Source organism: Acinonyx jubatus, chromosome B4 (assembly GCF_027475565.1).
Source record: "Acinonyx jubatus isolate Ajub_Pintada_27869175 chromosome B4, VMU_Ajub_asm_v1.0, whole genome shotgun sequence".
NCBI lineage: Eukaryota > Metazoa > Chordata > Mammalia > Carnivora > Felidae > Acinonyx > Acinonyx jubatus.
The window spans coordinates 42,395,951-42,456,898 of record NC_069387.1 but is presented as its reverse complement, the minus strand read 5'-3'; the positions used below and the strand labels follow the sequence as shown (position 1 = coordinate 42,456,898).

Genomic DNA, 60,948 nt, shown 5'->3' with positions numbered 1-60,948 from the left:
GATATGATGACACAAACAGGTCGAAGGAAAGTACAGAGAAGGATACATGCAAACAGTAAACAAAAGAAACCTGAAGTGGTAACCACCGTGTAATCAAGATTTAGATTTTCGTCACCCAGGAACATTTCCTTGTGTCCCTTTCTAGTCCCGTCTAGGATTTTCAGTACAGTGTCGAATAGAAATGGTAAAATTAGACATCATCACCTTGCTCCTGGGTGGTTTATAAACCACTTCTGAATTTTATTTGCTGACAGTTTTTTCAGTGAATTATATAGTTAAGAGTTGTGTATTTTATTATTTATAAAACTTACCTCAACAACAAAAAAATGAAACTTTAAACAAACATTGAACTCTAATTAGTAGGCTTGCTTTCTACAACAGTATGGTTTATCGGTTATGAAACTACTTTCTGCAGGGTGCCTGGGTGGCTCGGTCTGTTAGGCATCTGACCTTGGCTCAGGTCATGATCTCACAGTTCGTGGGTTCAAACCTCATGTTGGGTTCTGCTGGAGCCTGGTCTCTCTCTCTCTCTCTCTCTCTCTCTCTCTCTCTCTCTCTCTCTGCCCCTCCCCTGCTCATGCGCGCGCCCGTGTGTGTGTGTGTGTGTGTGTGTGTGTGCGCGCGCGCGCGTTCCCTCTCAAAAATAAACAAACATTAAAAAAATTTTTAAACTACTTTCTGTGTTTCCTTATGCGTGACCAAAGGTGAAATATATTGAGTACGATGGGAGCCTGGTTGCTCACTCTTGGAAAGATACATTGATTTCCCAACTGTGTCTGCTAAGGGTCATTAAAGCAGTCACCATAAGTAGCAAGAAACACATCTTGCTTTCTCAATACCATTCTCCACTAAATGGAACAAGTCTGCCTTGAAGAAACGATTGATTCTAAGGTAATTAAAACACAAGATAAACATGGAATATCTGTGTACCCAAAAGCAAAGAATTGGCTCAAACAATGATGGGACCTGTCAAAATGACAAAGGAGCCACCATAAAGAGGCTCCCACTACCAGTTCAAAATCAACCCACACCCTCCAGCAATTTATCTGTTACCTTATCAGTGGGCTGCACATTCTGCGGCAGGAACCACACCCTCTCTTCAGAGGTCTGAATCTCTACCTTGTGGTTGGGGAAGGGAGCACTTCCTTTAAGTTTCTAAGGTACTTGCTTAACTCTTCTTCAGCCCAGAAGTAGTAGCTGCATCCTGTAGTTGCTACTTCTGTGTAATTTCTGTAACTTCGAGTCCTTGTTTGCCTCCTCTTAGTAATGATTTACTAGAAAACCAGTCTACATTAATTGTTTCCTTAAAATCACTGGTGTGGTATCTGTCTTCCAATTGGATCCCAACTGATACAAGAACACATCACTTGTCTCTTAGCCCTACTGAAAAAATTCATTCCTAAATATAATCATCAGGAAACATCAGACATACCCAAAATGAGAGACACTCTACAATTTAAGTAACATGTATGTTTCAAAATTTCACGGGCAAATAAGGTAAAAATGACAACTAACCTCACTGTGTGATCCCTGCTTGGCTTCTGTGGTTGGGGAATGGGAAATCATTATAAAGCATATTTCCTGGGACAATGGATGAAATGTGAATATGGACCATGGATTAGGTAATAATATTGTACCAATGGTACAGTGTCTAATTTTGACAATTACACAGTGATAAGGTAAAAGAATGTCTTTATTCTTAGGAAATACACACTGATGTGTGTAATGGTAATAGGGAACTTTCAAATTGTTCAAAATAAACTAGTGTGGGGTGGGAGCAGACTAATAAAGCAAACGGGGCAACTTGTAAAGGACTGGCAAATCCGGGTAAAGTGAATACAAGAGTTCTAAAACAAGGGGCACCTGGCTGGCTTAGTTGGTTAAGCTTCCGACTCTTGACTTCGGCTCAGGTCATAATCCCCCGGTTCAAGTTTATGGGTTTGAGCCCGAATACGGCTCTGTACTGACAGTGCAGCAGAGCCTGCTTGCGATTCTCTCCCTCTCTGCCCCTCTCTCTCCCAAAAATAAACACTTTAAAAAGAATGCAAATTACCAAAACCAAAAAAATACACTGAGTCCTTGAAATATGTTAAATATTTTAAAAAGAAGTCATCAATAAAAATTCAAAACTGAAATCTAGTTCAAGATGGCAAGTCGAATACATGCATATCAGGACTGAGAAACTACCAAACAAATTTCAAAGATCCCTGAGCAAGTGCACTTGGGTAGCTCAGTCAGTTAAGCGTCCAACTCTTGGTTTCAACTCAGGTCATGATCTCACAGTTCGTGGGTTTGAGCCCCGTGTTAGGCTCTGCGCTGACAGCGTGGAGTTCAAACCTCATGGTTGGGAGAGGGTTGGGAGCCCTCTCTCTGTGCCCTTTCCCGGCTCTCTATCTCTCAAAATAAATAAATAAACTTAAAAAAAAAAATCCCTGAGTAGATCAGAAAATTGTGATAGTGAAACCAGAGCAACACGTGTAACGCAAAACTCATAACTGAAGGAAGCTGTTGAGAGATTTTAAAAAGCCATTCCCAACCAAGCTTCCAGCTCAGAGTTAACAAAAAAGCATACCCGGGAGAATTCTCAAAGCAACAAATTGAAGGAAGAATTCAGAATACAGTGGTCTCCCCTAACCCATGGTTTCGCTTTCTATGGCATCAGTTACTCAAGGTCAACCACATCCTGGAAGCAAATGATCCTCTTTTGACTTACCAGCAAAAGGTCAATAGTAATCTATCATCAAATCACAATATATATGTCATTGACCTCACTTCGTCTCATCATGTAGGCATGTTATCTCACACCATCACATGAGGAAGGGTGAGTACCTTCGGGTAAGATATTTTGACAGGGACCACATTCACTTGTTGTTATAACTGCTCTAATTTATTATTAGTTATTGTTGTTAGTCTCGTACTGTTGTTATGCCCAGAATTCGTGATCCCCAAAGACCACCAGGGAGCCGAGTCCGATGCAAAAGCAAAGAGCCTTTATTCGAGCTAGCTCAAGCTCAATCTCCTACCTGCACCGACAAAGCGGTGAGATACCACAGAGAGAGAGAGCGCGCGTTTCAAAAGCACAAAGGTTTTATAGGGGTCTAGGGGCAGTTGGTGAGGTAATGGCTGTGGCCTCAGCCAATTGGCTGGGGAAGGGTCGGAGTCCTGTTACGCAGGTCGCCGGGCGTGTTTTGATCGGGAAGTTTGAACGGGTGAGCGGGAGGTTACTCAAGGGGAGGAGGCGTGGTTCTGCGATTTTCCCGGAAAGGGGGCATGTCGGGGACACAGTCACTCAAGGTGGAGGACACCGAACAAGATGGAGTCGGCCGGCGTAGGTCCGCTCTTTCACTGTGCCTCGCTTATAAATTAAACTTTATCATAGGTATGTATGTATAAGAAAAAACACAGGCTTCAGTACTATTTGCAGTTTCTAGGGGTCTTGGAATATATCCCCCGTGGATGAGGGGTACTAGATCTTTCAAGTACCTTTCCTTCTTCTGCTTATACTACACAGGAGGTATTTTTGCGCATTTGATTTTAGCACAAAATTGCTAAAGGACTGCTTTCTAAACAAACTGAGCAATTTACCTTGTATGTGGGAGGCAGGTGTGGGTGTGGGTATTACCTGCAGGGGGGTGTCCTTGTTAATGATGCGGCTACAGACAGGCAGAGCAGAAAGGCAAAAAAAGAACTGCTAAGTTCAGTTTTTGTCCCTGGCACAGTTTCCACAATGGGCACTGAAGCATGAGAAGCAGGGAAGTAACCCAGGTTAGTTGTGAGTGGACGGAAAGAGAAGTCTCTCCCTCCTTCTCACTCCTACAGAAGACAAGTTATTCACCCTACTCAACTGCATTGCTGGACCTTTTGTGACTTCCAACATGCACCCTTCCCTGCCTCCAGTCCAATGTGGCCCTAGGCAATGACCAAGAGGCAAGATTTCTGAATTCACCAACAAATGAACATCAGTTCCAGAATGAAAGCTTATTGTAAAAGGGATTTTTGTCTCCCCCCGCCCCGTGCACCCCCCAAATCTGTAACAGTATATTGCTCAGTAAATATTTGTTGAATGAACTGATAAAAGCGGTTCAATAGAAATAAATACCTAATTCTAATGGACTTGCTCAAGCGGCAATCCATACACCTAAGTATTACGCAACCATTAAAAAGTTTATTTATAAAGTTAGTGATGTGGAGAAACATTTGAGGATATTAAATCTTTTTTAAAAAGGAAATGGAGAACATGTTCTCTGTATTTTCTGATTACAAATTACTTTTATTGTTAAAAAATTTTTTAATTTTATTTTTTTTTGAGAACACACCTGAACCCAACCCACCCTGCCTGAACTGAACGTACCAATTAATAAACAAACAGTATCCTACACAGTCAATGTACTGCTTGAGAGCGTGGACTCTGAAGACTATCTGCATATCTAATTAACGCCTAAATTATGGGAACTGAATACTGACACCGTAACTTAAATAGCTGCGGGACCCAGAGCAGGTTATTTAGCCTCTAGAAGCTTTAAAATTCAAGGTTACTTGTGAAGACTAAGCGAATCAGTATCCACTTCAAGCACGGACAACAGTGCCGGCACTGCAGAACTATACACGTATTAGCTTCTATTACTGTTGGATTCAAAACATTGTGCTAACTCTGGCGAGGAGAATGACGAATCAAAATCCAGTCTCTATCCGCAAAGATGGGAGGGGGAGGGACACACACAAAAGCCACGTAGGAGTCATAGCGGCATGAAAACGCGCTAAAACCGGGGATGGGCAACAAGTGTGCATTTAGAAGGAGTTATTTATTCCGAAGAGAGTCGAGCCGGGACACCACCACCGGAGCAAACAACATTTGAACCACGTTCTAGGAACGCGCAGGACCTCCCCGAGCGACGAATAAGACAGACACGAGGGAAACCACAGAGAATCTTGGCAAAGGCACAAAGACTAACATTGACCTGCTCTTTCCCCAGGACACCAGAAACGCGGGACAGGCTGGAGAACAGAACTGGTTACAGAATGCTCATCACGCAAAGGGCCACGAGACCGCAAAATACCAAGAGATCTCTGGCGAACTGAACTGGTTGCAGTGTTCCACGCAAAACGCCACGACACCGGGATGACACGGTTAACAAAAACAGTATCGGTAACAACAGACCCCAAGGTACTCAGCTGTAGAAAGGAAATAAAGAACAAAGGTGTCGTGAAGAATGCCAGGACTACCACGACCCGGTCGCTGTCCACTGTCTTCTAGGCGCCGGGCTTGGAGACAACGCGACTCGGGGTCGGCAGACGGCGAAACAGCGCCTCCCGCAGGCGGCAAGCGAGCTGGGGAAGCGCGGAGAGGAAGAAACCTGCGGTGAGAACTGCAGCTCCCACTGAGGCCTGGCCGACAGCACCCTCCCCATATTTCCGCTTCCGCCGCCCGCTCTTACGTACGGTCCGCTTGGGGACCTACCGGGGAGCGGGCCTGGCGCGTGACCGCGCGTGACCCCGCGTGACCGCGCGTGACCCCGCGTGACCGCGCGTGACTCCGCGAGCCGAGAGGCCGGGAGGCGGGATTCTGGGGCCCCATTGGTAGAAAGGCGACCCGAAAAGGTGGAACCCAACTTGAAAATCTCTATGGGGATTGGAGTTGACAAGACAAGGGCGGAGCTAAATGCCCGGATCCTGGCCAATCAGAGTCTGGGATCCGCCGGGAGACCGGGGAAGGGGAAAGGGGCGAAATGGTTCTGTGGTCACATGCCGCGCGGTCTAGTGGGAGGAGCAGTTGCCCAGAGGACGCCTGGTGCTTCCTGTTTCCGGTTCCCGGAGTGGTGCACAGCGAGGCGTCTTGGGGAACGCTGGCCTTTGACACGAGTTGTGGGTCGGGGGCCTGCGGCTGGCCCCTCGCTGGCCCTGTCTCCCAGCCCCAGGCAGGTATTCAGCCGGGGATTCTGCGCCTTGGCTACTCCCTTTGCCCGTGACACGTGAGTATGAGGGGCGTGGAGGAGGAGAGGAGCTGGAGAGCGCTCACACCTCGGCGTCCGTGACAGGGGCTGGGATCCCGAAGTCAGCTTTGGCCAAGGTTCTAGCCCAAAATGCAGCTAAAGAGCCCTAGGGCAGCGTGGAGGCGCAGGCGCAGGCGTGAGGGCAGGGAGTTACGAGTCCCGAAGGGAGCGAGGGAGAAAAGACCTACCCAGACCCGAGAGGGAATTGACGGGTATTGGAAAGCAGAGAAAGGAAGGACCCTAGGTATGGAGTCGTTTGAGGGATTACTGGCTACCTGTAGAAGGAATTTTTGGCCTGCATCGAGAAGGAAGCCAAAGTGGCATCATTTGGAGAGGATACGGCCCTAAGCGGTTGGAAAGTCAGGAGACGAAGACGGAACGAGAATTTCTAGAACCCTGGAAGAAGTTTGAAGGGGATGCGTGTGTGATACGGAGAAGCTCATGGAGGGCTTGTCTAGGGTTTCGCTTTGTAGGGACCTTCCGCTCTTGGGACACAGAGCTACTTCTCTAAGGCTTTGCAGCGTTGGGCCTTTTAGCTAATTCGGTTCGCTCTTCCAACGGTGTAGGCTGCTGGAGACAGGCGATAAGGGCTGCTACCTCGGGAGTGAGCCAGAGAGCAGAAAGTAGAAATTCCACTGAAAAATGGAAAATGCTCGTGGCTAGTCTTGAGGGGTGGGAAAGAGTGGGACAGAGCCCCAGCGATGTGAACTGCTTCCCAATTCCTGCCTCCGTCATTGGTCATCCCATTAAAGAGATTTTTTTTTTTTTGCATTACCAAAATAGATCTGTCCCAGAACAGGACAATTGAAGGGGGATTTTTCAAAATCTTCAAAGTCCTACTCTTTATTTCCAAAGTATCTAGACAAACTATGGCGCCTCAAGAATCTAATTGTAGCACATTCAAAGGGAACTACGCAGCCCTTGGATTTTAAACTCTTCCTAACAAATTTTTGCCCCTCTGTACTTTCCAGAAAGTTGCCAGCAAGTAGCTTTGTGCCATGAATCCTCCAGGTTGTCCCACTAATTTCTTACATGTTTAATACTTGTACAGCTTAGGGCAAATCATTTAACCTCTGTAAGCATCAGTTTCCTCATCTGTAAAATGAGAGAAATCATACCTGCTCTTCTGGGTTGTGAAGATTGCCAAAACATAACCTAGATTAAAAACACTTAGAGCATTTGCCACTGAATCCAAAGAAGCAGTTCAAACATACATGTAAACCTTACACAGAAAAGAGAATAGTATAAGTTTGGCATCCTAACTTCTTAAACCAATAAGCAAATGAGAGAGAGTTCAACTCAACTATTGCAGACCTCAGGGTGTTTAACCCTTCATCCTATTCTTTGTTTGAATTTGGGAAAAGAAATCATTAACTGTTAACAAATAAGGAACTGATTCTGAGGCCAAAGGACACCGCCTTCTGTGTGAGCATCCCTCCAGAAAACTGGTCGTGGGGGGGAAAAAAAAAATCTCGAAAGTCCAGAATGTTGAAATTTTAAGTTAGATCCTGAGACCATATATGGAAAATGGCATGTTCAATCAGTCCCATGAAAAGAGTCTCTTATTAATAGTTTTTTTTTTTTAAGAACTCAGCTGGTCACGTAGTGTGCTGAGCAATGAATTTAGGGAAGGCAGGAGTCTGAGGTTTGAGTTCTTTATTCCAGCCTCTGAACTGTGTGAGGAGTCACTTCCCCCTGCTTTGTCAGAAAGAAAGCAGAGCATTGGCTGCCGACTCAGATCCCCAGAAAACTAATGTGAAAGGAGGTAACATGAACATGTGGTCCAGTGTAGACCGTGAGCTCTGGAGTCAGACTTTTCTGGTCCATCCACTTGCTGTGCCTCAGCTTTTTCATCTGTAAAATAAAGACAACAGTTGTATTCACTGCGTAGAGTTTTTGTAAGGATTAATTAGTTAATGCATGATAAGTGCCTTTAACAGTAGAAGGCAAGCACTCTATTAAGTTTCCTATTGGTGCTTTAAATGTGTATGGGGCCTCAGACTTTATGGCTGGTGATAATTATTCTATGGAAACATTTTATTAATATTACTACAGTGAATTGATGTTGGAAATAGTACAGAGTCAGAGAGACAAGACACCTTCCCCAGCATTTGTTGCCCTAGTGGAACATGGAGAACAGAAGGCCAGATGTAAGTTGGTTTAGGGGAGTGGAGAAAATTCAGGGCTCAGAGCTTCCATTTTCCTGTTTTTAAACTTCTTAGTACCCATTAAATCCTGCCTAGCGTATTAACCAAAGTTCAGACTTGTGGTATGGAAGCATGCTGTTATACGTGAGGAAAGTTTGGAAGAATTCAATCTTTGTACCATAACAGTGAGAGTTATGAAATTAACAAGTAGCAGTGGCCTGAACGATCATCAGCTAAGAATGGATCCCAGAGTGAAGTCTTCTGCAAGGGTAAATCACAATGCCCTTGGGTGTGGGGATGGATTAGAGAAAAGGCGTCTGGGAAACGGAGCCATGTGTTTCCATTCCTAGAACAGTACAAGGAACAGGTGAGTTAGAAAGTGACTTAGTGATTCCCAAGAGTTGCCAGCAATTTGGAGGCTACAAAGACAACTGTCCTGGACATTTAGAAACTCTTGGGATTTGTGACATGTAGAGCCGGAGGTGGGTTTTGGAAGACTTCTTCAAACCACTCTCTCTCTGACCTCGTGAATTTTCTTCTTCCTATAGTTTGAGTGACCAAATATTTTTTCAGACCTGAGACATCAGAGTAGATAAATGTCAAGGTTTAGGTGCTGTGGCTGTGTTTATCTCCATTCATCATTCTTAGGGCGAATATGAACAAAGACTGGTGGATGCTCCCGACTACTGATAGGAGAAGTTAGGGCCCAAAGTGTTCGAGTCTCTTTCTTTGTTCTACATCTTTCTCAGTAACTTTCAACTGGACTTTATCAAGTGTTAAGTGAAAATTTGAGTGTTCTCTTAGGGTGGGTCACAGGTTGAAGCAGGTTTGTTTTTTGTTTTTGTTTTTGTTTTAATTTTTGTTTATTTTGAGAGAGCAAAAATCCCAAGCGGGCTCCATATTCAATGCAGAGCCCGATGCGGGGGTTCCATCTCATGACCGCAAGATCATGACCTGAGCCGATAGCAAGAGTTGAGCTCAGCTGAGCCACCCAGATGCCCCTGAAGCAGCTTTTATGAACTGTATTAAACTATTAAACTTTAAATATGAGATACCGCAATCTAACTTTTCACAAAAGCGTAAAGAAGCAAGGATGTCTCCACCCAAGTTGTCATAATTAAGTAATTCCTTTTTGTTCTTTCCTTTCCAACTCTTCGCACCCCCAGAGTTTGTTGTGAAGGACTCACCTGTGAATGACACAGAAAGCTGCATGTCTGTATGAGTTTCCTATTACAGGTGCTCTTGGCACAAAGATATTAAGATGTACTATTTGTTGCATGTGCCAGAGAATCTTGGACATTCTGAAGAATCCCACTACCATTCCTTGGTGTCAGCTAGGTATTTCCTAGGCCATTGGTTGGTCCTTCTGACAGTTTCTAGGATGGAAAATACGCCTTTCTCCGTAGAGCTGAGGAGTTGGTAAATCGCCTCGGAAATTGAGACATTCCTGTTGTAGGGCACACCTATGCCGGAATCATCAGCAACAATCCGTAGACACTGACTCTTCACCAAGGCCAGTGCCGTCCTCTTTGCTGAACACACAGTGTGCCCCTTTCCTGAAGGCACCCAGGCAGGACAGGAGGTGAGCAACAGTGTCAGGCAAGAGAGTCCGCTAGGAAAAGTCTTGCAAAATAAGTTTTATTTATTTTTTTTTTAATTTTTTTAACGTTTTTATTTATTTTTGAGACAGAGAGAGACAAAGCATGAACGGGGGAGGGTCAGAGAGAGGGAGACACAGAATCTGAAACAGGCTCCAGGCTCTGAGCTGTCAGCACAGAGCCCGACGCGGGGCTCGAACTCACGGACCGCGAGATCGTGACCTGAGCCGAAGTCGGCCGCTTAACCGACTGAGCCACCCAGGCGCCCCGCAAAATAAGTTTTAAAAAGAAAAAAAACCTAGAGATTAAGAATCCAATTCTGAACATTAAAGGATGGGAAAAAATAATGGGTGAAAGCCAAAAGCTTGAAACAGACACAAGAAAATGAACCCCAACTTCCTGATAAGGAGGAAGACTGACTAGCGTAAAATAAGTGACGGACGGGAGATAAAATGGCAAAAACAAAAACACATTCACTTATTACACGTTGCTGTGTTTTATCTCTCTCTCCCTTCTTTCCTGATCCTACCCCGCTTCCTCAACACACACACACCGTCTCCCAAAAGGATGTTCCCCTTCTGCAGCTGCTGGAGGACTGGACTGCTCCTGCCACTGCTCCTGGCTGTGGCAGTAAGAGAATCCTGGCAGACAGAAGAAAAAACCTGCGACCTGGTGGGAGACAAGGGTAGAGAGTCAGAGACAGAATTGGCTCTACTGAAGAGGCTGCAGCCACTGTATAACAAAAGGTAAAGAGTCTTTTCCTCCACTTACTGACGTTATTCTCATACTACTACTCTGTACGGAGGGAATACGTGTATAAGAACCTCCTCTGGGAGACGGTTCTAACTTGAACTTCAGTAGTATTGGTCTTATTTGGCCATGGTAGCTTGCCTTTTTTTTTTTTTTTTTTATGATATAGAGCAAATTCTCAGCCCAGTTTTTACTAGCAATGTACAGTTCTCTTATGCAGAAGGGTAGCTATTTCCGAGACTGGATCCAAGAGACCAACTTGTAGGAATTAAAAAGCATTATTTGATACCTCCATTTAGTGGGACTTTAGAAGAATCAGATGAACATTGAGGCCTACACACATCATCTTAACTGTTAGGAATCTTCAGGTATATAAATCTGGAAATGATCTTCAAGGGACAAGGGATACTTCCTGTGAACACAGATCCTTATTCGCGGGGAAATAGCAACTAACACTTTAGCATAATCTAGAACAGGTGTTCTAGAATATCTAGGCGTCTTGAGTGTTGTGTCTTAATCAGTCATCATCAACAATTAGGATTGTCTCATGGTTCAGTAAATATGATTCACTCTTACGTGGATATCTCATGATTCATGGATGTCGCGTGATGCGACGAATGTTACTCACTATTACGTTTAGTTGTGACATCAAATAAATAAATGGATCACACTTTCGGGGGACCGGTGTTAAAGGAAGAGAGGCCGCTTGTCCTAAGGCTGATAGCCAGTAACTCTCCTCTTCCTTCTTTCTCCACGCTTCTCCTTGCAGCTTTGAGAGCACTGTGGGCCAGGGCCCAGATACATATATCTACATGTTCAGGGTGTGCCGAGAAGCTGGCAACCGTACCTCTGGGGCAGGCCTGGTGCAGATCAACAAAAGTAACGGCAAGGAGACAGTGGTAGGGAGACTCAACGAGACCCACATCTTCAATGGAAGTAAGAGTCTCCCTGTTGATTGATTGATCCCAAGTCAATCCCTCTGACAGTCCTGTATATGTCAGCCTTTCTCAGTGTCTTTGGAGCATCCTACGGCATGTGGGCTTCAGCTCACCTGAGACTGTAAACCACAGGATACCTAGTTCCCCAGCTCCTCTGGAGCCATGGCTCAGGACCTCTGTGTGCTTGTTTTAAAGTTAATGAAAAGCTTCGGCAAAAAGAAGAATCTAGCTGGGATTCTGTAGCTTAATGCGTTTTTCGTGCTAGTCACGAAAATACCAACCGTGACCATTTCGCATTGAAATAGTCCAACTCTGCCAGTTAAATTTTAAGAGATTAAGTTAAGCTTTTTTGCAAACCAGTCTGCAGAAACTTCCCCACCAACTTGTGGTGTGGTGGTTATGTTTCTCAAAAGTCCTAAAATCATTATTGCCGAAAGGACTCTTTGAGCACCTGTGGTCTGATTCCCTCCTTTAAGTGGATGACTGTATTTTCCAGTGCAGGCATTTGTTCCGATCAGTAATATAATAAAACGACATCGAGAGTTTAGGCCTCGGGGTTGGAAGACTGGGTTTCCGACCCAGCTTATGTTTACTTGTCCTGTGACTTGGAAGAATCATTTCATCTTACTGTGTTTTTTGTATCGGAAGTGGAATCTTTCACCTTGTTCACCCGGTAAACCAAAGGATATTTTGCAAAAGAAATTTGTGGTAAACATTAAAGAAGAAATGGCAGCCTGTCCAGGTGGCTCCGTCAGTTCAGTGTCCGACTCTTGATTTCGGCTTAGGTCATGACCTCACAGTTCATGAATTCGAGCCTGGCACAGGGGTCTGCTCTGACGGTGCCGACCCTGCTTGGGATTCTCTCTGTCTGCCCCTCCGTGCCTTGCGCTCTCTTTCTCTCTCAAAATAAGTAAATAAGCTTTAAAAAATAAAAACGGGGGGACCTGGGTGGCTCAGCAGGTTAATCATCCGACTTCAGCTCAGGTCATGATCTCAGGGTCTGTGGGTGTGAGCCCCGCGTCGGGCTCTGGGTTGGTAACTCAGAGCCTGGAGCCTGCTTAAGTGTCTGTGTCTCCCTTTCTCTCTGCCCCTCCCCTGCTTGTGGGCGTGCACGCTCTCTCAAAAATGAGTAAACATTGAAAAAATAAAAATAAAGAATAAATGGCTCCCAACCTTAAAAATCATCCACTTTGAGGGGTGCCTGGGTGACTCAGTCGGTTAAGTGTCCAACTTCTGCTCAGGTCATGGTCTCGCCATTTAGGAATTGCGACCCCCACATCGGGCTCTGTGCTGACAGCTCAGAGCCTGGAGCCTGCTTCAGAGTCTGTGTCTCCCTCTCTCTGCCCTTCCCCTGCTCGCGCTCTCTCTCAAAAATAAATAAACATTAAAATTTTTTTCAATCATCCACTTTGAATTTATCTGTGGCTAATTTTAAATCGTAGGCATTCCCCTGCCAGCTGCTAATTTTATGGAACCTCTTCTTTCGATGTTAGCAGGTGTTCCGAAAATGTGAATCATTGTCACAGTGTGGTTCATAATTGTTTTTTCACTATCAATTGCCTGCCTTTTATTGTGGAAAATTAAGATTATCATATGAATATCTGGATCTCAGTTGTCTTAAGGGAACACAAAGCTGTTACAAAGAAGCCAGTTTTAGCTTGGTATTTGGTATACAGAGCCCATACTGATTAGGATTATTTGAATTAAAACCAGTTTCATTGAACTTCTCAGTTCCTTTCTACCATAGTACCTAGGCCCGCCTCTGCTTTCCCCCCACCCCAAAGCTCCATTTTCCTTGTCTCTCTCAGGTAATTGGATCATGCTGACCTATAAAGGGGGTGATGAATACGACAGGCACTGCGGCATGGAGCAGCGTCGTGCAGTGGTGATGATCTCCTGCAATCGACACACCCTAGCGGTGAGGCGTCCTGGGGCACGCGGGCCTAGAGAGCACATGCAAGGACTGACCCGAGGTGGGAGAGTCTCCAGAGGGGACGAGATAACACTGGGATGGATCAGAAGTCTGGTGTCGCCCTGCATCACAGACACCTTGTCTTCCATCATATGTGGAAAATAAGTTATTGAACCAAGAGAAAGCAACTGTTTTTTTTGGCTTGTGGGTTTTTTTCTTTTTTTAATAAGAGCCCAAAGGAAACCGTTCACCACATAACTGTTGCGTTCTGGCCTTTCGTCATCAGGACAATTTTAACCCTGTGTCTGAGGAGCGAGGCAAAGTCCAAGATTGTTTCTACCTCTTCGAGATGGACAGCAGCCTGGCCTGTGCCCCGGAGATCTCCCGCCTCAGTGTGGGTTCTATCTTACTAGTCACGTGAGTGCTTTTTCCTCTATCAGTCCAAGCAGTCCTTTTTTTTCTCCCCTCAACTCAATTCCTTGGTGCTATTTAGATACAAATTGTGTTTGTAGGGAGGGTGGGGGTGGGCGGGGAGCTTCGCATGAAAATCCTCTTTAAACTCTGACTATGCACGTTTTTTTCAAAACGAGTAATAAGTATTTGCATTTGGAGGTGCTTTTTATCCCCCTACAGGAGGGCCGGACTCTTCTTAAATCTATCCCATTAGACTATTAGAACTTTGGGAGAAATGGAACTGTAGATCTGTAACTATTCTTGGCTTTAGGTGAGAGTCGTACACTAGGGTCTTGTGTTTTCTGAGCCTTTTGCTTTTAGACAATGTGAATTGGCTTTTTAAAGAAGCTAACCCTCCCCCCCCCCTTTTTTCCCCATTTTTACAGAATACAGCCTAGGAAACAGCTAGTGAATACAAAGATCATCTTTATTATTGAAGTTTTACTCTTCCTTGGTCTTTAAGCAGAGAGGTCTTTATTCCTCAACAGGTTTGCATCACTGGTCGCAGTCTACGTCATCGGGGGGTTCCTATACCAGCGACTGGTGGTGGGAGCCAAGGGAATGGAGCAGTTTCCTCACCTCGCCTTCTGGCAAGATCTTGGCAACCTGGTAGCAGTAAGTAACAGGACTGCTGGCTGAGTCTGTAGCCTGCATACAAGATTGAGTCACCAACCATCTCGGTTTACCCAGACTGAGGGATCTCTCGAGACACAGGACTTTGCGTGCTAAAACTACAAAAGCCCCAGCAAACCCAGTACAAAGTACCTGCTGGCCCTAGCACAAAGCAGTAAGTAGCGTAGCATCTTAGTGCCTGGCCTTTGCCAAAGACGTGGCTGGGAGAACAACACCGTTGCTTAGATTTAGGAATCTGAGAAAGCTTTGCAGGGGCCTAGATGGCGAGATGAGATGTGATTAGAATTTTTCTCCGGTTAGCCCCAAATTCAATTCAGGCTGATGCTTAAAGCATCTAGGTTTTCTCATCATCCCTGAAGAAACCTAGTTCTTGCCACATTCTTAGCCCATGGGTACATTTTGCCTCACCCTAAAGTTGGTTATTCCAAATTATCATTTCCTTCCTTTGCTTCTCTCTCTACAGGATGGTTGTGACTTTGTGTGCCGTTCTAAACCCCGAAATGTGCCTGCTGCGTATCGTGGTGTGGGGGATGATCAGCTGGGGGAAGAGTCAGAAGAAAGGGATGATCATTTATTACCAATGTGATTGCACTTTAAATGCCCAGCTGCTTCTTCAGTCCCCCAAACCAAAGCATACTCAGCCAGATTTCTTAAGCAGCGTCCACTCCAGTCTCTCATCCCACCCTTAATATTGCTCTTGCTTTCCAGTTTGCTTTTGATTTGCATTCTCTTCTCACTAGCAGAAATGCCTTTCCTTTTTCCCCGATCTGTTTTTCCTCTAGAGAGGTACAGTTACAGGACACAGATAAAATGATAGGGCCTGTGCAAAAGAGGCTATTACACTATCTCTTGGTGTCAGAAGGTACAAATAGGATAGTTCTAGTGAGCAAAAAAGCGTGGCAGGCTCCCTGACCTTTTTAAACACATTTTCACAAGTTTTCGAGACACTGGATTTGTTTAATTAAAAAAAAAAAAAAGGCAAGAAACATTATTTATACAAGGTTTGATTGCTTTCATGCCGTTACTCTGCACCCTACAGTGGTCTCCATGAGAATCTGGATGTGATCTCTTGCTGCTTGGAACTACTCTACAGTGATCCTTTGGTTGCAATCCAAGTATTGCCATTTGGTCTGAGCCCGGAGATGTTGCAGACTTCTCCCACCTCTGGGATTAGGATGGGGAAGATGATTCATTTCCCACTTAGAGGATTATAAAATACCATCCCATCAGTTGTTGGCATTGGAGTGACCTTCTAGCTGGAACTGGGCCTTGGATTCTGGGTTCATGGTCATTAGTCCCCATGTGGCTGGAAGTCTAGTCTGTTGAAAAGGGAAAGTGAATCAGACCCCGTGTGCTACAGGGGTTCCAGAAAAGGAAGTCTGTTTACCTGTAGTGGGACGTCCTCAGTGGCTTTCTTCTCCCACTTGCAGTAAAAGCTGGTAGAGCTTTTCTTCTAAGATGTTTCCCTCTACTGGTATTTCTAAGTATGTTGCACTTTCTTCGCAGGCATGTCAACCTTCCCCCACCCGACCCTACCCCCCAAAATCTTCTGGAAAGGGAATGAAAGCAGAGGTGGGACATCTAGGGCTCTGCCATCCTGTGCTCTGGGTGTGGAATGCTGCCGCGCTTGTCCCTTCTGGCTCAGGGAAGGACCTTGCCCACAGCAGTTCTGTGGGGGGAGGTTTGGAATCCTCTGATGCTTCCTTTCTTGTTTAGGCCATGTGCCCACAAGCCTGGCCCGATCTTTCTGTGATAGTGAACTTGGGCCAGTGAAGAGTAACATGGCTCCACTGGACACAAGAGGACGGAGTCAACAGGCAGGGGCCTTTTATAGCCTTTAGGGAAGAAAATGAAATTATTTCATCTTTGGACTTTTGAATACTTTTGGAATGATTTTTTTTCTTCTTTCTAAAACAGGGAAAATAATGTTATAAAAACATCTTTTTTGTTATTTGTTTGCATCCCTCCCCCACACCTGGTGTTTTAAAAATGCAAAAAAAAAAAAAAAAAAGGAAACTACATTCTTTTGTACAAAAACACTTAAAAGATTAAAAAAACAAACAACTTGCCCTAGTCTTTTGTATGAAAGAAGAGGGTAGAGACACTGGAATGGAGTAAGAGACAACTGAGACCAATTTTTATCCTTTTACTGAGGAGGAAAAAAATATTTAATATTTTTGTTGTATAAGGAATAGCGCCTAAGGCAGGTACTTACACTCCTGACCTCAGCCCCACACATTCCTGTTTGAATAAAGCTATAGGACAGAGCAGAGTTGGAACTGAAAAGAAAGGGAGGGTAGAAGACACACAGATAGACTGAAGGGAGCACGGGGATGCGGAACGAATGACGGCCACACGCGTGCCCAACACTTTTTAGCCCCTGCAGCGGATCAGAATGACGCCGACCGAGTCTCTGCGCAGGCTGGTGACCCTGCCAGGAACGCAGGAGAGACGTTCAGTACCAAGGGAGCGACGACAAAGACCCCGGGCCACGGCCAGGCGGTCCAGAGGGAAGAGGGGCCGCCAGATTTTGCCACTCATGTCACACCAGCTAGAAAAACCCCACCTCGCTCTCCCGCTGCGGAGGTGCACCCGCATTCCACCCACTTCCTTAACGGTTCCACACGGTCTGTTCCTCCTCCCGGAGAGCTGAGGCCCTGGCTATGTACTCCACTCCAGGATAAGGCGGAGCAGTCCTACTTCTCTAGACTGCCTCTTTTTATAAAGATTGGATCCGGGGAAGTGAGAAAAGCGAGAACCGTAACTTTTAAAACTGAAGGTAGAACCCGGAGAAAATGTCACAGCTGCCGCCATGTAGCACCAGCAACCAATTCTTGCACTTTTCTTCCCTGTCTCGGTAATCCCCTCTCCAGAAGATTCACGTAATTGGAACAGCTCTTCCCTGTAAAGTCTGCTGCTACCAGGTTATAACCTGGCCAGTGGAGAGTGTCCGCCTTCGGCTCGTGTGTGCGAGAGGGCCACCTTAGGTCTCCTTGAGGACGTTTATCTTGGCGCAGATCTTGAGGGCAGGGCCCAACTTGATGTTCATGGCACTCATGAGATGTTCCTCTTTAAGTAATAAAAGGGCCTGTCCATCAATCTCCTGGGAACGGAACTCCTCTGCAATCTCTTGGCAGCCTAGAAGGAAATGGGGGGAATACACATGAGAAACCCCATGGGGCACCCGAGGATACGAGGGAGAAACTAAAGATGAAAACGGGCGCCTGGGTGGCTCAGTCGGTTAAGCATCCAACTTGGGCTCAGGTCATGATCTCACGGTCCGTGGGTTCAAGCCCTGCTTCAGGTCCTGTGTCTCCCTCTCCCTCTGCCCCTCCCCTGCCCATGCTCTGTCTCTCTCCAAAATAAACATTAAAAACTTTTTAAGTAAAAATTAAAAAAATTAATATGAAAACAAAAAGCCTCGGGGCCCCTGGCTGGCTGTCGGTTGAGCATCAGACTCGCGATTTCAGCTCAGGTCATGATCTCGCAGTTTGTGAGTTCAAGCCCCCCCCTCTGACTCTGCATACACAGCATGGAAACCGCTTAGGATCCCCTCTCTCCTCGCTGCCTGTCCACCATTTGCACGCGCTCTTTCTCTTTCTCTCCCAAAAATGAACATTTAAAAAAGCCGAGATAAAAGAAGAATGACAAAGTTGTCCAATCATAGAAATAACTTCATTCAAATAGCTTGAGCAAGGAGGAAAAGGAAGGAGCGAGATCGACCTGTTTTCTTTCATAATAGCAAAAAACAAAGTTCGGAGCCTTTGTGGCAGTTTTGCTTAAGGACCCATAATTCACACAAATGGCAAAACGGGTACAGTGATTTTGTTTTCTGGAGAAAACCATCCTTTTTCCAGAGTAGCTCATAAACAATCCTGCCTTGAAGAGCGTGGAGTTAACAACGGCCCCTCATTTCCTAGTCCCTTTAGTGGGAAAAAGTCTTCTATCCGTGACAGGTATCACAGTCACACACAAAAAATATACTTTATCCAAAAATTATCGGTAAGAAACATGAAGGTGAAAATCAAACACTGCAAGACTGCTGACACAGTTGAGGACAATCAACCCAGAAGGAAATTAAGAAACCAGGCTGTGGACAAGTAACTTGGGCAACGATCAAGAGTAGAGCCTTCATCATACCGTACTTCCGTCCCTACTGCTTAAGAGTCAGTCACGTTCCCTGTCACGAAGGCCCACACTGGGTGACCTAAGGAAACTCAACCTGTATGGGATCCGGGTTCTGCCGGATAGATCCTCAGTACCTTGTAGAGAAGCGATGAACTCATACACCTCTTCTACGCTCCAGCGGCTCGGATTGCTGGACAGGAACACAGGGTTGATGCCATGTAATTCTGGCGTCGGTGGTACCGTATTGGGGGTCCCCAGGTCACGTTCTCCATGCCCAGTTCTCACAGATAAAGGCCCAGGAGATGTCGGAGAGAGTGCTTCATCGTAACTGGAATTATCCGAACCCCTGCTAGAGTCCTCTTGACCCTAAGGAGAGAATCCCAAAGCAGTGAGATCATGAATACGGGGCGTGAGGTGTCCCCCTGCCCTCCCCAGCCATTGGGGTTTGAGCCAGTAATTGGGCAGAGAGGAAAACCTAACATCACCGCGAGGGAAAAACCCGCGCTTGGTTTGCAAATGCCCAGTCACTAGCCCACTCTCAAGTCGCTTTCAAGTATATGCTATCACTTCCTCGATTCTCCCTTCTTCCAACAATTTGGGTTTTCCCAAATGTAATGTCGAGATTAACGGATACGTGAACCAGTCATCAGGTGAAAGGAGACCAGAGGTCAGGATCTCTTGGAATTTCAAGTGATGCAATCAATACAAAAATGAGTTCTGGTCTCCTGCTGTCTTTCACCTGGGCAAAGGAATCGCCCCGTAGGGGAGGACCAAGGGAAAAGGACCACTTGAAAGGGAGCCGGCTCTGCACCGGCAGCTCACCCGGTGGCGCTTGCCCTGGATCTTGGCGCGGGCGATGTCGGAGGAGCTACGGCGGGGTCCACGCCGACGAACACGAGCATAGTTGGCTTCTTGGAACTCTTTCATTTTTTTCCTCTTCAGCCGGAACTGGTGACTACAGCTCACGTTATACCTACAGGTCAGGGCACGCGCTGGACGTCAAAGGTGCTACAAGGACTACCCTGCTACCTTTCGCTAAACGTGAATCGGTGTCTTAAGAACCGACTCGGGGACAACGGGCCAGCAGACAGGCAAGGAGACTCATTGAACGATCAGCTGTGAGATGATCCCAGGGAAGGAAGGGGGGGGCGCCCTGTTAGACGGAGGAACGGGTGCAGAAGGTGAGGAAGGGGTGCCCGTGGTACCTCTTAGCGCAAGTCATGGAGCAGAACCTCTTGGAGCCGCGAAACTGCTCTGCGGGAGCATACTTCCCGCAGTACTCACACTTCAGGAGATTCGCCTTCTTATCCAGCTCTGGAAAACAAGGCCTCGTTGGAGAGCGGTCACCGGTTCCGCTGCCGCTCAGGCCGTCGTGCGGCCCACAGTTGACCAATCACTCTCAGGGTTCGCCCCCACGGAGCTACGCGACCTAAGTCAGAATCCCTACAACCTGAGGTTCAGAATCCAAAACCATAAAGGTGTGTCCCTCAGGAACGTCCCTGGGCTTCGGACTTCAGGCTGACTGTTTCCGTTTTCGATGACTAGCTTTGGCCTTTTTTTCCTTGTAATGTTTTTTTTTTTAATGTTTCTTTATTTTGAGAAAGAGAGTGCGCTTAAGAGTGGGGGAGAAGCAGAGAGAGAGGAGAGGGAGAATCCCACGCGAGCTCCACGCCACCGGCGCAGAGCCCGATTCGGGGCTCGAACTCAGGAACCGTGTGATCAAGACCTGAGCCTAAACCAAGAGTCGGACGCTTAACCAACTGAGCCACCCAGGTGCCCCGAAGACGAACTTTATCTTAATTCATACTCTCAGATTTCAGATAAGACTGCCTTAGCGAGCAGGACAGAGGAACTAATTACTAACTACAAAGATACAAGATCCCTCTCCCAACAACAGTTTACAAAAGCCGTGGGGGAAATGTAAACAGAGTCCTTAATGTACTTAATGTATAAAATCTAGACTAAGGAGAACTAGGGGTGCCTGGGTGACTCAGTCGGTTAAGCGTCCAACTTCAGCTCAGGTCACGACCTCACGGTTCCGGAGTTCGAGCCCCACATCGGGCTCCCTGCTATCAGTGCAGAGGCGGCTTCAGATCCTCTCTCTGCCCTTCCCCCACTCCACGCTCACGCTCTCTATGCCTCTCAAAAGTAAACGTAAAATTTTTTTTTACAAAAATAAGTATCCTATTTTATTTTTTTAAATGTTTTTATTATTTATTTCTGAGAGACAGTGAGAGACAGAGAGAGAGAGAGAGAGAGAGAGAGAAAACAAGCTGGGATGGGGCAGAGAGAGAGGGAGACACAGAATCTGAAGCAGCTCCAGGCTCTGAGCTGTTGGCACAGAGCCCCACGCGGGGCTTGAGCTCACAAACCATGAGCTCATGACCTGAGCCAAAGTCGGAGAAGTCTCCTCTTTGAGATCTTTTGAAAAATATATCCTTACAGTAAATAATTCAAGAGGTTAGCTGGAAAAAACTACCCTAATCCTCTGGAACTCCTTTCGTGTGATTCTACACATTCTGGTATTTAATATAGTTGCTGTGTGTGAATGGACTTCACAAAATTCCCACCTTAAATAATTACTATTTTACACTGAGTCAAACACATCTCCGTGAGCCTCCTTCCCCAGATGGGTCTCTAAATTAATACTCACCAGCCGATGGGCTGTCCCCTCCCAAGGGGCCACCTGACTGATTCTCATTCAGCCCCGTCGGGAGGCCGGTCTGCAGCGGCTTCTCAGACTCTTTCAGTAACTGAGAACAACCCACCTGTGCCAGACAAAGTTTACAGGGAAGTCAGCCCGACTCCCTTCTGCTTCTCGATAGCTTTCCCCAGCGTTCCTCAGCCGTCTCTGCCTGGTTCTCTGAGTTAACCCAACCCTGGTGCAGAGAAACCTGTTCAAGAGGACAATCAGGAATGCCTAACTGGCTCTTCTCCCATAAGCCCCTGGGAGACAGGTTTCTACCTCGGCTGTCCTCTGCCTTCCAAAGTCGCAGAACACCGGCATTCTGGTCCTGGTTCTGCAAGGGCTGGCAACCTAGAAAAAGTCCCTTAACTTCTCCACCACACGTCTCTTCGTCCTCATACAACCCAGTTTGTGGAGCTAAACATGAACAGCTTTTTCCTTTTCTTCTCCTCACCCAACATTGCCATTTTTTCTGGTCTACACATAATCTTCCCACTTCCCTTCCTTCTTTTCCTTCACAACTCACTATGCGCACAACAGAACTGGACCATTCTCTAGTAATTAAACAGTTCTGAGACCGTTGATTTTAGCGGACTTTGGAAAGACAGTAATCAGACCACGTCTCCACTTGAAAGTCCCACCTTATGGCCCTGCCCTCACCGGGAAAGGCTCTGCTCCTTCCTGGATAACGAAGCCTTCAATGATGTGGGTGAGAATCTGGGGCTTCACGATGGCCTGTGGGGGTTTTGAGTCACCCATCTGTCTGGACACCATGGCTAGTGTAGGAGGGGGTGCTGACGGGGCAGGAGCCAAGGCTACTAGTTCACTGCTTGGAGTATTAGCATTCACACCGGTCACTGGTTCAGCTTTCTCTGGAAAACAAACACAGACTAAGGAGCAGACCGGGGATGACATAACTGGTCCATCTGTTCGCCAAGCCAGTGTGATCTTCCACAATGATACACGTTCACCTCTGAGCATTCACCCTGGTGTCCCTATTTTAGGATCCACTCATTCATCCAAGTTCAGGCCCGTATTCCCGTATTCTCCTGAACCAGATTTATCTTTCGGCCCGCTCCGAACATTTCTCTAATCTCTGCACTGCACGAGTCAGTTACTCACCTCCAAGACTGCTCTTCTCCTCCAGGGCCTTTGGGCTCTCTGCTGCTGGAGATGCCTTGGCAGGAAGCATTGAACCCAATGTGGAGACATCGTCTCTCTCCTCCTCAGATTCTGCCTTCCGTTTGACAGCCAACGTCTGGGGTTTGCTCTGTCAAGTGAAGAACAGGAAAGAAATCAAGATATATGAGTGAAGGAGCATAAAGAACCTCAATTACTCCCATAATACCGGCGAAAATTTTCTCATTTCCAGATTCCCCAATTGGTATACTCCCCATGGTACACTAAGATTTCCTGGTCATTCCCAAGAAGTGTATCTTCGACATCAGGACAAAAGAAAACGTCACATGTAGCCCTGACCTAGACCTCAGAACCCTGGATCCATTCTGGCCCAACCGAGAACTACTGTTTTTCCAAAGATCCATTTAAGTGATCAAGGCTATCTTGATCTAACTTAGTAGAGATCCAAAAACCCAGAATGAATTCAGTAGCAAACTCAGGAGTATGAAGTACAGACTATTACATACATTAATGTCTCTCTGTTACAAAAGGAACGAATAAGTACCAGTACCTTAACCTTCTATTAATGTCTCCCTTACAAAAGAAGCAAATACCAGTATCTTTTTCAGTTTTAGGGTTTGTAACAAATAACGGTCACCGATGAAACAAGACGATGATTAACAGAGCAACTGATGCAGTAACTTATTCACACACGCGTGCTCACTCACTCACATGTATGAATTATGGATTTGTTATGGACTGAATGTTTGTGGTCTCCTCCTTCCCAATTCATAAGTCCTAACCCCAGTGCGGCTATATTAGGAGATGGGGTTTCCAATGAAGAAGTTAAGGTTAAATGATAAATATCAGTATCTTAACTTTTCCAACTCTTTTTTTTTTTTTGAGAGAGAGAGAGAGAGAGAGAGAGAGGGCGAGTGGGGTCGGGGGACAGAGCGAGGGAGGGAGAGGGTCCCAAGCAGGCTCCATGCTCAGTGCAGAGCCCGTCACGGGGCTCGATCCCACAACCCGAGGATTGTGACCCGAGCCGAAACAAGAGTCGGATGCTCAACCCACTGAGCCACCAAGTCTCCCTTCTTTTCATTCCCCTCCTAAGTTAAGCTCTGTTTCCACTGAGCCCCAGGCCCACTGGAAGGTGACCGTGCCCTCAAAACCATCAGCTGGCACTCACCGGCAGGTGCACGGACTGCATGTAGAAGGCGGCAGGTACCTGGGCTACGACAGGTGAGGAGGTGGTAGCCCCACCCTTTACCACGTGCGCCGTCCCCTGCACAGGAGCAAGGGTCATCCCGGAGGCCAAGGCGGGAGGGCACTCTTGCGGCGCGCCAGGAGCCTGGGACGAAGGTGGCGAGGAGGCCAAGTGGGCCTGACCAGGCTGCGCTGTGCTGGGCATCCCCCGGGAAGTAGGTACGGCGGCCGCCAGCTGTGCCAACCCCAGGGCCTGCGCCTGGGCTGTCCCCGGCTGCCGGGTGCCCACGACTTGCACGGGGATATGGGGTGGTGGTTGCTGGGTGGCCGCCATCTTCGCAGCCCCTAACTGAGGAGGCTTGATAGGTGCTCCCGGCGGCTTGGACTGGATGGGGATGGGCGGCTTGGGGGTCGGGTCGGGCGGGAGGGACAAAGGTGAAGACTGAAGCATGGGCTGAACCACCAGGGTCTGGGCTTGCTGCTGGGACTGGGAAGGCGGGACCTGCTGAGTAGGCGGGACCTGCGGCGGCTGAGGGGCAGTGAGAGTCGTGGCCGGCGGCGGGGGCGGCGGCGGCGGCGGCGGCGGGGGCGGCGGCGGCGGCGGCGGCGGCTGCTGTTGCTGCTGCTGCTGGGCCAACTGGAGGTGCGTGGCGGTGTGAAGGAGCTGGGACTGGCGGTGCTGGAACTGCTGCTGGTGGTGGATGGCGATCTGCTGCTGGATCACCACCTGTTTCTGCTGGAGGTGAATCTGCTGCTGCTGCTGGATCAGGGAGTGCGGCTGGATCTGCGTGTAGGTGGCTGCAGGAACCGCCCGAAGGGGACGGAGGGGAGGAGCAGAAAATCACCCTCGTTACCGGCGAAGAGTAAAACCACCGTTCCAAAGCGCGCTTGCTCTTGGTATCGCGCGGCGACTGCCAATCTAACCTGCGGCGGACCCGAGAGCGCGCTTCGGTCACGCTCTTTCGTCTGAGACAGACATTACCACCTCTGTCTAGGATGAAGGACCTCAAGGAAAGAACTCGAGAGCCCTCGGTAAGTTCTTGTATCCATCTAACTTCTTTCCCTTTGCTATGCTAAATCCTGCTAGTGGGACCCAGCAAAGGAGAACGGCTGGCCCATCTTCTGTGCGACCGGACTGGACTCCTCAAGGGCTGAGTCCCCGCTTTCTTCACTTTTTTATATCCCTAGAGCCCAGCCCAGTGCCCGGCACATGAGAAAGACGTAATAGTGGCTGAAAGAACGAAGGTCCTCAGAGGTAAAGATACTAACATTTTCCGGTGAATGCCTCGGTTTTCCAGACTCATCAGTTTAGGTCACCACCTGTGGGGGTCTTTAAGAGTCGCAGCTATAATCTCTGACTTTACCCAGGTTCCTCCCCTGCAAGTGGAGCTGACAATCCCACCCCCGCCCCCCATATTCTCCCAGATTGTCCAGAGAGCGTATGTGAGACAAAAGCCCTTTAGAAATAGAAGCGCTATGGTACGTAAATACCTAGGTATTAGTAATACAGCCAATAATTAACTCCTAACTTTTTGTAAGTAAATCAGCCCAACACAGCAACGACCAAAGTGCTAGAAACAAGGCAGGCAAACATAAACCTTACCAAGTAAGGTGCACACATCTAACTCTATCTAACCACAGTCTAAAAGCAAGTACAGGGGCACCCGGGTGGCTCAGTTCAGCGTCCGACCCTTGATACCGGCTCAGATCGTGATCTCACTGTCAGGAGATCGAACCCCACCTCGGGCAGAGCCTGCTTGATAGTCTCTCTCCGCCCCTCCCCCACTCGCATGCCCCTGCTGGCGCGCTATCTCAAATATCTTTTAAAAAATGAAAAAAAAAAACCATAAAAAATAAAAGAAGTATAAACCATTTGGGGTTAACATTATTTATTCTTTTTTTACCCTTATCATTGATACAGATGATCACAAGGTGACTATATTGAACTGTGCTCTGCTTGCTAGTCCAAAGTGCTCTGCTCTACCCTGGCTGGTCCAACTAATCATCATTAAACAGTGAGAGGAGAAGTCATCCCTTAAGCTAAATCCTAAGCTCCACGAGGACAAGGCCTCTGTTTTTCAAAGATGCATCCCTGAAGCACCTGGGTGGCTCAGTCGGTTAAGCGTCCAACTCTTGATTTCGGTTTCAGGTCGCGATCTCACGGTTCGCAAATGAGCCCTAAGTCGGGCTCTGCGCTGCCAGCGCGGAGCCTGCTTGGGATCCTCTTTCTCCCCCTCTCTCTGCCCCTACCCTGCTAGCGCTCTCGCTCTCTCAAAATAAATAAACGTAAAAAAAAAAACACATCCCTAACACCTCCTACAACACAGGAGGCAATTCAGTAAGAACGGGGGAAATGAATGCGTAGGGTGGGTAAACTCAGGGCCTAAGAAGGGAACGAAGCAATTGTTTGTAAACTGATTGCTGCCTGGTGGAAAACAGGGCGCGATCTAGCTCTATTACCAGTCCCCCTCTCTCCCTGGACGAATACGATCGAGGCTGATGTGATTTTCTTCCCTTCCACTACTCCAGGACCAAGAGAAGCAGGAAAAAAGGCAAAGAAACGTACTCTGAAGATTTCAAACAAGTTCTGAGAGAATGATGCCGTTACGAGAGGTGACAAGCTTACCTGAGCTAATAAGGGTCTGGCTGGGAGCAGGTGTAGCTGTCCGTGTCAGGTTCATGCCCACGTTCTGCTGACCAGCCCCATCTGCTTCTGCCTTCTTGGCCGCTGCACTTTCTGCTTCCGTCTGGCTTCCCTGACTCACAGTCACTGTCTGGGCTGCAGGCAAGGGCTGCACCACTCCTGTGCCCTTCCTGGGACAGCTCCCACCACCACCCATTCCTGAGGAAGGCAACTGACCCAAGCCCCCAGGTGCCTGGCCACCTCCACCTGGACCCATGGACCCTGGGATGCTACTTCCGCTGCCTCCACCAGCTTGACTGAGGTTCAGGGACTGGCCTGAAGCCCCAGACGATGCCTGAGCCACAGCTAGGGCCTGGCTAGAGGCCTGGGAGAGGCTAGACACAGGGGAGGCTCCAGGAGGAACGGCCTTCTGAGTAGAGCCTTGCATTTGGGGTCCTTGGGCTGAGGCCTGTTGGTTCCTCACTGCCAAATTCTGCACCTGAAAGATAAGAAGAAAGAGATATACTGAAAAGGGGGGAACAGGAGGGACTAAGGTCAAGATTTCTATGATGATTCAGTAGCAGTGAGGATAGCCACCGATATTCCCCAGCCCCCCTCAAAACTCATACCCCCCACCTTGTCAATTACATACACGAAAGTCCTTCCAGTCACTCAGGGAGGGACTCGAATCACATTTGATTTTCGGTTTCCTTCATCCACTATCAAACCCATCAGCCAGTTCACTCATTTATTCCTTCAAAATGTCTCAGATTTTCCCTTTGCTCTCCATTCATTCTTTCAACATCTACCAAATACCTACTATGCTTCAGGTACTACGTTGGATACTGGAAACGCAGGGACGAAAGACACACGATCCCTCCTCTTAATGAGTACTTTCCACCAGAAAAGACCAGAAAATCACCAGTAGCCATAGGATACTATGCAGAGATATGCACAAACTGCCATGGGAACACAGAGGAGGAAGACTGAGTCAGACCAGGGAGATCAGAGAAGACTTCCTAAAACAGTCTTTTGTTTGACCTGAGACTCGACAGGTAAGAGTGAAGGCAGAGGTTTGAAGATATAGGTAACAACATCTGGAAAACCATCAAGCCAAGAAAGAGCACAGCATTTCTGGAAATTATAAATATTTCGTTATGTGCGGGGGGAGTTAGAGGGAGTGGCAAGAAACGAAGCTAGGAAGGTAGGCTCAGGCTGGCAAGGTAGAAAGGTATCAGATCATGAAGGGCTTGGTATAGTAAAATTAGGAGAGTCTGAACTTCGGTTCGCAAACAAAGTTGATCTGTCTCCTCCACTGTTCCATTTCTAGCACCTAGCACAGTGCCTGACATAGTAAGTACTCCAAAATATGAAGAGAGGAATGATGAGCGCCTAACAGATTACAGGAAGGCATTGAAGAGTATTAAGCAGAACACACAGACACAAATCTACTGTTGAAACCATTCTTTTAAATGGTGCCGACATGGGGCACCTGGGTGGCTCATTCGGTTGAGCGTCCGACTTCGGCTCAGGTCACGATCTCGCGGTTCGTGGGGTCGAGCCCCGCGTCGGGCTCTGGGCGGACAGCTCAGAGCCTGGAGCCTGCTTTGGATTCTGTGTCTCCCTCTCTCTCTGCCCCTCCCCCGCTTGTGTTCTCTCTCTCTCTCTCTCTCTGTCTCTCAAAAATGAATAAACGTAAAAACAAAATTTGAAAGTAAAAAAATAAAATAAATGGTGCTGATAGAAGAGTAAGTCAATACAAACACTTTGGAAAACAGTTTGGCATCATATCCTGTAGTTGAACATTCTTCAACTCCTGAAACCAGTATTACACTATATGTTAAAACTAACCAGAAGTTAAGTAAAAATTGGGAAGGAAATAAATAAATAAAAAATAAAGTCGACCATTCACACAGCCCCTAATCCAGGAATTCCGTAGGATAAACTCTTGCTGATGTCTAAGAATGTTCACAGCAGCACTCTTCACAGGTAACAAAAGCCTGGACACAACCCAAATGACCGTTATCAGAAGAGAAGATGAATGAACTGTCGTACATTCACACAATGGAATGCTACATAGAAATCAATATTAATAAAACACAACAGCATGCAACGGTATGGACGGATCTGGACAAGTATTCCCCCAAAATTATGTACAACCCAAAGACTTTCTAAATTTAATTACAAAGTAAATATATATATATCTCAAATATATATGTATATTATATATCTGATATATATATAAAAATATATATTATATATATAAAAATATATATATATAAAAATATATATTATATATATATATCAAATATGGTATCTGGAATTTGCTTCTAAATAATCCACAGGTGGAGGGAAGGGGCCTGGCTAGAATGGCCATGTGTTGACAAATGTTGCAGCTGGTTGGTAGGTACATAGGGCTCCATGTTTTTTAGTGTTTTTTTCCAGAAGTGTGAAATTTTCCATAATAACAAGTACTTCTGAGAAATGTAAGCACAATAAAACTATTAAGAAAAGGGACATAGGGAAGGATGGACCTAGGAATCAGAATGATTGTGACCATGGGTAGGGGCAGGCAGTGGGTGGAACTGGGGATTGCTTATTACATCATGAAAACATACTGAGTAAATACATAAAAGTGGACCATGAATGGACCGTTGCTGACAGGATATCATGAACCAAGGATTGTGATTTATCAAATCTGATACACCAGAAGTACAATTCAAAATAATGTTAGTAACAACACATATTTTCTTATTTAAAAAACTTATTCTGGGGCACCTGGGTGGCTCAGTAGGTTAAACGACTGACTCTTGATCTCAGCTCAGGTCATGATCTCACAGTTCATGAGTTCAAGCCCCGCACTGGGCTCTGTGCTGATGGCACGGAGCCTGCTTGGGATTCTGTCTCTCCTTCTATCTACCCCTCACCTGTTTGTGCAAAATAAATAAACTTAAAAAAAAAAACTCATTCTGGGGGCACCTGGGTGGTTCAGTCGGTTAAGCATCCTACTCTTGATTTCAGCTCAGGTCATGATCTCAGCGTCATGAGATAGAGTCCCGCGTCAAGCTCCATGCTGTGCAAGGAGCCCGCTTAAGATTCTCTCTCCCTCTCTCCCTCTGCCCCTCCCCCACGCACATGCATGCGCGCTCTCTCTCTCTCAAAAAAAAACCTTATTCTGATAGTAATACGGAAGATGCTTAGAGGTAGATAAGGCTGAAGTCAAGAGACCAATTAGAAAATTAGTATAGTAATTCAGGTAAAAAATAATAAGAACCTGAGTTCAGGCAAGCAGTAAAGAAGTGATAGATTTTAAGAGATTTAGAAGAATCATCAGGATTGGGTGCTGGGGTACTTAATACGATCTGGCAATTCTACAGCTTTTTTTCTAATCAGCTTTCCATAACGGTTGTTTAAAACTGTCCTAGTCTGGGATGCCTGGGTGGCGCAGTTGGTTAAGTGGCTGACTTCAGCTCAGGTCATGATCTCGTGGTCCGGGAGTTCGAGCCCCGCGTCGGGCTCTGTGCTGACAGCTCGGAGCCTGGAGCCTGCTTCGGATTCTGTGTCCCCCTCTCTCTCTCTCTGCTCCTCCCCTGCTTGTGCTCTCTCTCTCTCTGTGTCTCTCAAAAATAAATAAGTGTTAGAAAAAAAATTCAAAAATAAATCAATAAATAATAAATAAATAAAACTGTCCTAGTCTCCCTATACACCTCAGAACCACTTGCTCGTCCCCCTCTTCCTCATCACCCCTGCAGAGACAATAAAACCATTACGAGCACCCTCCATGAGCTCCATCACCACACCTATACATCCCCCTCATAAACACCCACCACTTCCTTTTTCCCTGCTCTCCCTTCCTTCCCTCCTATCAAATCCCACAGTCGGGGCCCCACCCCTCATCCTTCTCAAGGAGATTAGTCTATCAATTCCTTCCAGTCTCTTCAACCTTTCCACTAACGGCTGCCTCCCGTCACAACCGAACCCCACTGTCCCAACCCCAGCTTCATCTTCCTTTCCTGTTATTGCCAACCCGGCAGTAACTGTTCACATGCGCTGTGCCTGTTCTATCCAGCCATCCCTCAAGTCATACTACTTTGACCTCCACCCCCCACCAACTCCGCTGAAATGGTTCTCGATCCCTATTAGTGATTCTTTCTTGCCCTCTCTACTGCATTTGACAGAGGACTTCTCACCACTTCCTCCAACATTGTGCTCCCGTCTTAATGACACTACACAATCCAAATTTTCTTATTTCTCTGCCACTCTCTCCTATTCCCCTTTGCCAGTCCATCACCCTCTACTCGACCGTGGCCCGCTCCATTTTCTAAGGCACTGTCCTATCCCTCAGGGCTCCATCTTTGAACGCTTTTCTCTTGTCAACCCATACCTTTCCCCCAAGCAATCCCAAATGTTCTGTGTGCCCACTACTCCTGAACGTTTATCTCCAACTCACAGACCTCCCCTCCAAGCTCCAGCACCAGATATATAAAACTGCTGACCTCCTCGTGACCCAGTGACTCACAAACACATCCGAAGCCGGCATATCCAAAAGGGTGAACTTCATCCTCAATCCCCTTCTCCAACATTCTTCATCCCCGAAGTAGCACGAGCAGCCACCTCACTGCAGTGTCAGACCTCATCCCTGGCATTCTCTCGACTCCCCCATCCATGGGATCAGTTTTCCGTTTTCAAAGATCTTCCAAGTTTTCTCCAATCTATTCGTTTCTGTCCCTCTCCCTTGTTACTGCCCAATCCAAGCACCACCTTTCCCCCCGACTGTTCTAACGCTGTCGTTCTCCTTATATTCACACGGACACCACTTCCGTCTATTCTCCAGCGAGGAGCCAACGTAATCTCGAAACACACAAATGAACAAACCTCGAATCGCTCCACGTCACTTCCAAATTTCAAATCCGTCCACAGCGTCCTCTCGCCCTTCGCAGAAAGCCAAAAACCCCAAACACTGTCCCCACCATCTTTTTTAATTCCTCCCACGTATAAAGCTCCTTCCCTCCTCTTTGGGACATGAGGTGTCCCATGTCTTCACCACTCTCCTTCCAGGTAGACACCTCCCTCAAGGGTGGCTTTCTTGCTTTCCACCCCAATCCCAAGGCTAAATTAGGTCTCTTCCTGTGTTTGCGGAGCACTCCGTACTTTTCTCATGAAGCAATTATTTATTAAACCATCCAGGTGATTCTTTGTTTATAATGTCTGGTGCTTCAGTGATTTGCGATCCCTCACAGTCCAGTGTTCATGATCTTCTTGGGCATACAAGGCAGGGGATATGTGATACATAGTAATGATAGCCAACAGTCTCAACACTCAACGCGTCCAGGCATTGCTCGAGCACTTACACCGACGACTCATTTTAAACCCTCAACACAACCTGAGGTAGGTATTTAACAACAGCTATTTTATGGAAGAAGAAACTGGCAAAAATGTATTAGGTCATTTGCCTGGGTCACACAGTAAGTCATGGACTTGCGTTCTGACCCAAATATCAGATTCACGTCTTCCACCACTACTCTGTCCCCCCACATACTGACACTCAAATATCTGATGAATAAATAGACGGATAAATGAAAAGAACTGGATACGAAGTCACAACCTCAGCCTCGGACCCCCCTGCTGTTACCATAGTCTAAAACAAAGGTCTTACCCTAGTGACTAAATGACTCCCAAGAATCTCTTCCTAGGTTCCTTTTTTTTTTAATGTTTACTTATTTTTGAGACAGAGAGAGACAGACCATGCACGGGGGAGGGTCAGAGAGAGAGGGAGACACAGAATCCGAAGCAGGCTCCCGCTGTCAGCACAGAGCCTGACGTGGGGCTCGAACTCACGGACCGTAAGTTCCTGACCTGAGCCGAAGTCGGACGCTTAACTGACTGAGCCACCCAGGCGCCCCTCTTCCTAGGTTCCTTAATTTCTCTTTCTTCTCCAGGTACATGTTCCTAGAAAATTCTTTCCAAAATACTGTCCTTATCCTATTAATCTGCTGTTCAACAGCCAGCCTTGACCCCTGCTACCTATGAAGGTACTTTTCAGACTTCTCCCTGCCACTGACCTTTTCTGCCATCAGGTCTGTTGTCTCCACTTTATCCACTCATCCCCAACTCAGGCACATACAGGAGTTATGCCTTTACACATCCTGTTCTCTCTCGGTTTTCTTCTTGCTCTGAATCAAATCCTATCCATCCTTTAAGAATCTACTCAGGTATCCCCAGAGTCCCCGAGAAGGAATGCGGCCAACTCTTCTCTAAACTCATGTGTGCCTCCAAGTTAGTACCATCTACTTCACACTTCTTTGTTCTCTAAGATCTTTGAAGACTTGACTTGTATTGCTTTCCAATCTTCCAAAGTCTCTAGTGTATTTCTGAGCACATCAGTAGGAAGAGCTCAAGCTCACTATTTACTTGCTGACAAACTAAGAGAAAGAAAAAAGTGATTGTGAGATCCCAGTGGGTATTCCATCCATAAAAAGCAAAAGCTTCATGCTCGAAATAAATATACGTATTTTGGGGATAAGGCACAGGGACCAAGGGTGAGGAAGACTTTACTGGGCACACAGCAAGTGGAAACACGCTGCCGAAAGTGGGCAGCTACCGTAACTCATGAAGAGAAGGAATCAAACGTTCTTTCAGCAACTCAGCCAGGCTGGCTTCCCATCTAGCTAACTGCAGGCTTCCCTTATCCGGAAGAGAATACTGCAAAGAAAGAGAATTAAGACTTCCTGAATAAAACTGAGCCACAGAGGGCTAAAAGAATGTAAGGAAATCTACCCTGGGATGAGAACAGGCTTCCCAGATCCACAGGGCTGTTTTCAGTCAAATCTACTTCCCTTCCTAACTCGAGTAACTCATCGGCTATAAGGGATTCAAGTTCTATAGAAACTAAGAAAAGGGGAGAAAAAAGAATCCTGAGAAGCAGTAATGGGGTAGCAGGGCAGGCCCTGGTCTGCGGTCGTTCCCTTCATCCTCCCCAGTGCCCATCCCCAGGTCAAGTGGTTGCCACTGACCTGATCTGCATCTGCATGGACTCCCGGAGACTGAGCCGATGGCACCTCCTGCTGGACTGCAGCCACCGCCCCGTTAGGCATCAGGATGAGCTGGGAGGCTAGAGGCACATTCCGGCCCAGGGTCCGGTTTACCTGCAATAGGTTTCCCAGCTGTGGCTGGCAAGGAGAGGAGGAAGAGGAAGAGCAAAGGAAAGAGAACAAGAGGGAAAGAAGAAAGACAGAAGAAACGGAAGGGAAGGACCACAAGACAAAATAAACAGAAGATACGAAACTGCTAAGCCCTGCCCCTTTCCACACCAACCCAGGAGACCCTTATTCTCCATATGCGATGAGTCTTCCAGAAGGAAACCTAGAATGTACATAAAACTACAGATTGATATCAAAGAGTCAAACATCAAAGACGTTGAGACAATGAGGATTTCAGAACAAGTATTTATGTATATAGTAGGTAGACAGGCTAAGAGATAACACTTAGTTTGTGTACTTGAGCCACAGGTTTAACGACTGGACTATACGTGACGCTCCTTGAGTCAAACGTTAAGGCAAACATCTAACTTAGAATCTCGATGTAATCTGCAGGCTACCCGTGGATACTGAGCATCAATTCTACACATAAGTAAGGCCTAGGAGGCAGATCAGTGTGTCTTAACATATCGGGGTAACCGTAGTTAAGTAAAATAGCTTTCACTCAAGTCTTTGTTTGCCAGGGCCACTCACAGTTATGCCCCGGAACGATGGTGGTCGTGTTGGTGGCTTACCCGTAGATACATCTGGGCCTGAGACTGGTTGAGAGGTGGGGAGGTGGTGTTCCCCAGTAGCACAGATTGGGTCAAAGTGGTAGCACTGGGAGAGCTCACACTCTGCGATCGGCTGATGAGCTGGGCGGCCGACGTGGTGGCCAGATTGATCTGCGTGGTACAGAGAGGAACCAGGCTAAGGCTTTGGGCGGGGGTCAAAGGAAACATACACCATGGACAAATTCAGAGTGACACAGTCAAGAGCAGAATATCTCATTTTCAGAACCGGGGCTGAGGGGGGGGGGGGGGATGAATAACACCTTCCCATCCATAACCGTCATCCCAGCTACTGTAGGGGTATTACCGAAGTAAAGAAACCAGTCCCTACCCACTGGCGTTAACAGCTGGGAGGGGAAAGGAACAAGAAAGGAGCAGACTTCACGTCTCAGGAAAGGGTCCAGAGATCGGTCCCTTCCCTTTGTTATCTCCTCTTCCCCCGGGGATTTTCTTCCTCCTCTCTCAGACCTCCTCCTTAAGGGTCCTATATAGATTCAAGTCAGTTATTTCCCTTTTACTGACATTCTCTACGTCAGAGCGATGAATACTATTGATGGCTCAATAAGCACTCTCCGACTGGCTGCCCAAAGCTGTTTACCCCAGAGACAAAGACCCAGGACAGGGTGCCACTTGGTGGGAGGAGGCAGTACTCACTGAGGCCTGGGTGGTGGTAGTCTGCTGCTGTGTGGTGCTGTTTGGGGAGCTGGCCTGCCGACTGGCAGCGATCGTGGCCTGTTAGAGGGGAAAGGAAACAAGAAAGAGCAGAGACAACGAAGGAGAAGACTCGGAATCTTCTAAGGGCCAGCACAAAATGGCATCGAGACTTCGGGTAAGAACCCAGAGACTACCACGGAGCAAGGAAGAGTATATTCGCTATCCCAGTAACGCTGGCATTACCACATCCGCTAGCCTAGTAACTCCCCCCGGGGGGGGGGGGGGGGAGGGGGGGAGATCCAGTAATCTGTCCTCCTCCTCCTCCTCCCACTTTCTCTTAGGCGGAAGAACCTGTGATCAGATCGTATCAAGAGTCACTCGCAGGTCTGGTCCGCGGCCGTCCCACACAAATATAAGGCGAGCCACATATATAACTTTCTAGGACACACGCTTTTCGAAAAGTGAAAAGAAACAAAATAAGCCTTGATTTTACTTAAGCCGGTATCTCTCATTTCAACGTATAACCAAGAGAAACAAACCACTCAGACAGTTTACTTTTTTTTTTTTTCCACACGAAGACCTTGCGATCCATAATGTTACCATTTGGACTAGTCCTGTTGTCAAGGGCTCACTAGCTACACACGGCTGGTGGCCGCCATATGGGACAGCGCAGTTCGAGAACACAGCCATTCTATCTCCCAGCTCCTACTGCAACCCCAGAGACTGAGATCCCTTCGTCCTCCTCCAGGAGGGCAGGAGGCAGAAAAGACACTTGCCAGCCGGACTTAGTGGAGGAGGCGGTACGCCCCTACCCACCTGGAGCGCCTACCCCCTCCCTCTTGGGCCAGCCGGCTGCTGACCTCTCACCTGCTGGACGGCGGCCAGGCTATGCAGCTGGGCATTGCTGAGCTGCTGCTGGAGCATGAACTGGTGGAAATACTGAGCCGCGTTGGGCTGACGCTGCAGTGCCTGCAGAGCCTAAGGAAAAAGAGAGGATCAACCCAACCCACTCAGAAAACAATCACTTGGAACTCCTATTCTATGCAAATGACTGCGATCCTCGGAAAGGGAGGTTTAAGGAGGAGAGAAACAAAAGAAGAGGGGGAGTGTGGCGAAATCAACAACCATCGGATTTGTCCCTTTCTACAGGAGAACTAGGAAGTTCACAGACTTCAAAAAATAAAGAAACAATTCTGTCATGCTCTATTCTTGTATATAAAGAAAAGTAAAGCAATGTAACTCACATGAACTCTTAATTCCCAGAATGGAATGTGGAGAAGCATGCGATGTAGTAAGGAAAAGAGCGAGGGCTGGACAAGTTGAAAACAATTAATGAAAAGAAAAGAAGAGGCATCAGGCTTGCTCAGTATGTATACAGCATGCAACTCTTGGTCTCAGGGTTGCGAGTTCAAGCCCCAGATTGGGCGTGGAGCTTATTGAAAAAAATAAATAAACAAAGGGGCACCTGGGTGGCTCAGTGGGCTGAACATCTGACTCTTGGTTTCGGCTCAGGTCACGATCTCACGGTTCGTGAGACGCAGCCCCGCGTCGGGCTCTGCACGGGCAGCGCAGAGCCTGCTTGGGATTCCCTCCCTCCCTCTCTCTCTCTCTCTGCCCCTCCCCAGTTCTCTCCCACCCTCTCTCTCTCAAAATAAATAAATAAACTTAAATAAATAAATAAATAAATAAATAAATAAATGAGTAAAACAAAAATAAGAAGAAAAACTAAAGAGAACAAAAAAATAAAAGACCATACGCTAGGGATACAATAAAGGTGAGAGCCCCAAGCAGTTGAAAATGATGAAAAAGAGAGCAAACAGGGGCTTGTGAAAGATTCCATTAGTACAATTTTCCAACAGCTGGCATTATAAGGATGATACTGGTAATGCAGTTTTAGTATTGACTTTAGGATATTACCGTCTTCTTATTCTTTAATAATTAGAACTATTCTTACGATGTGCATAGTTATTCTAGCAACCGAGCTATTTTGAGTAAAATGCCCCGTTCCCAAGCAGATTTTTTTTTTAAATGTGGAATTTTACTATTTATCAAAAAATAAAACGGAGTCTCAAACTTCCATTACTCAGGGTGATTGGCAAGAAAGACCGAATATTAAAAACCTGACAATCCACGAAGAGAAGTGGGTAGTCAGAATCTAGCTACATGAACTGAATGATATACAAATCCATGGTTGAAAGACTGAATTTCATTCTCTGGTTGCTTGGTCAAACTGTTATAAACCCCTAAGATTCTCAGGGCTGGAAGGGGCGTTAGTCGTCACCTAATCCAACTGCCCCGGTTTGCTGAAAAGGAGCTAAGAGCAACTCTCCCCCAGCACCCGTGCCTACCCCAAGCCCAGCCTCACAGATCACAGCCCCTCCGAGTTGAGCCTCACCTGCACTGCTTGCCGTTCATACAGCGACATCTGAGCTATCTGGGGCCGAGAGCTGCCCCCAGAGCTGGAGCTCCCATTGGTGGAGTTAGAGTTCTGCTCACTCTCCGTCTCCATGATACTGGTCCAGGGTCCCCAAAGCCGGCGCTCTAACTCAAGACCTAGAGGAAAGTAGCGAAGGATTAAAATTTACACCGGATCTCACGCTATTATTTCTTGTTATTATCCAAGCTACCTAAGACTCTTCCTCTTCTTTCCAGTAGCCATGATTCCTTGGGTTTTTGAGAATTACCAAATCTACAACACACACAACCATATGTTCCCCATACCATCGTTTGAAGCTACGCAGTGTCTCAAAAGAAACCTTTACATAATCCCTTGGGACTGTCACTGACTAGCAGATGGGTAGAATTCAAGACTCCTAAGGCTAAGGGCAAGCCACTTAACAGTTATCTCCTTTTTGTCTGGATCCTCAACGTCATTATCAGCATCATCTTAACAATGGTCACCAGGCACTGAGAAGCCGCCAGGTGCCTCCTCTCACTGACTAGCTCCTCATCTCCATTATTTTTCACACAGCTTTAAGGTAAACAGGATTATCCCCATATTATCACTGCAGAAAGGAGGTTTTCTGAGGTTAAAGTTGTGCTAGGAAGTGTCAGGTCTTTTACATGAACACATGCTACCTCCTCAAACAAACAAAAAAATCTGTGCTTAAGGCAGTGTCATTGGGTTTGAGTATTCATTGTCCTCATTTTATGGAGGAGGGGCTTGAGATACAGATATGTTAAATGCATCATGGAAGGTCAGAAAACTTGGAAGGCAGAGGGGCCCCTGGCTGGCTCACTCAGAAGACCATGCAGACTCTCGAGTCATGAGTCAAGCCATGAGTTCGGAGCTTAAGGATGGGTGCAGAGATTACTTAAATAAATAAAACTCGAAACAAACAAACCAACCAGCAGGTAAAACTGGGCTACAGCCCAAATAGCTTCCTGGTTCCGACTCAGGCTACTATTAATCACACACTGGGCATGTCACTTTCCCTGCTTAAACCTCAGTTTCCCCATTTGTAGAAAAATCTTCACAGTTGAATGTACCGTATCATTTTCACAAATGGACTCCCACGTATTAAACAGATGAAATACACAGCAATGAAAATCTTCAAGAAAGTAAGATTCAACTTTTTGGTGCACTTAAGCAGTCAGAATTTACGCCGTGGGGGGGGGGGGGTCTACGATAAAATTTGCAAACAGACTTGAAAACAGTGCTAAGAACCAAGTAACGAGACAGGAGATGAGAAATAAGAAATAGGCCTCCAAACAGCACTAAATGACCATATGGCTTTTTTTGGTTCATTCTTATTTTTTTCTCTCTCTCTTTTGTTAAGCCTGGACACTATATTCTCTACCTCTGAGGCACGGGGCCACTAGAAATGTTAGGTCAGCAAAGCGCTACTTGGTTTAGGAATGTAAACATCAAACCAGAATTTCTGCTAAGGCCTGTCAACAGTTTTATTAAAATGGACTGATCATAATGATTACATCCAAAACACAACAAGGTAGACAAAAATCTAACCGTTTGGCCCCGGACACAGAGTTAGGGAGATTTCTCAGTATTCCATTCGGGGCATCATCTGATCGCATCATCATCCCCCAAGTACTCTGCCCATCTCTGTAGGTGTGGCAAATGTCACTGCAAACATGGATATAACCCAAGAAGCACCCAGGGGAAACCCTGTCAGCCTCAACTCCGGTTACCTTCTCCCACATCTTTCGCCAAAATATCAAAGCACTCAACAGATACAGACCCATGAATCCTCATTATCAGCATGTGAAGAAAAAAAAGTGGGTAAGGATTAGAGGCCTCATGGCAGAGTTGTATATCTCTATATACAATGGACTTAGTTCTCTTCGCTGGACTCAGAGACAGGAGTCCCCTTTACTAGCTGGAGGATACATTAATTCCTACATTCATTGAGAGGAGTGCTAATAAACCGCAGGATCCTAAAATGGAAGTCGGAGTAATATTTTTTTTCAGAGTGTGAGAGGAACACAGAGATGGAAAGGGACCAGCTTAGGGAATAAAATCAGGAGAAACTGACATGAAGAGTGGGATTCCTGGATCTCAGCCACGTAAATCTGTTCATCTGTGATCAATGTTGGGACTGCAAAATTAAGTGGAGAAAATGAAAACAACAAAAAGTTTGGGAGGCACAGTGAATTTACATTTTCGGAATCATGCCAGAAGAGAAAGAGCAAGAAGCTGATCCACGGAGGTCCCCACAATAGCTCAACTGTGGTCACCCTGAACCGTAGTAGTTGGGTGTGTATGGACTGGATTGGGTTGGGTTGGTTTAGGACGGACCTCTGGCGGGCAGCTAGAAAAGGATAGTGAAGTGGACCGGATGCTGGGCCCATTGAGCCAAGAGTTGGAGGGAATAAATTTCCCTAAACATAAAACTCCGTCTTGTAGAAAGTACCGGGCATAGGAAGGGCGGCAGAAGGGGGTGGTTGGGAGAAGACTGTGCCAAAGAAATGGAAGTGATCTGAAGAACAGGGATAAGTAAGCGCCCACGGGTCCTCGCTGTATACAGAACCCTGATGAAAATGAGGTTCCAAAGAGGAATCAAAGACACCGAGGGAAGGGGGCAGATAGAGCGGTGCCAGGCGTGAACTGACCCAAGTGAGCTGGGAGACGTGCCTACTGATAGCAGGGAGCCAAGCAGAAGAGGGACAGACAGAAGTCAAGGAACTGGGAGACCGAGGCACCAAGCGGACCATCCAAAGCAGGGAGATTACTAGACAGCAGGCTTGGATGGGAGAACCAAAGTCAGAGAAGGAAAAATGAATGAGAAAATGAGCAGTCAGAAGCAACTAGGGTGACGGACAGACGGCGTGAAGCGCAGCGCAATGAATAGCAAGAAGACTTGGACAGACAGAGCCGAAGGACCGCAGAGCTCAGCGCTAGAGGTAGGCAGGGAAAGAAACTGGGGGAGGTACCTGGGGCGTTACACAGACGGAGGTGGCTGAAGAAACATCCCCGCGCAGCCAAGCCCCCAGAGGTCCTGCCCCTCCCCAGCCCGCGGCCGCCCGGTTACCTTCGCGCCCGGCTCCGCACCGAAGTGCTCCCGGGGGGCGTCCACCTCATGTGCCGGGGTCCCCAGTCGCCGGGCCGGGCGGGGGGCTCGCTCGGCCTCCGCGGCGGGCTCCCCTCGCCTCCTCCCCTTCCTGGAGGGGCGGGGGCGCCGAGGGCGGGGTGGGAGGTGCCCGGCGCGGCCGCGGCTCCCCGCCCCTCCCGCCGCTCCGGGTGCGGGCCCGGCCGCGGCTCTGCCAGGCCTCCGGGGCTCGCTCCGGGCCTGTCACTTCCTGCCGGGCCGAGAGGGTGGGGGCTGCAGGCCGGGGGCTGCGGGCCGGGCTGGAGGAGGGGGCTGGCGGGGAGGTGCTTCCGGGGCAGCCGGACCCCTCCCCCGTCCCTCCCCTCCCCTCGGCGCCCTCCTCCCACCCCTCCTCCCTCCCGCGCGTCCCTCGTTTCCTGCCGGCGCCCGTTGCCATGACGACGCCGCTCCCGGGCCTCTGCGCTCTAGGCCCCGGGGTTGTTGTTTTCCCCCCCCAGCCCCCCCCCCCCCCGCTCTCTCTTTCTCCTCTTTTTTTCCCTTCTTTCTCTCCGAGTTCTGAGCGCCGGTTGGAGGGACGAAACTGAGAAAGTGCTGGCCTCTAGTGGGGAACTCAGTCTCACCGACAAGGAGAAGGAGATGGGAGAAGGGAGGGAAGTGACGTGCAAAGGGGGGAAAAAAGGAGGTATTTTCTGAAGCTTCTGGGAATAAGGGATAGAAAGAAAGGATCAAAGGGGCGAACAGGCAAAGAGGGAGAAAGCGAGGCAACCACCCGAGAGAAACGACAGACTGGAGAAGGAAATAGAGCCGAGGAGAGGACAGAACAGGAAAGAAAAAGATTGAGGCACTGGAGAGAGAATGCTGATTGTTAAATCCTCACCTCAACTCCGAGAAGGCGGGAAAGAATGCTGCCCAGAAACTGAACCCATTAGGAGTTGACATTCATTTAAAAGCGGCAACCCAATAAGCCTTGCTTTGAACAACACATTTAAGTCTGTCATTTCAGGGATTTTGCGCGCGCGTGTGTTCTTGGGTGCAAGTGTGTATGCAAAAGAACGACAAAAATCAGGGATGAGGCATAAAGAGAGGGTATAAAGAGAGTAGAACAATGGGGCTGTATTTGGGGATGCTAAACATTTGATGAGGCAGTGGCCTTTGCCATTTTATTTATGAGAGCAGTTGGTCGGCTTTTAATCCTCTTAGCCTTGGGAACATTCGGCAAATATTCATCGAGCACCTACTATGTGCCACCTCCCGTTTTGGAAACTTGGGTTACTTCAGGGCACAGAACAAAGATAACTGCCCTCGTTTACCTTTACAGCAGGCTGGGGGACCCCTGGTGGACAGATAACGAAGGCTGCTGCCTTCTCTGGGGTTATCTTCATCCAGGAACAATTTTTACCTCCTAGTTTTTCCCCAGCCTCTGGTCCAGTCTGTCCTTCTCTCTGTCCACCCGCTCTTAATTCTCGCCTTTGAAAGCCAGTGCATGATTTGTTTTTCGAGAAAAAAAAAAAATAGAGGTGTTCTCTTTGTTTATAAATGAGATCCATTTAGATTTGCGCTCAGGGAGGGTTTGGACTCCGGCTCTTAATCCGTGGTAGCCAGATTTATGTCAGAGACGAATCTCTGCCAGGCTTCTAGGAACCAGCCAGACAAGTATGTGAGGGAAGGAACCGGAGGGCAGCCAAAGGACTGGAAAAGCAAAGACGTGAGGTGTGGGGAGGTGAAAGGGTGTGTTGCCAGGATGGTTGACAGGCTTTGGCTGAGGATGAATTGAAAAGATGCTGGCAGAGCACTAGTGGTAGAAACTAGGTAAAGCATTAGTCATTTAATTCAAACTTAGATTGTTGGCATGTCAAAGAAGTTTAAAGCTTTCTTGCGGAGGCTTAACAGTGGATATATTGAGCCTGAACGGAGTCTCCTGGCACCAATGAAAAAGAGGTATCCGTAGACAATTTTCAGCTGATACGACGTTCGGGTCAAGAAACGTTACTCACGAGCTCCCGTGGGTTCCGTGGGAGAACCGGAGCCGTTAAGTGTCTAAAGAAGGCCTGTGATATATCCCAAGTATTTTCACCAGTGGAGGTGAAACAGAATCACCCCTACTGCTTATCGATGCATTCCGCCTCTAAAGATGTTTTGTATTCCTGGTCACCAGCCCCTACATCTCCTAAAAGTTACTCATTTCGAAGATCTTAGGGAATAAGGTAGTGATGATGTGTAATTTGGGGGAATGCTATAAATCTAGCCTGGGAATACTCTAGCGCAGCCCATGTGTTATTGATTATGAGCCAGAAGTTTCATCTTCTGATGTGAAGGCTTGTACCCCATATTTCACAACAACTGTTTTCAACTTCATTTCCCTCTGAGACGGACCAGTCTTCCCGAGGCGCGGGTCTAAGCAATGTTCCAAAGGAAATTTCAGGGTTAAAAAAAAAAAAACAAAGAAATGTGTTAATGATAAAGTGAAGTATTAAGGAAAACCTCCATCCATATGAAAACCATTCGCACGGACTAAGTCCCCTTGGGAACCGGTACTGAAGAATTTGTCTCTACCTAAAGGGAGCAAAACAATCTGTTAATCCCTAGAAAATCCTTAACGGGCTCTTCTTTTTTTTTTTTTTTTTTTTATTATTTTGCTAAGCTTTCTCATTTTCATTTAATGATTCTGCTGGAATTAGTGTTTTCTTCTTCGAACCAAACAGTTCTCCTGAATAGAGGCTGAATAATTTCTTTACTCTGCATAACACTGCAAGTCATTAGCCTAAACAGGTGAAAAGGAAATGCGTTCTATCTGTCGTGTCGAAGCAGACGCCCTCCCCCCCCAGAAAACTCACCTAAATAAGGAAGATCGGGTTGTGAAAGGCACTCACTCACCTCTTTGGCAACAACTTAAAGCCAACAGAATAGTAGGCAGGCCGATTTAATTTTGCATATCAACTGAACACAGACTAAGCATCCTCCAACCCTTCTAAACCCAGCTTTGCACCACGAATTGTGGAGGAAGAGAAGGCCCTTAACCCTGGAGGTGTTAGCCTCCTTGGAATGTATCTATTTACAAGCCACCAGGCAAGGAAGCCCAAGCGCTCAGCTTCTATGCAAACGTGGACTGGAGGAAGTAGGGGGAAAAGGGATCGTAACTTTTACTCTAAACACCACCACTTGCAGATGTGAACCACCATATACACATCACACCCCCCCTCCCAGCCCGCCACCATTCTATATGCCACTTTAAGGTCTACTTGGGAGGTGAGGGTTGATGGGAGGAAAACGGGGGGATGGGCTAGAGGGGTGCTGCCTATGAAGGAGGGCACTGGTGTTGAGCACTGGGTGTTCTACGTAAGTGATGAATCACTAAATTCTACTCCTGAAACCAGTATTACATTACAGGTTAACTAAGTAGAATTTAAGTGAAAACTTGAAAAGGGAAAAAAAAAGATCATAAGGCAGAGAGGAAGGCTGTTACCATGTCACATGTGACTTTTTAACCTGCAGGAAGTGTTTCTAAGTGAAAAAATAAATGGTCCTTGGTGAACTACAGCCAAAAAAATAAGTACAGTCGAATTGGGAGAAAATGAAATGGAGGTTAAAAGAATTTATGGGCTCTTAGATTTATAAAACAAAAAAGAACTTTAAAATTATCCAAGCGGGGCGCCTGGGTGGCTCAGTCGGTTAAGCGTCCGACTTCGGCTCAGGTCACGATCTCACTGTTCGTGAGTTTGGGCCCCGCTTTGGGCTCTGTGCTGACAGCTCGGAGCCTGGAGCCTGTTTCAGATTCTGTGTCTCCCTCTCTCTCTGACCCTCCCCCGTTCATGCTCTGTCTCTCCCTGTCTCAAAAATAAATAAAATGTTAAAAAAAAATTAAATAAATAAATAAATAAAATAAAATTATCCAAGCTCCTCAGCTTTAATTGGAGAAAACTGGAGGCTGAAAGTTGAATGTAGAAGAGGGACATTTCATAATCCCTACCAAAAAGAAGATGTCCGGTAAATATTGGTTAACTGAATTAATTTCCTAGGTGGTTGCCCTTCTCCCAACTGAAAAAAAATATACGAAATTAAAAGATAAAAATATCTCTTATTCCTCACCACCAGTACCCACACTGCCCCCAAAATATTGCACCTTGATACACTGAGTTTTCAAACGGAAGGAGTTTGAGAAAAATGGAGGAAGCGGGAAAGTCATTCTAAACTCCTCCTTCCCTCTTCCTTCTCTAAAACAGGTGGTAAAACCCTCATGTGAGAGGTGCCCTGGGCCAAAAGGAGCATCCTTATCTGAGGACAAAGGACACCAAGAACAAGCCTTGTTAAATTTCTCCCAAGTTGGGGACCCCTGGGTGGCTCAGTCGGTTGAGCATCCGACTTCGGCTCAGGTCATGATCTCACGTTCGTGAGCTCGAGCCCGGCCTCGGGCTCTGTGCTGACAGCTCAGAGCCTGGAGCCTGTTTCCGATTCTGTGTCTCCCTCTCTCTCTGCCCCTCCCCTGCTCATGCTCTGTCTCTCTCTCTCTGTCTCAAAAATAAATAAAACATTAAAAAAAAATTTTTTTTTAATTTCTCCCAAGTTATAACAATTACCTCACACTCCTTATGCTATTCCTCTACAACTGTTCACTCTTGATCAAATCCAGCAGAAAGACACAGTTCTATTTCCTTAGATCTTCATTTTCTGATGAAGGCTCCCGTGTCACATCGAAATTTTATTAAAGAAATAAATTTTGTTGAAAGAAATCTCTAGGCAAGATGGAGTCTCTTCTGCCCGGGATGTTGGGTCAGCAGATTGAGATTTAGGTAAATTTCATGTCCCTGTAAATGCTTCACTAGGCCAAAAACTCAGGATGTCCAATCAGCCAATCCCCAAACACCAAACCAACTCTCGGCTCTATACTTACTTCCTTGTTCTTTCATTCTTTATCCTCTAAAATCTTGCTGCCTTCTGCCCCCATTTTGCAGTTCTCAGTCCACTTCGCAAAGTGTTAAATAAAGTCTGCTTGTATCACCTAAATTGTCTTTTTTAATCTTTTTTTTTTTTTTTAATTTTTTAAATGTTTATTTTGGGAAGACAGAAAGACAGAGTGCAAGTTGGGGAGGGGCAGAGAGAGAAGAAGACACAGAACCCGAAGCAGCCTCCTCCAGGCTGTCAGCCCAAAGTCCGACACGGAGCTCGAACCCATGAACTGTGAGATCATGACCTGAGCCGAAGTCAGGCATTCAACCGACTGAGCCACCACCCAGGAGCCCCCTCTGATCATTTTGAAACAACTTGTATGCTTTTCTCCTATTAATCTGTCTTTGTCGATTTCATTTTTAGGCTCAGCCAAGGGCCCCTAAAAGGGTTAAAGAAAACTTTTTCCTCTAGTACACCCACCCTACTTCCTTTCTTTAGAGTACAAATTTAAAATTACCATATTGATTGGTTCTGCTCAGTATTCCGTCCAGCATTTCCATCAGAAGAAATGGACACACCCCCACCCACATCCTTGAGTAGCATAGAGTGGGCAATAACATAAAAGTCACCAGTTTAGATGATTAGCGTGCAGTTGAGCTCAAATATTGTACCTTCTCTCGGCCTTGACTTTCTTTTTGTAAAATGGGGATAGCAGCCAGTGGTTGCTGGAAATGAATGCAACATTTATAAATTATTTCATATGATGTCAGACACAGAGTATGATCTATTATTATTAGTTTCCAGCATATTTTTGCCATCATCAGATGCATCTAAATCACTGCTTTTTTTATTCAGCATACATCACATCTTTATTAACTCACAACTGAGTTATTGAGTTTATATGCTAATGACTTTAATGAATTTACTGTTGAGGAGGAAAAATGTTTACTCTCTTAATGGGGGTCCATGAATTAAACCAACAAAAGATAAACAGGAGGAAAGGCACAAAGTTTTATTAATATTTATTTGTATGAGAGTTCACAGAAAGGAAGTAAAACTCAAAGGAGCTGTTAGACTCAGGAGTTTCTATACCCTTCTTAAATGAAAGAGGGGTGCCTGGGTGGCTCAGTCGGTTAAGAACTTACCTGACTTCAGCTCAGGTCATGATCTCCCGGTTGGTTCATGGGTTTGAGCCCCGCATCGGGCTCTCTGCTGTTAGCACAGAGCACGCTTTGGATCCTCTGTCTCCCTCTCTCTCTGCCCCTCCCCAGCTCACGCTCTGTCTCTCCCTCTCTCAAAAATAAATAAACATTAAAAAAAAATTTGTAATAAATAAATGAAAGAGGGTTTGGGCTTTCGGGAATGATAAATTTGGGTGCAGAAGGGATCTTAGGCGGAAAACTTGTAGGGCATCTGTTAATTCTCAATTGCCTTCAGCTCCAAATAATCTTAATGCCAATGTGGTATATTTTGTGGTGGCATATTCTGATCCCCTTTATTACTAACATTTTATATGAAAACAATATTCCCTTCCCTATGTACAAGATTTACCTCCTTGGGGGGCTGCCTGGCTGCTCAGTCAGAAGAGCTTGTGACTCTTGATCTCAGGGTTGTGAGTTAGAGCCCCAACTTGGGTGTAGAGATTACTTAAAAAAAATTACTTCCTTTGGGGCCTCCAGTGTGCCTTTTGGTCTACTTTTCTAGGATTTGGGTACAAATCCATGTTGACAATAAGCACTAGATTTATTTCCTTTTGGGGCTATGTACCCTAGGCCAAGAGAGCTAATCCCCCTGGGAAGAAGTCTAAAAGGAAAAAGTGATTTAAAATATACTTAGAAGGGGCAGGGGATTAAAAAAAAGTAAAAAATAAAATAAAATAAAATAAAATAAAATAAAATAAAATATACTTTAGAGCCTCTGTTCATGGCTTTGTCCAACCCTCTCAAAAACCTTTTTTTGCTACCTCCTATTAATCTTTAACTGACAGGTGAGGAAATTAATGCTCAGGAAGGTGAGGAAAATTGCTCAATGTTCATGAAGATGGTAGGTAATAGAGTTAGAATTTAAATTCAGGGGCGCCTGGGTGGCTCAGTTGGTTAAGCGACCAACTTCAGCTCAGGTCACGATCTCACAGTTCGTGGGTTCAAGCCCCGCGTCGGCGGGCTCTGGGCTGACAGCTCAGAGCCTGGAGCCTGCTTCCAATTCTGTGTCTCCCTCTCTCTGCACCTCCTCTGCTCAGGCTCTGTCTCTGTCTCTCAAAAAATAAATAAATGTTAAAAAAAAAGTATATATATGTATATGTATATGTATATGTATATGTATATGTATATGTATATGTATATGGAATTTAAATTCAAGTCTGTCTGACTTCATCACATCTTTTACACGAAAATAAAGAAGTGCAAAAGATCTATTTAAAACACTTAGCGTGGGGCGCCTGGGTGGCTCAGTGGGTTGAGCGTCCGACTTCACCTCAGGTGAGGATCTCAAGGTTTGTGAGTTCGAGCCCCGCGTTGGGCTCTGTGCTGACAGCTCAAAGCCTGGAGCCTGTTTCAGATTCTGTCTTCCTCTCTCTGCCCCTTCTCTGCTCATGCTCTGTCTCTCTCTGTCTCTCAAAAATGAATAAACGTTAAATAAATAAATAAATAAATAAAATGCTTAGCGTGTCGTATGTAAGTGATGAATCACTGAATTCTACTCCTGAAACCATTATTGCACTGTATGTTAGCTAACTAAGATTTAAATTAAAATACATGTATGCTATAAATAAATAAAATGCTTAACACACATAAATGTTTGCATGAAGATACTTGGCATTTGCTACTGTAAATACATACAGTGGAAGACCCGCTTTGCCTTTGTTAACCAGGGATACAGCTCTGATCCACAAAGATACTGGGGAGATGTCTCAGCAAAAAAATAAAGAAGAGAGATGTATGTATTTCCCTAAATTGTTTTCTCCCTTCTCCCAATGGTAAGCAGATAATGATCCCAGAGATGTCCTTGTCCATGACACCTGTGAATGTGTTATGCTATGGCAAAAGGACATTAAAGTTGCAGATGGAATTAAACTTGCTAATCAGTTGACCTAACAATAAGGAGATCATTCTCTATTATCTGAATGTTCTCTATTATCTGAATGAGCCAAATAACAAGGGTCTTTAAACGCGTAAGCGGGAGGTAGAAGAGACAGGCAGAACAGACAGAGAGGACTCATCCTGCTGTTGCTGGCTCTGAAGATGGAAGGGGGACCGTGAACTGAGCAATGCAGGAAGCCTCTAGAAGTTGGGGAAAAAACAAGGCAATGGATCTTCTTCCACAGCCTCCAGAAAAGACAGCCCTATGACACCTCCGTTTTCACCCAGCGAGACGCATATCACACTTTGATCTATAGAACTGGGAGGTAATGAATTTGTGTTGCTTTAAACCACTAAGTTGTGGTAAATTGTTACAGCAGCAGTAGAGAACTAACACCCACTAACCAGTATGTCAAATGCGGTGGCTAACGGTAGACCTTTTCTGCTGCCTAAAGTCCAGCCAACTGCCAACTTCATTACCTCTTTGTCTGCTAACAGCAAGAGAATCTATTGTATCACGTGCTTGGGCTAATCAGTGAATAAAGTGCCCAGGAATCATTTTGAGTGGTGGCTTTGCAGGTCTGTGAAAATGATAGTAAAGGATAATTTTCTTTTTTTTTTTTTAATTTTTTTAACGTTTTATTTATTTATTTTTGAGATACAGAGAGACAAAGCATGAACGGGGGAGGGTCAGGGAGAGGGAGACAAAGAATCTGAAACAGGCTCCAGGCTCTGAGCTGTCAGCACAGAGCCCGACGCGGGGCTCGAACTCACGGACGGCGAGATCATGACCTGAGCCGAAGTCGGCCGCTTAACCGACTGAGCCACCCAGGCGCCCCTAAAGGATAATTTTCAAAAAGGTAGAATCATAACTCTCATGCAAATATAAAATGAACACGTGTCAAACGTTTTATGTAACTTGTTAAGTAACGAGAGAACCAGTGAGACATTAAAATCAGCTCAAAGTGCATTTGAGATGCTCGATGTTTACAGTCAATTTAATACAGGAATGCTAGAAAAGATTGCTGGGTTGGATACAAAACTGGTTGATGTCCTTCTGAACCACCAACCGTAACCTTAAGGATTGATTATCTTTTCTAGGAGCACCTGGCTGGCTCAGTCAGTGGAGCGAGTGACTCTTGATCTCGGGGGTCATGAGTTTGAGCCCCATATTGGGTATAGAGATTACTTCAATAAATAAAACCTTAAAAAAAAAAAAAAGGATTATCTTTTCCACCACCCAGACAGGGAGCATTTGCATCTTTGAGTCAATCTGTGCCTCTTGAGTTGTAAAGTAGCCCAGTCAAGAGGAAATCAATCAAAGGCGCAAACCTAGTCCCACACTGAAAGGACACATTTCTAACTTTTGGGTAATTTTTTTTGACATCTATAAATCTGAGTAAAGAAATTGTTAGAGTTACCAGAATCAGGGGAGATAGATCTCCCTGGCAGAGCACTCTGCCTGAGTTTCCTTCCTTTTTTTTTTTTTAAAGTTTTATTTATTTTTGAGAGAAAGAGCGCCAGCGAGGGAGAGGCAAAGAGAGAGGAGGACAGGGGATCTGAAGTAGGCTCTACGCTGACAGCAGAGAACCCAACGCGGGGTTGGAATTCATGAACTGTGAGATCATGACCTGAGCCGAAGTCAAATGCTTAGCCAACCGAGGAGCCCGAGTCTCCTTCCTGACTGCATTCTAGAGGCGTGTGTGACAGACGACCAATAATTACAGCAAATCTGCTCGGCTTAGCCTTCCCCAGCTGAGAAGATGGCAATCCCACCTAACTAGGCAACACGCCTTAGAATTATCCTTGACGGCTCTCTTTGGTTCATACTGACATCTAATTCATCCACATATTCAGTATGCACCAAAAATAGTTTGAGGGCCTACTATGAGACAGCCACTTATAGCCATTTGCTTCTGTCATGGACATCCATTGGTAGACAAAATGGACAAAAATTCTTACCCTCGTGGAACTTGCATTCTCGTGGGGGAGGAGAGCGATCAACAAATGAGGAAAATCCACAATCTGTAGAATGTCATATGATGACTAGGGCAACGGAGAAAACATTTTTCATGGAAAGGGGTTGGGAAAATTAGGGGGCGGGGCTTAGAATGTAAGGAGAGTTGTGAAGGAATACCTCATAGACAAGATGGCCATTAAGAAGGGATCCGGAGGGAGTGACAGAGGCAGTCATGCGTATATCGGCTCCAGGCACAAGGATTATGCGCCAGTGTGTTAGAAGAACGATGGGGTTCAGGGCGCACTACCCCAAAATAGGGCGCCTTGGCATATTGATTATTTTCAGCTGAAGGAGTTAGAACCAGAGAAACAAGAATGTCATTCTGACCTTCTCCTGAGCCTTCTTCCTAGAAATAGGTCTTAGAAGCCTCATGGCAGAGGCACCGTCCCTATACCTGAAGGAAAGGAACACCCCTATCTCCAAAGACAAAGGGATGCTGTGAGGAATCTGAACAGGACTTACTGAGTCCTGTTTACTACAATTACATCATACTCTCAGACATATCATATTTCTCCTCGACCGTCAGCTTGTCATCCCACCTGGCATAAAAATCCTCAGGTGGAACCATTCCTTTGGGTCTTCGTTTCCTTATGAAGGCTCCCTTGTCAAAATTATATCAGGACATTTATAATATATATGAACATTTACTATATATATATATATATATATATATATATATAATCAAAATTGGGGCGCCTGGGTGGCGCAGTCGGTTAAGCGTCCGACTTCAGCCAGGTCACGATCTCGCGGTCCGTGAGTTCGAGCCCCGCGTCAGGCTCTGGGCTGATGGCTCGGAGCCTGGAGCCTGTTTCCGATTCTGTGTCTCCCTCTCTCTCTGCCCCTCCCCCGTTCATGCTCTGTCTCTCTCTGTCCCAAAAATAAATAAACGTTCAAAAAAAAAATTAAAAAAAAATTATATTCAGAACATTTATATGCTTTTCCTTTGTTACTCTTTGTCAGTTTGGCTTTCAGACCCAGCCAGAGACCCTACGAGGGTCAAAGAGAACACTTTCCTCCCCTACAGGAACAGCAAGCATAGTGTGTGTGGACCAGAAGGAGACCACAGGTGAGGAACGGGAGACGGGAGACGAGGGATAAAGAAGTGTGAGAGCGCTGGGGAGGGAGGAGGAGGGAGGGAGGAATGGAATAAAGATTATTAAGATCTGACTCTGGCTTTTACTCTGACGGAGAAATATTGGGAAAATTTGAGTAGAGGAGTAATGTGATCTGATTTACCTTTTTAACAGGATCACCCTGGCTGTTTGTGTTAAGAATAGGCATGAGAGGGGAGCTTGGGTGGCTCAGTTGGTTAAGCATCCGACTTCGGCTCAAGTCATGATCCCACGATTTGTGAGTTCAACCCCCACATGGGGCTCTGTGCTGACAGCCTGGAGCCTGCTTCAGATTCTGTGTCTCCCTCTCTCTCTGCCCTCCCCTGCCCACACTCTGTCTCTCTCTTTCAAAAATAAATAAATATTTTAAAATTTTTTAAGAGAATAGGCATGGGAGACAAGGATAGAAGCTGGTAGATCCGTTAGGAGGCATTTGCAATAGACCAGAGTGATAACAGTAGAAATGATGAGAAGTGGTCAGATACTGAAGATATAGATATTAAAAAGTGTGTGTGTGTGTGTGTGCGTGTACTTTTTTAAAAGTAAGCTCTACACCCAAATGTGGGGCTTCAACTTATGACTTCAAGGTCAACAGTCATTTTCTCTACTGACTGAGCCAGCCAGGTGCCCCTGAATATCTTTTGAAGCTAAAGCCAACCAGATTTACTGACATAACGGATGTAGGATATAAGAAAAAGAAAGAAAATGTAAGTGCCTCCAAGCTTTTTCTTTTTTAATGTTTATTTTTTTGAGAGACAGAGACAGAGACAGAGCACGAGTGGGGGAGGGACAGAGAGAGAAGGAGACACAAAATCCAAAGCAGACTCCTAGCTGTCATCACAGAGCCTGACACGGGGCTCGAACCCACAAACCGTGAGATCATGACCCGAGCCGAGATCAGACGCTTAACTGACTGAGCCACCCAGGTGCCCCAACTCCAAGCTTTTTGACATAAGAATAGACTTTAGCGATTATCCTATAAGAGAATATGTAGAGCTGCCATATTCTTTTTTAACAATTGCACAGTATTCCCTTGTGTAGAGATATTGAATGGACATTTTTGTTATTATACAATATAGACATACTGATGAACATTTTTGTTATTTGTACCATTGTATAATCACAATATCCTTAAATGTGTATCAGTGCACACAGATGCAATCATAACTATAAAAGAAGTTCCTTAAAGTGCCACTGGTAGGGGCGCCTGGGTGGCTTGGTCGGTTAAGCGTCCGACTTCGGCTCAGATCATGATCTCACGGTCTGTGAGTTCGAGCCCCGCATCGGGCTCTGTGCTGACAGCTCGGAGCCTGGAGCCTGTTTCAGATTCTGTGTCTCCCTCTCTCTGCCCCCCCCCACCCCCGTTCATGCTCTGTCTCTCTCTGTCTCAAAAATAAATAAACTTTAAAAAAAAAAAAGTGTCACTGGTAGGTCAAAATACACGTATGTTTGGTATTTCAGTAACTATAGCAAAATTGCTATCCATAGAAGTTGTCTCTATTTTCTTTTCCTTCTTCTTTACAATTTTATTTTATTTTTTAAAGTAATCCCTACATCCAACATGGGGCTCTAATTCAAAACCCCAAGTTCAAGAGTCACACACTCTACAGCTGAGCCAGCTAGGCACTCTTGTATTTTTTTTTCTTTCTCTTTCTCTTTTTTTTTTTTTTTTTGCTTTTTTGCCCCTGTGTTTTCTTTTTCTCTTTCTTTTTTTTTTTTTAAATTTATTTATTTAGTTTGGGAGAGACAGAGACAGTGCAGGTGGGGGGAGGGACAGAGAGAGAGCAGGAGAAAGAGAGAATCCCAAGCAGGCTCCGTGCTGCCCATGCAGAGCCCAAGGCAGGGCTCAAACTCACAAAACCGTGAGTTCATGACCTGAGCCAAAACCAGAGTCAGATGCTTAACTGACTGAGCCACCCAGGTGCCCCTGCCCCTGTATTTTCTTAAGTGGGTACATTAATGTCTAATGCCAGAATTGGGCATATTCCTGGGTCCCTTTATAGAGATAAGTCAGGGTAAGGATGGCATGTGAAAATGTCACCTCATTCATAATGTGGCGATAAAATGGTTAAAAACCTGTGCTTTTGATGACTTCTTATCTAAGCCTTGTAATTTTATAGTTGTCTTTTTCTATCTTTCAAATTTTTTCTTTCTGCCTTTCCAACCATCTGTATGCACATCCATTAACACACACACACACACACACACACACACACAGAGAGAGAAAACATACATTTCTCCTATGGACACTTGTTAACTAAAGATAAGCTATAATTCCCATAGAAAGATGATCTACGATCAATTGAATACACACGTTTGATGTTTTTTGTTTGTCGCAATACATTTACGCTAAACTGACAGCAACATCATATATTTACAAGACGATGGTTAGGGTTAGAAATCGATTATTCGACCATAAATGAGCTTTCTGCACATAAACCAAACTGGTGGATTCTAGCATCAAGACTATTTGTGGGACATTTGAAAGTGTTGCCCCTAAGAAGTATCTAGGTGTGTGTTTAGCTTCAGTAATCCTCCACTTTATGCTAGATTCAACCATTTTCCCAAAAGGTTTAGACTGTAAGTAAAGAGAAGTTTTGGGGCGCCTGGGTGGCTCAGCGGGTTAAGCATCCGCCTTTGGCTCAGGTCACGATCTCACAGTCTGTGAGTTTGAGCCCCGCGTCGGGCCCTGGGCTGACAGCTCAGAGCCTGGAGCCTGCTTCGGATTCTGTGTCTCCCTCTCTCTCTGCCCCTCCCCTGCTCATGCTCTGTCTCTGTCTCAAAAATAAATTAAAAAAAGTGTTTAAAAAAAAGAGAAGTTTAAGTTTTTTGAAGCCACCGACTATGATGTCACGTGATTACTCATGGTTCTTTCATTTTTGTACCGAGAACGATTTGCAATGATAACTCAAGTAGAGAAAGCAACAACAGTGGCCCTAAGCGCCTATGGCTTCTGTAGCCTAACAGCTTGAGAGTCTTGGCAAAGGTGATTATTTTACTATCTATCACCAAGGTAGCCTCATTTTTTAACTTTTAAACATGTACTCTATTAAGTTCTGTCACTGGGGCCTGTGGATAGACTGAAGACAGATTAACAGCAGAAAATGTTTTTTTCAGGTGCACACGGGGGACGGGGCTCGCAGAAAAGAATTGAAAATTCCTCAAAGCAGTTAGACCTGTGAGTTTGTATATCATTTTAACAAAGGGCAGTTAATGGGGGGGGGGTTGTTTTTTGTGGGTTTTTTTAAATGTTTTATTTATTTTTGAGAGAGAGAGAGAGGGGGGGGGGCGGGGCAGAGAGAGAGGGAGACACAGAATCGGAAGCAGGCTCCAGGCTCCAAGCTGTCAGCACAGAGCCCGACGCGGGGCTCGAACTCAGGAACAGTGAGATCAAGACCTGAGAGGAAGTCGGATGTTTCACCGACGGAGCCACCCAGATGCCCCAAAGGGCGATTAATTTGTGAAGAAAGGATAAAACAAAGGAAAAAAAGGGCTTGAGTTTCTAGGAGTGGTAAATTGTGAGAAGGTAAACATATGGGGGAAACTAATGGCGAATAAGGGTTACTTTAGTCAGGTTTGTTTGTGCAGACCCATCTTGGTGCTGTACGCCTCTTACGGTGTCCAGTGATTAAAAGTCTATTGTCCTTTTCCTGGTGTGGGAGAGGGGAGGAGGACACCTTCACAAAGGGAAATTGATGCCCTGATTTTAGGCAGATAGGGAGAGGGGAAGGATAGAGAGCTTTTCTGGCATCTGCTGTTTCTTTCCTTTTTTATTTTAAGTTTGTTTACTGAGAGAGAGAGGGAGAGAGAGAGATTGAGATTGAGATTGAGAGATTCCCAAGCAGGCTTCATGCTGCCAATGCAGAGCCCGACTCAGGGCTCAACCTGACAAACATGAGATCATGACCTGAGCCAAAATCAAGACTGGGACACTTAACCAACTGAGCCACCCAGGCGCTCTGCATCAGCTGTTTCTGAACGGCCGTCAGCTCAAAATAATTCTTAGGCCAAAGTGGCATATTTGGTAGTGGTCTATTCTGATGACGTTCAAATGCATCCCTCATGAAACCTGAATTCATATACCTGGATCTCTACTTCTTTGCACAAATATAACAACCTCCAAAGGATTAATAGATATTGCCCATGATTTATTATTTGCTTTGTTCAAGGTATTGTGCTAAACATTATGTACATACTGAGGCGAACAAAAATATTGATTCCTTTGCTTTTTAAATTTTTTTAATGTTTATTTTTAAATTTTTTTTTTAACGTTTATTTATTTTTGAGACAGAGAGAGACAGAGCATGAACGGGGGAGGGGCAGAGAGAGAGGGAGACACAGAATCGGAAACAGGCTCCAGGCTCTGAGCCATCAGCCCAGAGCCTGACGCAGGGCTCGAACTCACGGACCGCGAGATCGTGACCTGAGCTGAAGTCGGACGCTTCACTGACTGAGCCACCCAGGCACCCCTTAATGTTTATTTTTAAGAGAGAGACAGAGTGCAAGCAGGGAAGCGGCAGAGAGAGAGGGAGACACGGAATCCAAAGCAGGTGCCAGGCTCTGAAGCTGTCAGCACAGAGCCCGATGCAGGGCTTGAACTCACGAACCCCGAGATCATGACCTGGGCCAAAGTCGAATGCTTAACCGACTGAGCCACCCAGGTGCCCCAAAATTGATTCCTTTCAAGGAACTTAATATAGTTGGGAAACAATGTCAGGTATATGTATTATTTAAATCTGGTGTTTCAGTTAAGAACATGAACTTTGAGATCCGGGTTCAGATTCTGACTGCTACTAGCCATCTCTGCCACTCACATGGTCGTGTAACAGAACCTCTGTAAGTCGCAGAGGGAGGAGAGATTCACCTCCCTTTCACGGTTGTTGTGAAAACTGAGTGACGAGCAGAATTCAGATAACCCGCTGATTGTCCTTGTAAGCATTAAAAAAATACTGTAATTGTTAATATTAACAACTAGAGTGTAAAGCAGGCTGTGATAAGGACTCTAAGATTTTGCATACTCAAGGGTACCGATGTCCCCCCCCCCCCCCCCCCCCAGTCTGGTGTCCAAAGAGTTGTCCTTCCTATGAGAAAGGGACAAATGATGTCAGGAGTGGGGTTTGATCAGAATATGAAGGAATCGGAGGGAAACTCTTGAACAATCCTATCTCTTGGGGCGCCTGGGTGTCTCGGTCGGTTGCCCATCCGACTTCAACTCAGGTCATGATCTCACAGTTCGTGAATTTGAGGCCCGCATCAGGCTTAATGCTGTCAGTACAGAGCCCGTTTCAGATTTTCTGTCCCCCTCTCTCTGCCCCTCCCCCACTCACACTCTCTCAAAAATGAATAAACATTTATTTTTTTAAAAAAAATCCTATCTCGGGGCGCCTGGGTGGCTCAGTCGGTTAAGCGTCCGACTTCAGCTCAGGTCACGATCTCGCGGTCCGTGAGTTCGAGCCCCGCGTCGGGCTCTGGGCTGATGGCTCAGAGCCTGGAGCCTGCTTCCGATTCTGTGTCTCCCTCTCTCTCTGCCCCTCCCCCGTTCATGCTCTGTCTCTCTCTGTCTCAAAAATAAATAAACTTAAAAAAAAAAAAATCTTATCTCTTGATCTCTTGATGGGGCGCCTGCGTGGCTCAGTGCGTTAAACGTCTGACTCTTGGTTTCGGCTCAGGTCATGATCTTGCCGCCCCACACAGGGCCCTGTGCTGACAGTGAGAAGCCTGCTTGGGATTGTCTCTCTCTCCCTCTCTCTCTGTCCCTCCCCCAAGTTCGTTGTCTCTGTCTCTCTCAAAATAAATAAATAAATTTAAAAAAAAGAATCCTGTCTCTTGATCCAACTGACCAAATGACAACCTCAACAGTCATTTACATGAACTATGTTAGATGTTTTTTACTTATTATCCATTTAATCCTTTTTTTTAATTAAAAAAACTTTAACACTTATTTTTGATAGAGAGAGACAGAGACAGAGAGCATGAGCGGGGGAGGAGCAGAGCAAGAGGGAGACATAGAATTTGAAGCAGGTTCCAGGCTCTAAGCTGTCAGCACAGGGCCCGACACGGGGCTCGAACTCATGAACTGTGAGATCATGACCTGAGCCAAAGTCGGACGCTTAACCGACTGAACCACCCAGTCACTCCCTTATGCCTTATGTAAAATCATCTCCATCTTCCACACATCACACGAGGCTAATTGTTGTGGAAATATACCAGCATGTAAATCTCACAGCATTTTCTGTGAGATTATAACCTGTCCAACTTCTCAGGTCTCCTCTGGCTGCTTGTCTTGAGTATCATAAAGGATTCTGTACCTTGGGCCTCAGTTTCCTCATTTTTCAGTTAAAGAGATCATATTAGGAGATTTCTAAAGACATTTTCAGTTCCAAGAAATTAGAGCTCCGTCTTCTGCCAGCAGTGGCCAGTTCTTGAACTTTATACAGGATTCAGAAAGTGATTTTCATTGCATCTCCTAAAAACTAAACAGTAGTACAGGGCTGTCTTTCCCTAAGATCACTAACATGAGAGGCTTGCGCTGAGGAGGGACATTAGTCACAGAACAGATTCTTATGTATTCAAGTTGATGCCTTTTTTTTTTTTTTTTGGTTTTATTTAAGTGATCTCTACACCCAATGTGGGGGTCCAACTCAAGAGCCCAAGATCAAAAGTCACATGCTCTTCCGGGGCCCCTGGGTGGCTCAGTTGGTTAAGCATCCGACTCTTCCCTTTCAGCTTGGGTCACGATCTCACGGTTCATGAGCCTTCTTGAGATTCTCTCTTTCTCCCTCTCTCTCTGCTCCTCCCCTATCTCTCTTTCTATCAAAATAAATAAATAAATAAATAAATACTTAAAAAAAAAAAAAGTCATATGCTTTTCTGACCAAGCCAGCCAGGCACCCCCAGGATAATGACTTCTAACTCGGAAAATCTATGTGTACATACCTACGCAAGATATTTGGAAAGGAGATCGCAAGATGGATGAACAAACGGCTGGACACAGAAAACAGGGAAACTAAAAAAAAAAAAAAAATGATAACAATAACCTCAGTCTCCAGAGAATGCGAACACTATTTCCTCTATGTGGAATATTCCCCACACTCGTCACCCCATACCTCTATCCTTCCTGCTTATCCCTCTGCATGCAGCACAAGCATCGGTTCTGGGAATCTTTACTTTGGTCCCGAGATTAGGTGAGGCCCCCCATACCTCTTGCTCTTTGTTATGTTCATTCCACTCATAACTATATGCTCAGTGTTGATCTTCCTCATTAAGCCCTAAGCCCTGTTAAGGCGAGAGTGTAGTCGTTATATTCATCCGGTGCCTAGCACAGTACCTGGAAGCGAGTAGATGCCCAGAGAACATGTATTGGATAAACATCTCTGCAGGTGCCTTCATATCTCAGTGCCATGGAATAATTCTTTCTCTCCCCTGGCGCACAGCCTTGTAACTGCACTTTAAGACGGAAAAGAACGGGGCGCCTGGGTGGCTTGGTCGGTTAAGCGTCCGACTTTGGCTCAGGTCATGATCTCACGGTCCGTGGGTTTGAGCCCCGCGTCCGGCTCTGTGCTGACAGCTCAGAGCCTGGAGCCTGTTTCAGATTCTGTGACTCCCTCTCTGTGTGACCCTCCCCCGTTCATGCTCTGTCTCTCTCTGTCTCAAAAATAAATAAACGTTAAAAACAAAATTTAAGACGGAAAAGAAGAAACCAGGAATAAGAGAAAACGTGCCCCACTGGTTTTGCCAAAACCGTAATCTGTTACATAAATTGTTAAGGAGGAAAATGCTAGGATACTGCAAACAGTAATTCCATTCAACACAAGAGATAAAAAAAACAAAAAAAAACAAAAAAAAAAACAAACCCATGCATACTCTGAAAACAGTACATCACACGGAACTACAGAGCGAACGCTGTTGGATAGCTAATATTTAAGGAGTATCTTATACCTAGTTTCTGTATTTCTGCAACAAGTGTTAGAAGATAAAAGATGACACCTTTTTCCTTAACTTAAAAAAAATTTTTTTTAATGTTTATTTTTGAGAGAGAGAGAGAGAGAGAGAGACAGAGTGCGAGCTGGGAAGAGGCAGAGAGAGGAGACACAGAACCCAAAGCAGGCTCCAGGCTCTGAGCTGTCAGCACAGAGCCCGATGCGGGGCTTGAACCCACGACGCGTTGAGATCATGACCTGAGCCGAAGTCGGATGCTTAACCGACCGAGCCACCCAGGCGCCCCTCTTAACTTTTTTTTTAAAGGTGACATTTTGTAAATGTATATATGCATGTATGACCGAATATGCACAGAATATTTTGAAAAGATAGACGAGAAACAAAGAACCATCTACACCCACACTGTCTACATGAACTTGACTTTACTATTGCACTGTCTTCGTTAATATGAATTTAGTATTCCAGGAAATACTTGCCCAGAAAATAAAAGTTGCAAATAATTGTGGTGTGTAATTCAGGAACACCCAGAAAAACCATTTTAAACTGCTCAGCTTTTCCATAGGCAGTTGGCAAACGATTATTTAGTCTCTAAGACATTTCAAAACCCTCACCGTGGCTGCGTCTACAGTCCTAAACCATGTTCCTTTTTTTTTTCAACGTTTATTTATTTTTTGGGACAGAGAGAGACAGAGCATGAACGGGGGAGGGGCAGAGAGAGAGGGAGACACAGAATCGGAAACAGGTTCCAGGCTCTGAGCCATCAGCCCAGAGCCTGACGTGGGGCTCGAACTCACGGACCGCAAGATCGTGACCTGGCTGAAGTCGGACGCTTAACCAACTGCGCCACCCAGGCGCCCCCTAAACCATGTTCCTTAACCAATCTTAATGACCCCTACATTGAAAGACTCCACCACTTAAACCAGACCCCAGAACCGCATCAACATCCTGACTTAGCCCTCCCAGACACTACTAAGGTTCTTTCAGGGAGCTAGCATTTAACAAAACTAAGAATAGCTACTCTTGAGGAGGGAACTGAGAGAAGAGACGTAGAAGGTGATTTTTTTTTTTGCACCCTTGAATTTTACATCAGGATGTCTTGTTTATTCCAAAATAAATGATTTTTTTGAAGAAAAGCAAAATCTAAACACGTTCAGCAAAAGACACCATGTGTACTTTCCTCTTCGGCCAGCAGGTGTCACTTTCTCGCCTAGGTAAAAGCTGCCTCCACCCTTTCTCCTGGATGCGGAAAGAAGGCATGGGGTTCATAGGACAGCCTCAGTTATGGGACAGAGGACTTAAATGGGCCTGGAAATGTTGATTTCTAGAAAGAAGGGTTCAGGTTCTCTCCTCACAATAATAACTAATATTTATTGAATACATTTTAAAATGGCTTTAAGGTAAAATTAGGACAATTAACCACACATATTTAAAGTGCACAATTATTATCATTTTTTTAAACATTTATTTATCTTTTGAGACACAAAGGGAGACAGACTGTGAGCAAGGGAGGGGCAGAGAGAGAGAGGGAGACACGGAATCTGAAGCAGGCTCCAGGCTCCAAGCTGTCAGCACAGAGCCCGACGCGGGGCTTGAACTCACAAACTGTGAGATCATGACCTGAGCTGAAGTCAGATGCTTAACCGACTGAGCCACCCAGGTGTCCCAAAGTGCACAATTCTTAATTAAGCTTTACCACCCTGTGTAGGGCTTGAACTCACAACCCTGAGATCAAGAATTGTGCTCCACCGAGTGAACCAGCCAGGTGC

At 46.0% G+C, this 60,948-nt stretch overlaps 2 protein-coding genes and 1 long non-coding RNA gene across 12 annotated transcripts; 2 read left to right on the top strand and 1 right to left on the bottom strand.

The window, feature by feature from the left end:
- Window positions 1-5,751: 5,751 nt before the first annotated feature.
- On the top strand, window positions 5,752-16,485 carry M6PR (mannose-6-phosphate receptor, cation dependent). Of its 7 annotated transcripts, XM_053225797.1 has the most exons (8): window positions 5,752-5,969; window positions 9,594-9,719; window positions 10,302-10,481; window positions 11,255-11,421; window positions 13,232-13,341; window positions 13,622-13,752; window positions 14,277-14,403; window positions 14,885-16,485. In XM_053225797.1, exons 3-8 carry the CDS (start codon window positions 10,303-10,305, stop codon window positions 15,005-15,007), a joined length of 837 nt encoding a protein of 278 aa, XP_053081772.1. In that variant the 5' UTR covers window positions 5,752-5,969; window positions 9,594-9,719; window position 10,302; the 3' UTR covers window positions 15,008-16,485. The 7 variants fall into 7 exon arrangements, with proteins under 7 accessions (XP_053081772.1, XP_014916814.1, XP_014916812.1 ...); XM_015061328.3 differs by lacking the exon at window positions 9,594-9,719 and having other exon boundaries at window positions 5,753-5,915; XM_015061326.3 differs by lacking the exon at window positions 9,594-9,719 and having other exon boundaries at window positions 5,755-5,969.
- On the bottom strand, window positions 16,417-40,347 carry PHC1 (polyhomeotic homolog 1). 4 transcript variants are annotated; one of them, XM_053225795.1, is made up of 16 exons: window positions 40,134-40,347; window positions 37,040-37,197; window positions 35,512-35,622; window positions 34,645-34,722; window positions 33,955-34,104; window positions 33,197-33,352; window positions 26,421-26,682; window positions 26,187-26,339; window positions 23,544-24,358; window positions 22,358-22,505; window positions 21,896-22,107; window positions 21,203-21,317; window positions 19,755-19,863; window positions 19,372-19,522; window positions 18,684-18,915; window positions 16,417-17,559 (listed from the first exon to the last, which is right to left on the bottom strand). In XM_053225795.1, the coding sequence occupies exons 2-16, from the start codon at window positions 37,151-37,153 to the stop codon at window positions 17,405-17,407; spliced, it is 2,961 nt and encodes a 986-aa protein (XP_053081770.1). In that variant the 5' UTR covers window positions 37,154-37,197; window positions 40,134-40,347; the 3' UTR covers window positions 16,417-17,404. The 4 variants fall into 4 exon arrangements, with proteins under 4 accessions (XP_053081770.1, XP_026930015.1, XP_026930016.1 ...); XM_027074214.2 differs by having other exon boundaries at window positions 26,187-26,682; window positions 33,197-33,328; window positions 40,134-40,345; XM_027074215.2 differs by having other exon boundaries at window positions 26,187-26,682; window positions 40,134-40,343.
- Window positions 26,680-27,854, top strand: LOC128316345 (uncharacterized). The gene is made up of 2 exons (XR_008300096.1): window positions 26,680-27,238; window positions 27,514-27,854. It is a non-coding gene; the product is annotated as an uncharacterized LOC128316345 (long non-coding RNA).
- Window positions 40,348-60,948: the final 20,601 nt, after the last annotated feature.

Excerpts from the sequence above, each read along its gene's own strand:
- M6PR (XM_053225797.1), top strand. The coding sequence starts at position 10,303 with ATGTTCCCCTTCTGCAGCTGCTGGAGGACTGGACTGCTCCTGCCACTG. Across the intron at positions 13,342-13,621 it reads GCAATCGACACACCCTAGCG|GACAATTTTAACCCTGTGTC; the intron begins GTGAGGCGTCCT and ends TTTCGTCATCAG. Across the intron at positions 14,404-14,884 it reads ATCTTGGCAACCTGGTAGCA|GATGGTTGTGACTTTGTGTG; the intron begins GTAAGTAACAGG and ends CTCTCTCTACAG.
- PHC1 (XM_027074215.2), bottom strand. The coding sequence starts at position 37,153 with ATGGAGACGGAGAGTGAGCAGAACTCTAACTCCACCAATGGGAGCTCC. Across the intron at positions 33,353-33,954 it reads AGGCCCAGATGTATCTACGG|CCACAGCTGGGAAACCTATT; the intron begins GTAAGCCACCAA and ends TCTCCTTGCCAG. Across the intron at positions 21,318-21,895 it reads AAGGAGCAGAGCCTTTCCCG|GTGGGTTGTTCTCAGTTACT; the intron begins GTGAGGGCAGGG and ends TGTCTGGCACAG.